We start from the raw sequence: 62,046 nt of genomic DNA, 5'->3' as shown, positions 1-62,046 counted from the left end.
GAGTTAAATAAAAGTCCAATTCAAAAAATCTGACATTTTTGTGTATGACAAGAGTAAAATAAAAATAAATTTAATCAAAGTGGGCATTACCTCACAAGATCAACTTGCGGAGCTGGCATGTCGCGAGGACACTCAGCTGAATAGAAATTTTCACGCAGGAATAAAAAATGAAAGGAAAGTTGTGATAAACTCTTCCAAGTGAAGAAGTTAAAAAATTTAAAAATTTTTTGGGTTCTGCCTTTTAACTGTGACACAGTGTTAAATTAGATTATTAAAATTTCAGCTCGATTTCTCCGTAGAGGATTAGAAACAGTGCAGTTTAGTGTGCTGAGCCTGAGTCTGAGGAAATTGGCAAAACCTACAAAATGAGAGTTTGGTCGTTTGGCCGACCATTTTTAATTTAATTTTATAAAATGTAATTCGATATCTAAGTGCAATAATTATGGGATCATGCCGATTTACAAAAAATTCAGATATTTAAAGGAAGCGTTAAAAATATTAATTTTAGACATCAATAAACAATTCATAAAAACATTTTTTTAATTGAAAATTCAAAATATTTTGAAATTTGCCGATTTTTTTAGCTTTGTACATGTTGATTTTATTCGAATTAAGATCATTTTAAAAAGTAAAAATTAATTAATATTTGAATAAAAGCCAGGAATGCCTAACATATCTCTATCGATTATATCATCCTCAATTTCCGCAGGTTCAAATAACTAAAAATTTAATGAAGAAATATACTTTATCAACTGGAAATCCTAATTCAGCCCCTATTTCATCTAGAATCGCATCGTCTAACATATCGCTTATTTCACAGGTAATATGATTAATACATCCATTCCATATTTTATCGCATATTCTAAAATATTAAATATAAAACATACCTCGATGTTAAAGTCCATGGAGAAACGTTATCACTTATTGAAAAGTAGTTAATCTCGGATAAATATGCATCGAACTTGTCTTTATATTCTAGAATAGATGACAGAGAGGATGCGTTAGGTGCCAGTAGCTTAGTTTTAGATAAGCTCAAATTTGTTTTTTTCTCAACAGGTTGAACAAATGTATTGGGCTCACAAGGTGATTTTGCAAAGCATTTGACAGGAGCCCATCTATTTCTAATGTTTTTGCAATTTAATTCCATTTTTTCTAATCTTTCAAGAATGTTAGTTGTTTTTTTTAAAGAATTTTCACTATAAATATTGTATGGATTTTGGATTTTAGTCTCTGGTAAGTGGCTAGTTTTTCCTGGAAGTATCTATCAAATAATTTATGTTTTCAGAACCTTTTTAGTTTCTACTTTAGCCATTCTATAAATCAAATTAGTACAAATTTATAAAACATGGCTACATCGTGTTTTGGTATGTGGCTCTTTGAAATACTCGATATTTCTGTTTGCATAGTTCGAACTTTTTTTTGATTTTCTAGTTTCTGAATTATTAAAGTCAATGGAATGTGATTACTTTGTTTTTCCAGATTTTTATTTTTGAATTTGAAATATTTTTCTTAATATGAACTCCAAACATTTTTTGCTCTACTATTTCAGAATAATAAAAACAACGTGAAAAATAAACATCTCTGAGTTTTAGTAATTCCTAAGAATTTACGTGCTATTTAAATCGTGAAACCTCTAGTTTTGTAATAACTGAAATGCTGTAAGTCATATCATAGGCAAGCAATGGAACGGTTTCACAGTAAATGAAAATTTTTCTGGATAAAACAACAATATTATCAATTCGGTGATCAATTGGGCCTCCAATGTAATTTCCATGTAAAGCAATTATAAGTTCATCTAACAGACGAACGGTTCCTCTGAGAACAAGAATCAAATCATTTAAATCATTACAGTTCTATTATGTTACTTTAAGAAAAAAACGGGTATCATTTCGATATTTTCAAACTGTTGAAATAAAATAATAAGTTTTATTTGAAAGCGAGTTATGTAACTGTCCAGACGTGTTCGTTTGTTTTCAGACTGAACATCACTAAAAGCTAACGATTTTGTTGCATTTCTGGAAACTGTTAATAAGTTAATTTCCCAAAAAATACTTTGATCAGTATTTTTGACAAATTCGATTAAAATACACAATTTGTTTGTCAGTTTATCCAAAAGTTTTAAAGAAAAAAGCTTTATTGATTTTTCCGATTGACAATCACGAACTGGAGGTGACAAATCTAAAAGAAATATTAAAATACGAATACTTCGTTTATGTTTCTCAAACGAAACCTTTTTTTCATTTGGTTTTTCAGGATTATTAGTAGATTTTGAGCAAATTTGAGATTTGCCGTTTTCATGATGTTCAACTTGAGCTTTTAAAGCTCTTCTAATAAGAAAACACTCTTTATTTAATCTATTTTCGTCAATCTAAAATTTAAATAAATACACATAATTATACCAATTTAAAAGATTTCATTTTTCCAAATGACGTGGCTATTCGGAAATCCAATTCTATTTTTTTAATTACTGCAAAAAAATGATCTGTTTCTATAGAAACAATTTTTTACAATTAAAAATATAAAAATTTATAATTATTGGTGTTATGAACTAAATAGAAGACGATTCTATTCTTCCTGGACTGAAGCAAATCTGTGCCTTTTGCAAGCCCGAAACTTGTTTTTTAGCAACGGAAAGAATAAATGCTGCTGCAACTCATCCAAGAAGACCGTCGATCACCTTGCTACCAGATGTGGGCGAATGCTTAATGGTCCCTACCTTAGACGCTATAACGAAGTGTTCAAATGCTTGCATTTACATCTATGTCGCCAATATGGAATTAAAAAGTCAAAAAAATTAAAAACCCATTTAGTCCAATCCGTTATCACCAATGAATTTGTAGAAATCCGAGTCGATACAAACCTCCCGACTGATAATGCTATTCCGAATAACATGCCAGACATATTTGTTCATGCAACACAATTACTCCTATCGAGGTGGGGATCACTTCACAGAATTGTCTCAAGCAGGTCGAAGTGGAAAAGTTCCACAAATACGACTTGCTGGCAAATGAACTGGGAGCGATTCACCGGGTGAAGGTAAAGATCGTATCTGTCGTCATGACCTGGGACGTAATAGTGTCAAATTTTTTTAAACCATCTGGCGGTGCTTAGCGTGGAGGACAGGGTGAAGGCATACATCTAGACACTGGTGCTGCGGAAGACCTTAGAAAGCATGCAAGCCGAGACAAGGCACGGGTTATCGATGTCTTTTGAAGAGGTAGCCCCTGAATCTAGACTGCGCGTTGATAACATGCACTAAACGACATGAATCTGCTTATCCGTGCACTAAACGTGGGCCCTAAGAAGTTGAGGTTGATGGAATAAAACACTACAAATAACGGAAACGGAATCTGAATAACTATTAATTACAATTTGGGTTAATAATCTACGTACCGCTTTGAAAGTTCAGAGAATAAATTATCTGAAAATTAAAGCAACGTTTTCAATCTTACATAATAAACATGTTTGATATCAACGATAGCCGGCATACAAAAAAGACTTTATTTATATAGAAAAAATCTTGAAAGATGTTTAGGGAGAATTTTTTAAGTATGTCATTGGAGGTCAGGGATTCTTCAATCAATTAAAACAAATGGCAATAATCAAAAATCTCAGGATTTCTAGCTTTTGAATAATCTATTGAGAAAAAACAGTATCTGTGAGAAGTCAATTAAAACTGTCCAGATGAGTTTGTCATTGAAGATGATCAAATCCATTTTTTTGCATTCCCTAGTATTTAAATGCATAAAGATATAGCTGTAAAAACTCCGAGCAGTTGGCTTTGGAAACAAATTATTTCTCCTAGATGTGAGGCAGTATATTTCAGAATTCAAGAAATGAATTTGTTCTTTTTAACCAGAGGTATGAAAAGCTAAAAAGCCACGGTTTCTTAGCAACCCATTGTGGAAAAAACCTCAAAAGCTAATATTTCAGGAAAAATAACAGTTTGTTTACTTGTTTTGTCGGAAATATGCAATTACTAAAGTCAAAATTGAAAGGATCTTAAGTGCAAATTTTAGTCATTTTTGTTAAATTTCGAAAAAACAGTGACAAATTCCGAAATTAGAAAATTTCTAATAAATTAAAAAAAATTTTTTAAATTGGTAAATCTGAGAATTGGAAAATTTAGAAATTGGTACATTTAAGATAGTTTATTTTTTTTATTTCAAGCAAAAGTGATAAAAGATTATTCGAAAGGAGGACCAAACTGTTCCCTAAGATAACGGCGATCGAGAACCGCTGAAAAAGCTATTCCACCTCCCGAGGAGGGTTGCCTGTCTCCAATCCCTATCGTCAAAGGGGGAATTGCATATGTTTTGAGTACAAGTACAGATAAGGTGGTCAATGGCGGAAAATCTCTCTGGAAAAGCAAAACACAGAGAAGAGCGTAGCAAATAAGAAAGCAATTTCGTAAAAGGAATAATGCTGTGTGTGAGTCCAACTGTTTGATACGTTCAAAAACTGCCTCGAGAAAGAACTCCTTTTTGCGTAGGGCCATATCAATAGAATTGCCAGCCACCGGGGCTCCCAGGATAGAAAGTTCGTCAATATGAATAGATTGCACTCCCGGGATAAGATCACGGAATGAGAAAACGGCATCTTGGAAGGTAGATTGCGAGCACCCGAAGTTAGAGATTTCACATTTAGAGAAATTTAAACTAAGGCCGACTTTCTCCAGAGCCGGAATAATTTTAATTATGTCCTGCAGAATTATGAAACAAATTTTACAGGTAATTTTTATGGCATCCGATATTCAGAAAGCATAAGTTTAATCATAATAAATTGAAATCCAATAATCTTCTTAAAGATTCAGAATGGAAATGAGAAATTTTCGAACCGCAAAATTTCAAGCTCGTTCGTGAACTGCGGTTTAAATATACAATTTTCCCGCTATACCCATTTAAACTCGAATGGAGAGTGTTATTAATATACTAATAAGGTGGATATTGCTATCATTCTTTATTTATATAAACTATCTGAATATAATTCACTGCCAGACTGTAAATACTCAAAGAAGAGGGAACTTGTATGGAATAAGCAAAAAATCGGATCTTAAGGGCAAATTTTCAAAAGCAGTGATTATAATAATTGATGGACTACGTCTCGACTCTGTAGTAACAAACAGTTCTAGGGAAGCAACATATCTTAATCAGCTTACAAATCTATATAAAATGCAAATAAATGAACCATATAATACACGTCTATATTCATTTGAGGCTCCGTTTCCATCGATGACTATTAATCGTTTGTATTCAATTTTTACAGGATTCTGGCATAGTTGGATGGACTACGGTTTTGTAGAAGATAACATATTCAACCAACTAAATATTAATCACAAAAAAATTGTCTATGTCGGTGGTGTATCTCTTGTAAATATGTATAATAATCATTTCTCTGCAAAAACGCACACTAACGACAACGATCTTGACGATATTTATACTATCGACAATCTCATTGACGATAATTTACCAACCATGGTAGAAAATAATGAAGGTGACATCTATGTTGCTCATTTCCTTGGAATGGACCATCTTTATCACCTCGTAGGTCTAAATCATCCTTCGATAAGAGACCGTCTTCAGTTTTATAATAAATTTATTGGGTATAATACTTTTTCTATTTATTTTAGCAAAATTAAATCCGTCATTGACAATGAGACAATTTTATTTGTATTTGGCGATCATGGATCAGTTCCTAATGGATCTCACGGAGATGGGGAAGGAGAAGAAAAAACTGCTTTATTTGTTTACAGTAAAAAAAATCTTTCTGCAAATCACTATTCAACAGTAAGATTATTATGTATTAAATAATCGTAGACTGAATTAAATCAAATTGAGCAGGATAGTTTTACTCCAACATTGGCAGCTTTACTTGGTGTTCCAATCCCTTTTCAGAATCTTGGTTCGGTAATTAATGAACTTACAAACCCAGGAAAAGTATTGTCTTTATACGATCAACATATATTTTAGAATATTGATATTATCAGAAATAATGCTTTACAAATTTTGACATTTTATGAGTCTCTCCAGGCAAAAGAAATAATATCAAAGTATATAAAAGAAGCAGAATTTCAATATTTATCAAAAAATTATTCAGAAGCATCCAATTTATATTATCGTTTTATGAATGAAACCAAGAAATCAATTTACAAGAAATGGAGAATTTGTGATACTCAAATAACAATTCAATGCTTTATTTATTCATTATATCTTATTTATCCGATAATTTGTATTACCGATAACAAATTTGTCCCTTCTACGCTTCGATGTCTATTAATCGGTATTTTAGTTTATTTCCAATCTTATCTTCCTTCGTCTTTTTTTGTTCCATCAAGCATTTGCATATTTGTACTGCTCACTATTTCCGTTATTAAGCAATTCAAAATTAATCTTGGTTTAATTGTAGCAATTATATGGGGATGTTTAATATTTTTTTTCCTATTTTTTGTCGAAATTAACGCTTTTAGCTCAATGTGTTTGGCTATAATTTCACTCATCTTAGTCGTCTTGTTTAATACAAATTTAAATAATTTGTATTTCCTAATGCTTTTGCTCACGACTATATTATTTTCTATACTTTTCGCTGCTTGTTATCGATTTACCACGTGGTCAGTTAATGGTAATCTTTTCTCAAGGGAACTTTCCGTATTGAACACAAATCAAACAATTATAGTATATACAACAATGCTAATTTTTTTATCAATTGGATATTACTTTATCATAACGTTAGAGACATCTAGCAAACTATTAAAATTTTTTTTTTCATCTTCAGTTTGTTTCATGATTATTTTTTTTACCACTTACTTGTATTATTTTAAAGAATATCTTCAACTGAGCTTTATCAGACAACGTTTCTTTTCATTTTTATTTTATTTTTCAACATTATTGGCCGCTTTGGTTTTTATTTATTCTTATATCACACCAAATAAATTATTCAATCAAGAGAAAAGTTCCCACTACAAATCTATTGCTTTTATTATAGTAATTTTGTGTATATATTCTAACAATATATTACATATGCTGGCATTTATAATTTACTTTCTGATACTATATGTTTATTTTTCTCATATAACCAACAAACCTCGGGATTGTACTACTCACAATACTTTTCACGAGTTAAACAACGACTTTTTTTATTTATCATTTTGGTATTTCCTAAACTTGATGTTCCATTATTTGATTGGAAACAACCATTCACTTACTGAAATACATTGGAGCGCCTCGGCTTTCCTATTGCGTGGAGATTATTACACACTGGCAGGTTTAAATTTGTAGTATTATAATTTTAATAGTTCTTTTAAACTTCATTCAAATGTCGTCATTTTGTATTTTTAAAAGTGTTTTGCTTCCATTCAATATAACGCCATCGGATAACGTAGATGAAACAGTTTATGAAAAGCTGTTTAAGTATTATTGCATTCTAGCGATCCTTTCACATATTCATGTATTTTTTATGATAATTTTAATTTAGTGTGCGGCATCAGTTTCATTAATGATAAAAAAAGGTTGCAATTTGAACATTTACCCAACCCTCGTAATGAAATATACATTTGATGTTGCATACTATCAAGTTATTAACATATTTTCATTAGCATTTTTTTGGATTTTTTGGATTTTAAACTATAGAGTGGAATGGAATAAAATTATTTTTTTGCCAACACTAAAAACAATTTATTAATTATTTTTCTGAAATAAACAAATAAATTTTGAAATGTAGCCAAGTTTATAATCATTTTTGCAATGTAATTATATTTCTAAATTAAAGGAAATGAAAATTTCGATTAGAAATTATAAATTCAAATCAACCAGTTCTGTAGATAGGTTAGGGTCGTGACGACCCTCTATTGCACAATGTCTAATACACTTAAACCCCTCTATAAAGTCATCCCCTTATAATGCCACCCCGCATATTGCCACGTCATTTTTGGTTCTTCTTTGAATTCCTCTTAATAATGCCAAACCCCGCCACTCAGTTATTGCCACGCCAATAAACGATGTTTGTCGTCCGTCCTTCCTTGGCATATATGAATAAATTTTCTCTTCTGCCTACCCTCGAGCATCCCACATACAGCTGTCCATGTGAAAAGCACTCACTCTCTAAAAATAACCCAACTATCTTTAATGACTGTCCCTGGGCCTTGTTTATTGTCATTGCAAAACTCATCCTCAAAGGAAATTGCAGCCTTTTAAATCTAAATGGTAATTCATCAGAAATTATCGGAATTCGTGGAATATAAACATCCTCACCTCTATACTTACCTGTTAATATCGTCGCCTCTATTACGTTAGCCATCAAATTTTTGATAACTAACCTCGTTCCGTTGCATAATTTAGGTGGCGCAAAATTTCGTAATAAAACCACTGGAACGTCTATCTTTAACTTTAAAAGATGATTCGGCATTCCAGAGGGATCTAAGGAGTTTAAAAATTCAATCCGGTTGAATTTGTAGAAAATAACAAAAAAAATAAAAAAAAACAAATAAAAATAAATAATTTAAAAACAAAAGAAATGAAAAAACAAAAAAAAACTTTAAAAATTTGTTAAAAAAGTATAAACAAAAAAAATCTCTGCCGCCACGGCAACAACCTGTCTAATTTTTGTAACAGCCAGTTAAGATAATGCTTAAGAGCCTTTATAGTCCGGAGATTTAGCTTAGTGACCTTGATTAGACAAACCACTGGCGGAAATGCGGCAGGCAGAGTAGCAGCAGCCAAAAAAGCGACACACAAAAAAGATTTAATTACCTTAAGCTGACCGTTTTTTCTTCAGCTTCGTTTTTCCTCCTTCGGTTATCTATTTAAAAAATTATTTTTGAATAATAAAAAATATTAGGAAAAAAGAGGATACAGAAAATAAATTCTATCTTTACGAAAAACTTCTTTTCTTAAGGTCGTCTTCCCTCCTTCGGTTATCTATTGAAAAAATAGTTTAACTGAAATTTAAAAAATATTAAGAATAATTAAATCAGCTAATTAAGTGTCGTGGCTGCACCTCGGATTGAAAAAATTATTTTTTAAAAAAGTTTAGGAAAAGAGGCATACCGAAAATAAATTCTATCTTTACGAAAAACTTAACTAAATAGTTAATATTTTTACGCAAATTCTTCTGATTGCGCTGTCAATTGGTGGTAAATTGTGTTAATGATTGTGCTAATGTGGTTTCAACTATCAAAGTGTTTTTCAAAATCTGTTAATTGCACACTCTATTCAAGGTCGTGCAATCTGTAATTGCACATTCTGTCAAAGTCAAATATGATAATAGCTTTAATTTTGATTCATGATCGATAATGATATATGCATTTAATTTTAAAGAGAAAATCATAGGATGAATTGAATTTCTTTATCGCGAATAATTGGGAGTTCATCATTGTTAATATTCTCGCTGTCATTTTCATCAAGGATATTCTTAATACGTGAGATTTTTGCCTCGAAGGTTTTAATGGACCTCATCATGAATGTCGAGGACATTAACGTTGTTCATTTTAATCAAATGCAGAAAATAATTTCTTGATTTTTTGGCGGGAAGGTTTCAAGGACCTCATCATGTAAGTCGAGGACATCGTAGTTGTTCATTTTAACCAAAATGCAGAAAATTTTTTTTTAATTTTTTTTTGAGGGGAAGGTTTTAAGGTCCTCATCATGTAAGTCGAGGACATTGTAGTTGTTCATTTTAACCAAAATGCAGAAAATGTTTTTTTAATTTTTTTTGGGGGAAGGTTTTAAGGACCTCACCATGTAAGTCGAGGACATCGTAGTTGTTCATTTTAACCAAAATGCAGAAAATTTTTTTTTAATTTTTTTTGGGGGGGGAAGGTTTTAAGTACCTCATCATGAATGTCGAGGACATCGTAGTTGTTCATTTTAACCAAAATGCAGAAAATTTTTTTTTAATTTTTTTTGGGGGAAGGTTTTAAAGACCTCATCATGTAAGTCGAGGACATCGTAGGGTGGAAGATTCTTGGAGGAGTTCATGATTTTAAGCTTGTTCCCCATTATTGGGTAATTATAAGGGGGAAAGATTTTGACAATTTATCTGTACTTTGCCAATTTGAAGTTGGTGTGCACACACAGACAGACAGACACACACCATACCATTTTATTATTAAGATATTCGAATTACAGATTTAATACTAAATCATGGATCACATCAATGATATTTCAAGATTGGATAAAGGAGTTGGATAATCAAATGAAATGCTGTGGGAGAAAAATTCTTTTAATTATGGACAACTGTCCATGTCACATTATTCAGACGTTATTGAATGTTGAAGTGCATTTTTTTCCTCTAACAAGTCAAAACCATTGGATTCCGGAATAATACATAGTTTTAAAACACATTACCGAAAACCACAGCTAAAACATATTATTAACCAACTTGAAATAAGTAACAATTCGCATATTGGGTTGGATGATGCAATACGTTTTGTTGGAAAATCATGGGAGAGCGTAAAAGAAGAAACAATTAAAAACTGCTGGAGGCAAACCAAGATTTGTCATGTTTAAACTTATAACACAGAGAATTCGAGAAAAGAAATTGTTGATCAAAATCTATTGAATCAATTGATTTCAACATTGAATATGAATGATGAGATGAATGTCGATGAATATGTTTCGGTGGAAAGTAATGCTAAAACATACTGACATAATGAAGAAGACCAAATGCTGTCTACACTTCGAAGAATCAATTTCAGTGATGAAGAAGACTTTACTAAAAGGGATTGTCTAAAAATAGTTATAGACAGTCAACGATTATGGAGTTTTTTAATAAATATTAAATGTTTTATGTTTATTATTTTTTAGCGGGGTCGCGTTATAATGCCAACCCGCTTATTGCCATGAAATATTTGGTTTTTTTCGTGGTAATATAGAGAGATTAAGTGTACACACTTGGAAAACCTTTACTAATACTAAAATCTGAACCTCTTTTGCGTTTGAAAATCACATTTTTTCGTCAGTTGCCACGGAAATGAATCTTGAAGAGTTCAAGTTTTTATCTTTAATTACTCGACAATTTCTTAAAACATATCTATCCCTTTGGTTTTATGGTGAAAAAAACATAAGGAAAGAAATTCTTCATAAATTTCAAACTCCTATTATAGACAAAATTAATTGTTCGTGCGTCAGTAATATCTTTAGAACACTCAATGGCAAATGAAAAGTATGCGAACTTTTCCCTCTAAAAATAGTCATTGGATAAAATTACTTAATATCTTGTGCTGAATACTATCTGATATAGATTCAATTCTTTTAGCAACTGGATCATTGCTGAGTGTTAATTTTTTAGTATATCTTTTGTATTTCGAGAACAACATTCTTTAGCAAAAATTGCAATAACTTCCTTAAAAATTCCGCCGTCAGTATGGATGTGGCGCCACATCCAAAGATGATGATCGTTTTGCGTATTCAGATTTTAAAAAATCTACTCTTTTTTATAGAATCGCCTTGATAAATATTATAATTGATTTGTGAAGATTATAATGTCCTTTGACAGAGAAGGTTTTAACGATTTTACCGTCGCATAACATATAAGCAATGTACTTTTCCATTCTTTTGAATCATAAAAAACGTTCCTCCTATTCTTTTTGAATCCCTATTTTCGTGTGCTATAGTACGATATTGTTTACGCACAACAGACATTAGACAATTTCCAAGTGGATGAATTTTTTTACTGTTTAATTTTTTCAAACAAAGAGATAGAAGAAAAAGCGTTAAGTCCCTGCGGCAAGGACGCAGTGTACGTTGCCGCGAACAATGGCCAGACCGATGCGCTGGCGCGAAACAGAGGCCCTCTCTCGTGTCCTTGAGCCTCCTCCCAATGGACTGCCCGACCTCGTTGAGGAACGAGTCAGTCTCCTTTCCCGCAGCTCCAGAGGTCTCCAGGGCCATTGGCGTAACGCGGTAGCCGTCCGCGAGCGAAGAATATTTGTATTTTGATCTTTTCGGCGTGGTTTGCAGCCGAACAAGGGTTCGCGGCGGAAGAATGGATCCTCGACTTTGAAAAGATATCCACAACGGTAACAGGAATTGGAATTCAATTTTATAACAATTATTAAAAAATTTTTAATCCAATAATTTCTTTTTGCGGGAGCCGCAATGGGTGTTTCATAGAATAATACTTTCTAAGCATCGGTTGCTTTTGAGACAGACTAGCACAGCCCTGCCATTATACATACAAAATGACCTAAAAATGCTTGGATGCGACTAGATTGAAACATTGAAAGTTATTTATTCAAAAAGAAACTCGATTCTACATTAGTCGTGTAAAAAAACCCCGGAGAAAATAATGGTCGAGCACAATCAAGAAGAGAACATAAGATTTGCGTAATTATAAAGATCCCTACTCAGTTCTCCGTGTGTGTGTGTGATAACAATTGAGCTCATTTTTCAGGGGATCATTTTGAAATATTTTAGGATAATATGCGCTTTTTACAGCTCGTTTAAAACCTTTTATCTACTCTATTCTGGCGTTTTAAAATTTTCAGCAAGATTTGCGTAATTATAAAGATCCCTACTCAGTTCTCCACGTGTGGTGATAACAATCGAGCTCATTTTTTCAGGGGTCAGTTTGAAATATTTTAGGATAATATGCGCTTTTTACAGCTCGTCTAAAACCTTTTATCTACTCTATTCTTGCGTTTTAAATTTTTCAGCAACATTTGCGTAATTATAAAGATCCCTACTCAGTTCTTCAAGCGTGTGATAACAATCGAGCTCATTTTTTCAGGGGATCAGTTTGAAATATTTTAGGATAATATGCGCTTTTTACACCTCGTCTAAAACCTTTTTATCTACTCTATTCTTGCGTTTTAAAATTTTCAGCAAGATTTGCGTAATTATAAAGATCCAACTCAGTTCTTCACGTGTGTGATAAAAATCGAGCTCATTTTTTCAGCGGATCAGTTTGAAATATTTCTGGATAATATGCGCTTTTTACAGCTCGTCTAAGACCTTTTTATCTACTCTATTCTGGCGTTTTAAATTTTTCAGCAAGATTTGCGTAATTATAAAGATTCCTACTCATTTCTCCACGCGTGTGATAACAATCGAGCTCATTTTTTCTGGGGATCAGTTTGAAATATTTTAGGATAATATGCGCTTTTACACCTCGTCTAAAACCTTTTTATCTACTCTATTCTTGCGTTTTAAATTTTTCAGCAAGATTTGCGTAATTATAAAGATCCCTACTCAGTTCTCCACGCGTGTGATAACAATCGAGCTCATTTTTTCAGGGGATCAGTTTGAAATTTTCTCGATAATATGCGCTTTTTACAGCTCGTCTAAAACCTTTTTATCTACTCTATTCTGGCGTTTTAAATTTTTCAGCAAGATTTGCGTAATTATAAAGATCCCTACTCAGTTCTCCACGTGTGTGATATCAATCGAGCTCATTTTTTCAGGGGATCTGTTTGAAATATTTCTGGATAATATGCGCTTTATACAGCTCGTCTAAAACCTTTTTATCTACTCTATTCTGGCGTTTTAAATTTTTCAGCAAGATTTACGTAATTATAAAGATCCCTACTCAGTTCTCCACGTGTGTGATATCAATCGAGCTCATTTTTTCAGGGGATCAGTTTGAAATATTTCTTGATAATATGCGCTTTTTACAGCTCGTCTAAAACCTTTTTATCTACTCTATTCTGGCGTTTTAAATTTTTCAGCAACATTTGCGTAATTATAAAGATCCCTACTCAGTTCTTCACGCGTGTGATAACAATCGAGCTCATTTTTTCAGGGCATCAGTTTGAAATATTTCTCGATAATATGCGCTTTTTACAGCTCGTCTACAACCTTTTATCTACTCTATTCTGGCGTTTTAATTTTTCAGCAAGATTTGCGTAATTATAAGATCCCTACTCAGTTCTCCACGTGTGTGATATCAATCGAGCTCATTTTTTCGGGGATCAGTTTGAAATATTTCTTGATAATATGCGCTTTTCAGCTCGTCTAAAACCTTTTTATCTACTCTATTCTGGCGTTTTAAAATTTTCAGCAAGATTTGCGTAATTATAAAGATTCCTAATCATCTCCACGCGTGTGATAACAATCGAGCTCATTTTTTCAGGGGATCAGTTTGAAATATTTTAGGATAATATGCGCTTTTACACCTCGTCTAAAACTTTTTATCTACTCTATTCTTGCGTTTTAAATTTTTCAGCAAGATTTGCGTAATTATAAAGATCCCTACTCAGTTCTCCCGCGTGTGTATAACAATCGAGACTCATTTTCAGGGGATCAGTTTGAATATTTCTTGATAATATGCGCTTTTTACAGCTCGTCTAAAACCTTTTTTGTCTACTCTATTCTGGCGTTTTAAATTTTCAGCAACATTTGCGTAATTAAAAGATCCCTACTCAGTTCTTCACGCGTGTGATAACAATCGAGCTCATTTTTTCAGGTCATCAGTTTGAAATATTTCTCGATAATATGCGTTTTTACAGCTCGTCTAAAACCTTTTTATCTACTCTATTCTGGCGTTTTAAATTTTTCAGCAAGATTTGCGTAATTATAAAGATCCCTACTCAGTTCTCCACGCGTGTGATAACAATCGAGCTCATTTTTTCAGGGGATCAGTTTGAAATATTTTCGATAATATGCGTTATACAGCTCGTTAAAACCTTTTTATCTATCTCTATTCTGGCTTTTAAATTTGTTCAGCAAGATTTACGTAATTATAAAGATCCCTACTCAGTTCTCCACGTGTGTGATATCAATCGAGCTCATTTTTTCAGGGGATCAGTTTGAAATATTTCTTGATAATATGCGCTTTTTACAGCTCGTCTAAAACCTTTTTTGTCTACTCTATTCTGGCGTTTTAAATTTTTCAGCAACATTTGCGTAATTATAAAGATCCCTACTCAGTTCTTCACGCGTGTGATAACAATCGAGCTCATTTTTTCAGGTCATCAGTTTGAAATATTTCTCGATAATATGCGCTTTTTACAGCTCGTCTAAAACCTTTTTATCTACTCTATTCTGGCGTTTTAAAATTTTCAGCAAGATTTGCGTAATTATAAAGATCCCTACTCAGTTCTCCACGTGTGTGATAACAATCGAGCTCATTTTTTCAGGGCATCAGTTTGAAATATTTCTCGATAATATGCGCTTTTTACAGCTCGTCTAAAACCTTTTTATCTACTCTATTCTGGCGTTTTAAAATTTTCAGCAACATTTGCGTAATTATAAAGATCCTACTCAGTTCTCCACGTGTGTGATAACAATTGAGCTCATTTTTTCAGGGGATCAGTTTGAAATATTTCTGGATAATATGCGCTTTTTACAGCTCGTCTAAAACCTTTTTATCTACTCTATTCTGGCGTTTTAAAATTTTCAGCAACATTTGCGTAATTATAAAGATCCCTACTCAGTTCTTCACGCGTGTGATAACAATCGAGCTCATTTTTTCAGGGCATCAGTTTGAAATATTTCTCGATAATATGCGCTTTTTACAGCTCGTCTAAAACCTTTTTATCTACTCTATTCTGGCGTTTTAAAATTTTCAGCAAGATTTGCGTAATTATAAAGATTCCTACTCATTTCTCCACGCGTGTGATAACAATCGAGCTCATTTTTTCAGGGGATCAGTTTGAAATATTTTAGGATAATATGCGCTTTTACACCTCGTCTAAAACCTTTTTATCTACTCTATTCTGGCGTTTTAAAATTTTCAGCAAGATTTGCGTAATTATAAAGATCCTACTCAGTTCTCCACGTGTGTGATAATAGGGCAACCAATTGCAATTTTTTGCAATTAAATATAATTAATTAAAATTCGATAAATAATAAAGTAATGAATAGACATTAATTTTAATTATATTTTTATTCGATTTAAATTTGCAATTTTTTGCAATTTTTGTAGTCATTTTACAATTTTTTGCAATTTTTTAAATTAAAAAAAAAATTTTTTTATTAAAAAATAATATAATTATAAGTAAAAGATTATTAAAACGTGTTTTAGTTGTTTGTTGTAATGGGTAAAAGGACAGTGTCACAGAAAATTTCATTTTATGCAAAGAAATTCCCCGAGTTTGTTATTGACAGTGAAGGGAATTTATTTTGCTCCAATTGCTCAACTGTTGTACGGTGTGACACAAAATTTTTGTTTGATGCGCACCGTTCTTCAAAAAAACATTTAAAAGCACACAGTATTTCTTTGAATTTAAATTTATAGAATGGACAAATTCATCTCAGAGTTCACAAACATTTCTTTCGGCGATAACGGATACTCGAAAGGATTGGGGGATCAAAGTAACACAAGCGTTTTGGAGGCAAACATACCAATTTATAAAATCAGACATCCTTCCCTCATACGGCTTTTTGAGCAGGAAACATATCCTTTGCCATCTGAATCATCTTGCAGGTTAAATGTTAAAGAAATATCAAAATATAAAATTAATACCATTCAGACTCATTTACTGTTGTTTTTTTTAAGTTATTCAATAGTGGGGAATGTGTTTTTTTTTGTTTGTGATGAAGCCCAAATCAATGGAACTCGTTTTTTAATTACTTTGATTGGGAAAATCTCCACTCCAAAAAATCTTCATTTAGTATCGTGTACCAATCTATATATCCGCCTACTACTTCAACAATTTGTGTTGAGGTGGACAAAGTAATAAAGAAATTTTCTATTGAACGTGAAAATTTTATATTATTCGTTACAGATGGGGCGAGATATATGACCAGTGGTATATATAAATAAATTTAATTTTAGCTGGGGCATCAATGAAATTGATATACCAAAATCTTTTCCACGTGACTTGCGTGTCACATTTATTGCACAACTGTGCTCTAAAGATTAAGGCATACTTCGCAGATGTTGATGAATTGATTTCGTCTATAAAGGCTGCCACAGTCAAAAACAAGAGACGTTTGGAGATGTTTTCACGAATCGGAAATCCACCCGAAGTTGTGGTTACAAGATGGGGAAGCTGGCTAAAAGCAGCAAAATATTACTCCCAGAATCTTCCAGAAATTATTAAAATCGTATCTGAATTTGAAGGAGATGGAGTTTTAATACAAAATGTTTTAGTTTTTAATTATTTTAGGCAAAAAATCAGTGAATAATCCTACGTTGTTTCCAAGCTTAACCCAAATCAGTTCAAATTATTTGGGATTAATTGAAATGATTTCAAATACTGAATTGCTTGATTACTCCATTGCAACAGCTTATGGTGATCTAAACACCCTAGACTTTACATCAGATCCATGCGACATAAAATCCTATATATCAAAAAAGCTTGAGAAATCAGGAATACTAAGTATTCTTGAATTCTCAAATAAGAATCTATCGCCAGAAGTTTATTCACATCTCAGAAAATGTAGCGCAAGTTCAGCATCTATCGAAAGGGCAATATCTCTTTTGACGAAAATTCTTAGTAAAGAGAGGAACTTTAAACCTGAAAATGTTCAGGAATATTTGATTTCCTATTACAATAAATAATTTCGTTAATTTTTTGCATAATGTAATGTTTACAATTAAAAAAAATTTTTTTGCAATTTTTTACAATTTTTAAAATCATTTTTGCAATTTTTTTATTAAAAAGTGCAATTTTTTGGTTGCCCTAGTGATAAAACAATTGAGCTCATTTTTTCAGGGGATCAGTTTGAAATATTTCTGGATAATATGCGCTTTTTACAGCTGTCAAAACCTTTTGATCTAACTCTATTCTGGCGTTTTAAAATTTTCAGCAAGATTTGCGTAATTATAAAGATCCCTACTCAGTTCTCTACGTGTGTGATAACAATCGAGCTCATTTTTTCAGGGGATCAGTTTGAAATATTTCTCGATAATATGCGCTTTTTACAGCTCGTCTAAAACCTTTTTATCTACTCTATTCTGGCGTTTTAAAATTTTCAGCAAGATTTGCGTAATTATAAAGATCCCTACTCAGTTCTCCACGTGTGTGATAACAATTGAGCTCATTTTTTCAGGGGATCAGTTTGAAATATTTTAGGATAATATGCGCTTTTTACAGCTCGTCTAAAACCTTTTTATCTACTCTATTCTGGCGTTTTAAAATTTTCAGCAAGATTTGCGTAATTATAAAGATCCCTACTCAGTTCTCCACGTGTGTGATAACAATCGAGCTCATTTTTTCAGGGGATCAGTTTGAAATATTTTAGGATAATATGCGCTTTTTACAGCTCGTCTAAAACCTTTTTATCTACTCTATTCTTGCGTTTTAAAATTTTCAGCAAGATTTGCGTAATTATAAAGATCCTTACTCAGTTCTCCACGTGTGTTATATCAATCGAGCTCGTTTTTTCAGGGGATCATTTTTAAATATTTCTCGATAATAAGCGCTTTTTACAGCTCGTCTAAAACCTTTTTATCTACTCTATTCTTGCGTTTTAAAATTTTCGACAAGATTTGCGTAATTATAAAGATCCATACTCAGTTCTCCACGTGTGTGATATCAATCGAGCTCGTTTTTTTAGGGGATCAGTTTGAAATATTTTCAATAATATGCGCTTTTTACAGCTCGTCTAAAACCTTTTTATCTACTCTATTCTTGCGTTTTAAAATTTTCAACAAGATTTGCGTAATTATTACAATCCATACTCAGTTCTCCACGTGTGTGCTATCAATCGAGCTCGTTTTTTCAGGGGATCAGTTTTAAATATTTCTCGATAATATGCGCTTTTTACAGCTCGTCTAAAACCTTTTTATCTACTCTATTCTTGCGTTATAAAATTTTCAGCAAGATTTGTAAAGTAAAAAATAAGAATTCCCGACTCTATGTCTTATGAAGAGACAGCAATGGTCAACCTCTTTCTATCGCAGTAGGAATATGCAAAGAGCAGGAAATTTATTAGGAAAAGGTAGTAATTGGCGGAACAGGTCGCGTAATATTATAACAACACATCCAGGGGCGATTGGATTTTGTGCTTGATGGTTCTTCAGGCTAGTGGAGTCTCGATGATTTGTGTGACTGGTAGGATAGCTTCAGTAACAAGCTTACAGACATTCTCCAAAAAAAGATTGATTTTGCTCTCAGAAATGGGGCGGATTGTTGGGTACTAGTTGGTCGGACGATATTATTAAAGAATTGGGGGATATTTGTGTTTCGACTGTACTGGAAGTAGTTCAAATATTGATAGTCTTGTTGGTGTAAAGTGATTTCCGTAGATTTTAAGGCTGCGGTTCCTGGCGGGGTGTTGGTGGGACTGTCAGTCTGTGTTTGATCAACCGGCTATGTCTTGAGTATTTTTTGTTGGCTATCAATTCAGTAAGAATCTCAGCACAGCACACCTCGTCAGATAAAACAAAAAAAATTAACAACACAGTGTATTTAATTTCGGCATTTGAATATTATCAATCCCCCATATTATATTCATATCAAAATAAACATCCCTGAACTGAACAAGTATTATATTCTGAGTTTTGTACATGTGCCTGATGAGGATTTGTTAGTTTCTTTATGTCATCTTCACTATTTAAATCTCAAATCTCTTTTATTCACAATTTGTAATTTATTTCTTTTTTGGTCAAAATATTGGAGACTGCACTAAATACCCTTTCAACTATATGTTCATGCAGCAGGAAATGGAACGCTAATGGAATTTCGAGCACTATTATTACAAAATCTGTTAGAATATTCTATGACAAATCTAACTCGTGAGAAAATGCGGAATTTTTACAGAAATGCAGAAAAAATCATTGCAAATTGTACAATTGGGATTCCATTAACCTGATTAATAAAATTGTCTTTTAGAAAAAGTCCTTATATAAAAATATTTGTTAAAATTGATCTAAAATGTAAAATCTGAATATCGAATTGTCAAAATTTGATAAGGGGGTATTTCATGTCTCCACAAATATTGTTCAATAGTTTTGAAAATTGTTAACCCTCTTGTGTCGGGTTCAAAGTGTTCAAATAATAAAAATTCTTCATTTATTACATTTTTGATTAATATAATGTACGTCATTTATTGACATTAACATCAGGGTTGTTAAAAATCATGATTTTTTTGATTTAAACATGATTTTTTTAATTTTAATCAAAAAACCTTATTTAATCGCTTCTCTTGTCAAGGTCAGAAAATCCTTCAAGAAATTGTTTCTTCAAATCCTTAATTATTTGGGTACCAAATTCGACAGGAAATTCACAAACGTTTTCTTTACAGAAATTTTCGCAAAATGCGAAATGGACATAGTTTTTATTTTTGAGTTGTTTTCCAAAAAGCACTAGTTTTTACCCACTCCGTACAGTCGACTGTCTCTAATGAGGTAGTCGAAATACGTGTGGACACGACGATCAAGACGGATACTATAGTCAATAATAATAAACCGGACATTCTACGACAAAGTTCGGAACATCATTACGCTGATCTAAGTTGGGATTACTTCTCAACAATTTTTGAAGCATGTGGAAGTTGAGACATTACATAAATACGACCTTTTATCAAGAGAATTGAGGTGAATCCATAATGTAAAGGTGAATGTCGTACCGCTGGTTTTCACGTGGGATGGAATAACATCCAAATTTTATAAGCACTACCAGAACTCCTTACAAGTCCAGGAATCTACGCGAGCTTATATCCAGTCAATCGTGATCAAGAGAACATTGGAAAGCATGCGCCCGGAGTATAAACTCCATCAAACAGCGGCGAAGCAAGCAATCAATGAACAAATAAATAAAGAAAACGACCACCACGACACCAGAGGAACCTGTCAAGAATACAGACGCTGTATTTCGGCCCATGAATCTGGCGGAAGGAGGCGGATCGATAGCTAAGAGAAGAAAGTTGGAACCAAAATTCTCATAAGATATTTTTTTGTACTTCAATGAATTTACTAATTTGGATTTGTTTAATAAATCAATTAATAAATAATTATTAGTTTGCTATGACTACGGTTTGACCTTGTTTTTTATTATGAAATAGTCTTTTAAAGTTACTATTCTCGGAGCCTGTGGAGGAATAGGCCAACCTTTGTGTCTACTTCTTAAAACAAGATGTAATCTTATAAGTCAGCTCAACCTATACGACGTTGCCGATTCCGCTGGAGTTGCTGAAGATTTGTCCCATATTTCAACAAAGTGTAAAGTTGCAAGTTTTCCTCCTGAGAAGCTGTCCGATGCTCTTTTGGGCGCAAATGTCGTGGTAATTCCAGCTGGTGTGCCCAGAAAACCAAGTTTGTGGTTTTGTGATACATTCCAAGATATGTCTAGAGCAGACTTGTTCAACGTTAATGCAAAGATTGTTAAGGGCTTAATTGAAGCCGTTGCAGAAAACTGTCCCAATGCAATTGTAGCTCTTATCACCAATCCAGTTATTTTTATTTTATTTTTTTCAGGTTAATACTCTCGTCCCACTTGCTGCAAAGATTCTCGAGAATACTGAGTTTGACGTTTCCAAACAACTTGTTGGCGTCACAACACTTGATTTATTCAGAACTAGAACTTTTCTAGCAAATTCTCTTGTTTTTCTTGTTCGAGTATTTTCAAGGGTCTTGACCCGGCAGAAATGAAGGATATTTGCATAGGTGGACATTCGGGGACCACAATTGTCCCTCTACTGAGGACCACAATTAATGACAAAAAACATTCTCCTGAGGATATTCAAGATATGTGCTCTAAAATAAGAAATGCTGGAACTGTAGTTGTAGAAGCCAAAAAGGGGAATGTATTTCTGAAATAAAATTAATTTATTTAGGGTTCGGCGACATTATCGATGGCAGCTGCTGGATTTGAGATTGTAAACGCTATTCTTCGAGGGCTTTCCGGCGAAAAGGGAGTTGTTGAGTGCGCTTTTGTCAAATCAGACATCACTTCTGCTTCTTATTTCGCGTCTCCACTGGAATTCGGACTTTCGGGAGTAGAACGAGTTTTACCTTTGCCTGAGTTGACTCAACAACAACAGGATATGTTTGATATTGCACTTCCAATTCTGAAGGATGATATCCAAAAGGGGCTTGATTTTCCTTGTTAGAAACATTCTCACTAATAATTATTTCCTTTGGGTTTCCTTTATTAATTCAATTAAAAACTGTTTATTTAGAAAAGCAATAAGAGAAGTTATGTTTTTAGTTCCTGTTAGAAATTAATCAAGTCCACGTTATTTAAACCTTCCACAATGTTCGTTTAGTACAGCGGTTCTCAACCGTGGTCCCCAGAAAATTTTTAGTGGTCCCCAGGAATTTTCGAAAAATAAAAATATATTAAAGTTAAAACTAATTGTACAATTAAGGATAAATCAAAAACATTGAAATTAATCAAGCGGTTCTCAATCGTGGTCCCCAGAAAATTTTTAGTGGTCCCCAACCCACCGGATAATGTTCTTCTAAGTCTGATAATCAAACATCTGGAAAATCTCAAGACAAAATTTGATGATTATTTTCCTGTTGAAGACCCAATTCCAAACTGGATCGTTCAACCTTTCTTGACCTCATTTAAAGAATATCAGGAACTCAATTTTCAGCAGAGCTTGATTGAACTTCAATGTAATCAGTCTGGTCAGATTATTTTCAAATGTACTTCATTATTAGATTTTTGGTATTCTCATTTTTTTTTTTCAGACTTACTATTTATTAAGAAAGAAACTAATTAACTAAGTAATTTTACTAACTAAGTCCAGAGCCTTCGAAGTGAGCAGAAGGCGGCACTCCACGCACCTCCTCCCCTTCTTCCTCCTCTTCTCTGGCACTGTAGACCTTCGAGAAGGTGCAGTCCAGCGCCTCTTGCTGACTAAACGTCAGGAAAGGGCTGGATCGGCGAGCATCAAACGAGACACTCTCCAGAGTCCTCTTAAGAACAGTTGACTGTATATAAGCCTGTAGAGACTTATCTACATCCAACTGTCTTAAGTACCGCTTGTGGTATTGGTGACCAGTCCATCCCATGTCATCACACACGGGATGACATGGACTTTGCACTGGTGCATCAGTCCTAGCTCGTTTGCAAGGAGGTCATACTTCCTCCTTTTCTCCACTTCCACTATCTGCAAACGGTCTAGGCACGTGATGCCCACCTCCACGATAACAATCTCCCCGGTGACCTTATCGTGGACCACAATGTCGGGTCTGTTGTGCTGGACAACAATCGAGGTGCGTATGGGGGTATCCACCTTAATGCACACCCGCGAGTTCTCACACACCGATTGAACGATGGGTTCGCAACTTTCTGGACCGCCTCAAGCCGTACTTATTGCAGAGCAAAAGATGGAGGGACCTCACCACCTCGTTATGCCTCCATGTGTAATCATGGTAAGCATACTCCCGCACTTCGTGGCTAAATGGTCAACGGTCATTGCCTTACAGTGGTTACACTGTTTCCGTTGACCATTAAAAAAGTTTCTATCCTGCAAATATGAGAACAACCCTTCTGATCGGGGAGAGTTATTCCTATTTCAGCCACGTAGATGACGACGATACGTCAATGTGCGGGTTGTCCAGGCTGCTAAAGAGAGTCTTGTGAAGGACTTTTAAGTTGATCTTTTTAATTAAAGACTCCTTTTGAAGTTTGATCAACTCCTTCACATTAACTTGGGTAGCACCTAGACCATACTTAGCCGACACATAGCCTTTTATGGTCCCTAGGTGTGTACCACGCGCTTTTTCAGCAGCAAGGATGGCAGCCTTCCTTTGGGATACACTCGACCCACTCCACAAGGTGGTATTCTCATTAATAATTACTTTTTATTGTTAGGTGTCAGATGGCGAAAGAATTCCCCATTTTGAGTAAAACTGCATTGGAATCAATACTTGCATTCCCCACTACTTATCACTGTGAAATGGCGATGTCGTGTCTGACTTTTCTAAAAACAAAATATAGAAATAGACTACGGGTACAAGATGATATGCGAGTAGCTTTGTCGAACATAGAGCCTGATATAAGTAAAATTATTCTGAGCAAACAAGATCAGAAATCTCACTAAATTACTATTAAATTTTCTGTTATTTTCATAATGTTCATGTTATTTTTATAATAAATATTCGAACATGTCTAAACCTGGCCCTGACGAGGCCAAAAATTGTGCGCTAATACCAAAAAATGTTTATTTTATTTAAGGTGGTCCCCACAAAATTTTATAGTGCAAAAGTGGTCCCCAGTCTAAAAAAGGTTGAGAACCGCTGCTTTAGTAGAATAAATTTTCTTCATAGTTGGTCTCCTTAGTTGATTTTTAGAAATTATGATACTGCGGAAAGTATGAGTGTAGCCAACTATCCATTTTTTGAAAACAATGCTGGCTAATCTCTTTTGAACTGGGCTTGTCTAACACCAAAAATATAAGATTTCAACATTACCCTTAGTTTTGTGTGATTTCTGGGTAAGTACTTTGATTCATTCTCCTAGTAGTAAGGTGGTGCCTCTGCAAAACAGTTTGTTCAAGATCCAACCAATACTGTCTTGATATAGTTTCTGTGTTCCTTATTTGAAAACATTAGGTCATCAGGGTCTGGACAGCATGGAGCTTGCAACTATTTGTAGTTATTTCAAATAGAATCAATAAAGACTAAATGAGATTAATACCAAACAATATGGGTATAACTAATCAATCGTTAGTATTGCTCGACTGTCCAATAGTGTTTCGAAATGATCCGCGTTTTGTTCAGCCATTTCATGTTGGTCCAAGATTTTCTATTCTCGTCTCGTAAGATCACAATTTTCTGAGGAAACTTGGCTCGGATTTGACGGCAGCCTCGTAAAATTTGCATTTTCTTAAAGGGACTCAATTTATTTAATTTATCCCAATTTACAGAAATTCTTTTGTTATATAAATAATTATATAAATTATTTATAAAAGTAAATTCGTCTTACAATACGGTGTAAATTTAAAAATAGATTGATTTTATATTTAACGTGATTGTTAATCTTTCGCATTTATGTTCGGGGAAAAAAATTTGTCTTATAACCAAATGAAAAACTCTGCTTCAATAGCTCGTCTGGAAGAACTCGGATTGTGCAAAAAAGTGGAGAATACAGACGGGACTGTATGTTTCATAAAGGATCAACAATTGGATGCGAGCTGTGCCTGCTCTACATTACAACATAGCTGTTTATTGGACGTGGATTCTGAACCAGGTCAAATCAGGAAAACTGGCATTATTTGCACAATTGGACCTGCTTCCAGGGAAATTAATACATTAGTGGGAATGCTCGAAGCAGGAATGAATATGGCACGCCTGAATTTCTCTCATGGAACCCACAAGGTGATGTAGGAGAATTACTAGTTTTAGTATCACCGAGAGACCGTCGATAATTTAAGAGAAGCTGCCAGGCAATTTGGTCCAAATGCATCCTTGGGAATAGCCTTGGACACAAAGGGGCCGGAAATAAGAACTGGGTTGATTGATGAGGTCTTTTATGATTGACTTTGTAGGCATGTGGGGCCACTGAAATTCAATTGGTGGCCGGAGCGAATGTGAAAATCACCTCAGATCCGAAATGGCGGACAAAATGTTCTCCAAGTGTGATCTACGTGGACTATGCCAATATTAGTACGACTGTCGCCCCCAACAAGCATATTTATATTGACGATGGACTTGTCAGTCTCACCGTGCTGAGCAAGGGTTGGATTATTTGTGCGTATCTGATAGATGGGGACTCTCTGTTGTGTGTTGTCGATAATGGTGGGACTTTGGGTTCTCAAAAAGGAGTCAATTTGCCCAAAACGAACGTCGACTTGCCAGCAGTGTCGGAAAAGGACAAGGAAGACTTGCTCCTGGGGGTGGAGATGAACGTGGACATGGTTTTTGCCTCCTTTATTCGTTCTGCTGCTCACGTTCGAGCAATACGAGATATTTTGGGTGCTGAGGGGCAGGAAATCAAGATTATCTCCAAAATCGAAAACTATGAAGGAATTGTCAAGTATTGGGGGATTGGGATGGCGTAGTTTTGATGAGATTTTGTGCGAATCTGACGGAATAATGGTTGCCAGGGGGGATTTGGGAATAGAATTGTTGCCGGAGAAAGTATTTATAGCCCAGAAAATGATGATTGGACGATGTAATCGGGAACGGAAGCCTGTGATATGTGCTACTCAAGTTATTCCTACGTCAACACCCTTAGATGCTGGAAAGTATGGTTTATAATCCACGTCCTACTCGGGCTGAAGTCTCAGATGTGGCAAACGCTGTTTTGGATGGAGCTGACTGTGTGATGCTGTCGGGGGAAACAGCAAAGGGAAAATACCCCATTAAAACAGTCCAAATGATGCATCAAATTGCTCTCGAGGCTGAGTCTGCTGTTTACTACCAACGTTTCTACTCAGATATGAGGATAATGCAAGGCATTGGGGCTGACACAACTGAGACTATTGCTATTTCTGCTCTTGAAGCTGCCAATGCCTCAATGGCATCTGTTATTGTGGTGTTGACTACTACTGGGAGGTAGTCTTCAATGGTCACCCTCCAAGGTCCGCACATCTGGTTGCCACTCTCCGTCCTCGAGCAAACATTCTGATGGTTACGAGGAATGGAAAGGTAGCCAGACAATCTAACTTGTATCGGGGAATATTTCCAATCTATTATCCTGATCCAAGAGCCCTTTGTTGGGGTGAAGATGTCCAGAATAGACTTTCAATGGCCATTAGAGTTGGCTTCCAGAAAAATTTCATACATGAAAATGATTTTGTCGTCATTTTGACAGGTGCCAGAAAAGGCAGTGGCTTCACAGATACGCTTAGAGTTATTATTGCCCACAAAGAAGATTCTACCAGTGATATTCCTTTAATAAACCGAGTTCACATTGCGCAAGATCCTTAATTATTATTTACTGTTCTTTTCCTAAACTCGGTTTTTTCATTTTTAATTTGATTAAAAACACAACTTTATTTTTCAGATTATATGCATAAAATATCTATCAACGAGGACTTCAATCAGTTGAACTGAAAAGGACTCTCGATTGCATGAATATTCAAATAGAGCCAGGATATCTGCTGAATACTACGCCTCTGCTACTAACCAAGTTAAATGCTGTAAAATGAAATAGAAGATGAGAAATAACGTGAATTGCCAACAAAAGAAAAAAATAACCAAGAATCCTTTAAATTACTAAACGTTATCGTCTTTTAATCTAATAAAACTTCCTTTAACTCCTATACAAATGCTGAAATTTTTCAAAATCGAAATTTTATTTTTAGACGCTGGCCTTCAATTGCAGCAATCCATTTTGTCTCATGATGTTTAACTAGAAAATCATTCATAGCAAATTTAGGAAATTAATGAGTTGTCCCAAAATTTTTTGAATTTTTAATTTTATTTCATGTTATATTGTGTCACAGATAAGAGGTGGAACCGCGCCGAAGCGGGAACCTGAGTTGTCATTTTTAATAATAATATTTTTTTGATTTAATCTTAATAAATATTTTTAGATTATTTCCGAAGACATAATGAAATGATTAAGTGTATCCATCTTCACTACTGTCAATAAATGTCTGTAAATGTCCTTTGGTCAATAAATGTCTTAATCTTCACTTGTGTCAAATGTATGGAATCAAACGAAGCAGGATATTAAAATGACATTTGGTTGGGTCAATTAAGTCGACCCAAAATGTCGAAATTAGAGTTGACATTCGTGAGTTAAATAAAAGTCCAATTCAAAAAATCTGACATTTTTGTGTATGACAAGAGTAAAATAAAAATAAATTTAATCAAAGTGGGCATTACCTCACAAGATCAACTTGCGGAGCTGGCATGTCGCGAGGACACTCAGCTGAATAGAAATTTTCACGCAGGAATAAAAAATGAAAGGAAAGTTGTGATAAACTCTTCCAAGTGAAGAAGTTAAAAAATTTAAAAATTTTTTGGGTTCTGCCTTTTAACTGTGACACAGTGTTAAATTAGATTATTAAAATTTCAGCTCGATTTCTCCGTAGAGGATTAGAAACAGTGCAGTTTAGTGTGCTGAGCCTGAGTCTGAGGAAATTGGCAAAACCTACAAAATGAGAGTTTGGTCGTTTGGCCGACCATTTTTAATTTAATTTTATAAAATGTAATTCGATATCTAAGTGCAATAATTATGGGATCATGCCGATTTACAAAAAATTCAGATATTTAAAGGAAGCGTTAAAAATATTAATTTTAGACATCAATAAACAATTCATAAAAACATTTTTTTAATTGAAAATTCAAAATATTTTGAAATTTGCCGATTTTTTTAGCTTTGTACATGTTGATTTTATTCGAATTAAGATCATTTTAAAAAGTAAAAATTAATTAATATTTGAATAAAAGCCAGGAATGCCTAACATATCTCTATCGATTATATCATCCTCAATTTCCGCAGGTTCAAATAACTAAAAATTTAATGAAGAAATATACTTTATCAACTGGAAATCCTAATTCAGCCCCTATTTCATCTAGAATCGCATCGTCTAACATATCGCTTATTTCACAGGTAATATGATTAATACATCCATTCCATATTTTATCGCATATTCTAAAATATTAAATATAAAACATACCTCGATGTTAAAGTCCATGGAGAAACGTTATCACTTATTGAAAAGTAGTTAATCTCGGATAAATATGCATCGAACTTGTCTTTATATTCTAGAATAGATGACAGAGAGGATGCGTTAGGTGCCAGTAGCTTAGTTTTAGATAAGCTCAAATTTGTTTTTTTCTCAACAGGTTGAACAAATGTATTGGGCTCACAAGGTGATTTTGCAAAGCATTTGACAGGAGCCCATCTATTTCTAATGTTTTTGCAATTTAATTCCATTTTTTCTAATCTTTCAAGAATGTTAGTTGTTTTTTTTAAAGAATTTTCACTATAAATATTGTATGGATTTTGGATTTTAGTCTCTGGTAAGTGGCTAGTTTTTCCTGGAAGTATCTATCAAATAATTTATGTTTTCAGAACCTTTTTAGTTTCTACTTTAGCCATTCTATAAATCAAATTAGTACAAATTTATAAAACATGGCTACATCGTGTTTTGGTATGTGGCTCTTTGAAATACTCGATATTTCTGTTTGCATAGTTCGAACTTTTTTTTGATTTTCTAGTTTCTGAATTATTAAAGTCAATGGAATGTGATTACTTTGTTTTTCCAGATTTTTATTTTTGAATTTGAAATATTTTTCTTAATATGAACTCCAAACATTTTTTGCTCTACTATTTCAGAATAATAAAAACAACGTGAAAAATAAACATCTCTGAGTTTTAGTAATTCCTAAGAATTTACGTGCTATTTAAATCGTGAAACCTCTAGTTTTGTAATAACTGAAATGCTGTAAGTCATATCATAGGCAAGCAATGGAACGGTTTCACAGTAAATGAAAATTTTTCTGGATAAAACAACAATATTATCAATTCGGTGATCAATTGGGCCTCCAATGTAATTTCCATGTAAAGCAATTATAAGTTCATCTAACAGACGAACGGTTCCTCTGAGAACAAGAATCAAATCATTTAAATCATTACAGTTCTATTATGTTACTTTAAGAAAAAAACGGGTATCATTTCGATATTTTCAAACTGTTGAAATAAAATAATAAGTTTTATTTGAAAGCGAGTTATGTAACTGTCCAGACGTGTTCGTTTGTTTTCAGACTGAACATCACTAAAAGCTAACGATTTTGTTGCATTTCTGGAAACTGTTAATAAGTTAATTTCCCAAAAAATACTTTGATCAGTATTTTTGACAAATTCGATTAAAATACACAATTTGTTTGTCAGTTTATCCAAAAGTTTTAAAGAAAAAAGCTTTATTGATTTTTCCGATTGACAATCACGAACTGGAGGTGACAAATCTAAAAGAAATATTAAAATACGAATACTTCGTTTATGTTTCTCAAACGAAACCTTTTTTTCATTTGGTTTTTCAGGATTATTAGTAGATTTTGAGCAAATTTGAGATTTGCCGTTTTCATGATGTTCAACTTGAGCTTTTAAAGCTCTTCTAATAAGAAAACACTCTTTATTTAATCTATTTTCGTCAATCTAAAATTTAAATAAATACACATAATTATACCAATTTAAAAGATTTCATTTTTCCAAATGACGTGGCTATTCGGAAATCCAATTCTATTTTTTTAATTACTGCAAAAAAATGATCTGTTTCTATAGAAACAATTTTTTACAATTAAAAATATAAAAATTTATAATTATTGGTGTTATGAACTAAATAGAAGACGATTCTATTCTTCCTGGACTGAAGCAAATCTGTGCCTTTTGCAAGCCCGAAACTTGTTTTTTAGCAACGGAAAGAATAAATGCTGCTGCAACTCATCCAAGAAGACCGTCGATCACCTTGCTACCAGATGTGGGCGAATGCTTAATGGTCCCTACCTTAGACGCTATAACGAAGTGTTCAAATGCTTGCATTTACATCTATGTCGCCAATATGGAATTAAAAAGTCAAAAAAATTAAAAACCCATTTAGTCCAATCCGTTATCACCAATGAATTTGTAGAAATCCGAGTCGATACAAACCTCCCGACTGATAATGCTATTCCGAATAACATGCCAGACATATTTGTTCATGCAACACAATTACTCCTATCGAGGTGGGGATCACTTCACAGAATTGTCTCAAGCAGGTCGAAGTGGAAAAGTTCCACAAATACGACTTGCTGGCAAATGAACTGGGAGCGATTCACCGGGTGAAGGTAAAGATCGTATCTGTCGTCATGACCTGGGACGTAATAGTGTCAAATTTTTTTAAACCATCTGGCGGTGCTTAGCGTGGAGGACAGGGTGAAGGCATACATCTAGACACTGGTGCTGCGGAAGACCTTAGAAAGCATGCAAGCCGAGACAAGGCACGGGTTATCGATGTCTTTTGAAGAGGTAGCCCCTGAATCTAGACTGCGCGTTGATAACATGCACTAAACGACATGAATCTGCTTATCCGTGCACTAAACGTGGGCCCTAAGAAGTTGAGGTTGATGGAATAAAACACTACAAATAACGGAAACGGAATCTGAATAACTATTAATTACAATTTGGGTTAATAATCTACGTACCGCTTTGAAAGTTCAGAGAATAAATTATCTGAAAATTAAAGCAACGTTTTCAATCTTACATAATAAACATGTTTGATATCAACGATAGCCGGCATACAAAAAAGACTTTATTTATATAGAAAAAATCTTGAAAGATGTTTAGGGAGAATTTTTTAAGTATGTCATTGGAGGTCAGGGATTCTTCAATCAATTAAAACAAATGGCAATAATCAAAAATCTCAGGATTTCTAGCTTTTGAATAATCTATTGAGAAAAAACAGTATCTGTGAGAAGTCAATTAAAACTGTCCAGATGAGTTTGTCATTGAAGATGATCAAATCCATTTTTTTGCATTCCCTAGTATTTAAATGCATAAAGATATAGCTGTAAAAACTCCGAGCAGTTGGCTTTGGAAACAAATTATTTCTCCTAGATGTGAGGCAGTATATTTCAGAATTCAAGAAATGAATTTGTTCTTTTTAACCAGAGGTATGAAAAGCTAAAAAGCCACGGTTTCTTAGCAACCCATTGTGGAAAAAACCTCAAAAGCTAATATTTCAGGAAAAATAACAGTTTGTTTACTTGTTTTGTCGGAAATATGCAATTACTAAAGTCAAAATTGAAAGGATCTTAAGTGCAAATTTTAGTCATTTTTGTTAAATTTCGAAAAAACAGTGACAAATTCCGAAATTAGAAAATTTCTAATAAATTAAAAAAAATTTTTTAAATTGGTAAATCTGAGAATTGGAAAATTTAGAAATTGGTACATTTAAGATAGTTTATTTTTTTTATTTCAAGCAAAAGTGATAAAAGATTATTCGAAAGGAGGACCAAACTGTTCCCTAAGATAACGGCGATCGAGAACCGCTGAAAAAGCTATTCCACCTCCCGAGGAGGGTTGCCTGTCTCCAATCCCTATCGTCAAAGGGGGAATTGCATATGTTTTGAGTACAAGTACAGATAAGGTGGTCAATGGCGGAAAATCTCTCTGGAAAAGCAAAACACAGAGAAGAGCGTAGCAAATAAGAAAGCAATTTCGTAAAAGGAATAATGCTGTGTGTGAGTCCAACTGTTTGATACGTTCAAAAACTGCCTCGAGAAAGAACTCCTTTTTGCGTAGGGCCATATCAATAGAATTGCCAGCCACCGGGGCTCCCAGGATAGAAAGTTCGTCAATATGAATAGATTGCACTCCCGGGATAAGATCACGGAATGAGAAAACGGCATCTTGGAAGGTAGATTGCGAGCACCCGAAGTTAGAGATTTCACATTTAGAGAAATTTAAACTAAGGCCGACTTTCTCCAGAGCCGGAATAATTTTAATTATGTCCTGCAGAATTATGAAACAAATTTTACAGGTAATTTTTATGGCATCCGATATTCAGAAAGCATAAGTTTAATCATAATAAATTGAAATCCAATAATCTTCTTAAAGATTCAGAATGGAAATGAGAAATTTTCGAACCGCAAAATTTCAAGCTCGTTCGTGAACTGCGGTTTAAATATACAATTTTCCCGCTATACCCATTTAAACTCGAATGGAGAGTGTTATTAATATACTAATAAGGTGGATATTGCTATCATTCTTTATTTATATAAACTATCTGAATATAATTCACTGCCAGACTGTAAATACTCAAAGAAGAGGGAACTTGTATGGAATAAGCAAAAAATCGGATCTTAAGGGCAAATTTTCAAAAGCAGTGATTATAATAATTGATGGACTACGTCTCGACTCTGTAGTAACAAACAGTTCTAGGGAAGCAACATATCTTAATCAGCTTACAAATCTATATAAAATGCAAATAAATGAACCATATAATACACGTCTATATTCATTTGAGGCTCCGTTTCCATCGATGACTATTAATCGTTTGTATTCAATTTTTACAGGATTCTGGCATAGTTGGATGGACTACGGTTTTGTAGAAGATAACATATTCAACCAACTAAATATTAATCACAAAAAAATTGTCTATGTCGGTGGTGTATCTCTTGTAAATATGTATAATAATCATTTCTCTGCAAAAACGCACACTAACGACAACGATCTTGACGATATTTATACTATCGACAATCTCATTGACGATAATTTACCAACCATGGTAGAAAATAATGAAGGTGACATCTATGTTGCTCATTTCCTTGGAATGGACCATCTTTATCACCTCGTAGGTCTAAATCATCCTTCGATAAGAGACCGTCTTCAGTTTTATAATAAATTTATTGGGTATAATACTTTTTCTATTTATTTTAGCAAAATTAAATCCGTCATTGACAATGAGACAATTTTATTTGTATTTGGCGATCATGGATCAGTTCCTAATGGATCTCACGGAGATGGGGAAGGAGAAGAAAAAACTGCTTTATTTGTTTACAGTAAAAAAAATCTTTCTGCAAATCACTATTCAACAGTAAGATTATTATGTATTAAATAATCGTAGACTGAATTAAATCAAATTGAGCAGGATAGTTTTACTCCAACATTGGCAGCTTTACTTGGTGTTCCAATCCCTTTTCAGAATCTTGGTTCGGTAATTAATGAACTTACAAACCCAGGAAAAGTATTGTCTTTATACGATCAACATATATTTTAGAATATTGATATTATCAGAAATAATGCTTTACAAATTTTGACATTTTATGAGTCTCTCCAGGCAAAAGAAATAATATCAAAGTATATAAAAGAAGCAGAATTTCAATATTTATCAAAAAATTATTCAGAAGCATCCAATTTATATTATCGTTTTATGAATGAAACCAAGAAATCAATTTACAAGAAATGGAGAATTTGTGATACTCAAATAACAATTCAATGCTTTATTTATTCATTATATCTTATTTATCCGATAATTTGTATTACCGATAACAAATTTGTCCCTTCTACGCTTCGATGTCTATTAATCGGTATTTTAGTTTATTTCCAATCTTATCTTCCTTCGTCTTTTTTTGTTCCATCAAGCATTTGCATATTTGTACTGCTCACTATTTCCGTTATTAAGCAATTCAAAATTAATCTTGGTTTAATTGTAGCAATTATATGGGGATGTTTAATATTTTTTTTCCTATTTTTTGTCGAAATTAACGCTTTTAGCTCAATGTGTTTGGCTATAATTTCACTCATCTTAGTCGTCTTGTTTAATACAAATTTAAATAATTTGTATTTCCTAATGCTTTTGCTCACGACTATATTATTTTCTATACTTTTCGCTGCTTGTTATCGATTTACCACGTGGTCAGTTAATGGTAATCTTTTCTCAAGGGAACTTTCCGTATTGAACACAAATCAAACAATTATAGTATATACAACAATGCTAATTTTTTTATCAATTGGATATTACTTTATCATAACGTTAGAGACATCTAGCAAACTATTAAAATTTTTTTTTTCATCTTCAGTTTGTTTCATGATTATTTTTTTTACCACTTACTTGTATTATTTTAAAGAATATCTTCAACTGAGCTTTATCAGACAACGTTTCTTTTCATTTTTATTTTATTTTTCAACATTATTGGCCGCTTTGGTTTTTATTTATTCTTATATCACACCAAATAAATTATTCAATCAAGAGAAAAGTTCCCACTACAAATCTATTGCTTTTATTATAGTAATTTTGTGTATATATTCTAACAATATATTACATATGCTGGCATTTATAATTTACTTTCTGATACTATATGTTTATTTTTCTCATATAACCAACAAACCTCGGGATTGTACTACTCACAATACTTTTCACGAGTTAAACAACGACTTTTTTTATTTATCATTTTGGTATTTCCTAAACTTGATGTTCCATTATTTGATTGGAAACAACCATTCACTTACTGAAATACATTGGAGCGCCTCGGCTTTCCTATTGCGTGGAGATTATTACACACTGGCAGGTTTAAATTTGTAGTATTATAATTTTAATAGTTCTTTTAAACTTCATTCAAATGTCGTCATTTTGTATTTTTAAAAGTGTTTTGCTTCCATTCAATATAACGCCATCGGATAACGTAGATGAAACAGTTTATGAAAAGCTGTTTAAGTATTATTGCATTCTAGCGATCCTTTCACATATTCATGTATTTTTTATGATAATTTTAATTTAGTGTGCGGCATCAGTTTCATTAATGATAAAAAAAGGTTGCAATTTGAACATTTACCCAACCCTCGTAATGAAATATACATTTGATGTTGCATACTATCAAGTTATTAACATATTTTCATTAGCATTTTTTTGGATTTTTTGGATTTTAAACTATAGAGTGGAATGGAATAAAATTATTTTTTTGCCAACACTAAAAACAATTTATTAATTATTTTTCTGAAATAAACAAATAAATTTTGAAATGTAGCCAAGTTTATAATCATTTTTGCAATGTAATTATATTTCTAAATTAAAGGAAATGAAAATTTCGATTAGAAATTATAAATTCAAATCAACCAGTTCTGTAGATAGGTTAGGGTCGTGACGACCCTCTATTGCACAATGTCTAATACACTTAAACCCCTCTATAAAGTCATCCCCTTATAATGCCACCCCGCATATTGCCACGTCATTTTTGGTTCTTCTTTGAATTCCTCTTAATAATGCCAAACCCCGCCACTCAGTTATTGCCACGCCAATAAACGATGTTTGTCGTCCGTCCTTCCTTGGCATATATGAATAAATTTTCTCTTCTGCCTACCCTCGAGCATCCCACATACAGCTGTCCATGTGAAAAGCACTCACTCTCTAAAAATAACCCAACTATCTTTAATGACTGTCCCTGGGCCTTGTTTATTGTCATTGCAAAACTCATCCTCAAAGGAAATTGCAGCCTTTTAAATCTAAATGGTAATTCATCAGAAATTATCGGAATTCGTGGAATATAAACATCCTCACCTCTATACTTACCTGTTAATATCGTCGCCTCTATTACGTTAGCCATCAAATTTTTGATAACTAACCTCGTTCCGTTGCATAATTTAGGTGGCGCAAAATTTCGTAATAAAACCACTGGAACGTCTATCTTTAACTTTAAAAGATGATTCGGCATTCCAGAGGGATCTAAGGAGTTTAAAAATTCAATCCGGTTGAATTTGTAGAAAATAACAAAAAAAATAAAAAAAAACAAATAAAAATAAATAATTTAAAAACAAAAGAAATGAAAAAACAAAAAAAAACTTTAAAAATTTGTTAAAAAAGTATAAACAAAAAAAATCTCTGCCGCCACGGCAACAACCTGTCTAATTTTTTTAACAGCCAGTTAAGATAATGCTTAAGAGCCTTTATAGTCCGGAGATTTAGCTTAGTGACCTTGATTAGACAAACCACTGGCGGAGATGCGGCAGGCAGAGTAGCAGCAGCCAAAAAAGCGACACACAAAAAAGATTTAATTACCTTAAGCTGACCGTTTTTTCTTCAGCTTCGTTTTTCCTCCTTCGGTTATCTATTTAAAAAATTATTTTTGAATAATAAAAAATATTAGGAAAAAAGAGGATACAGAAAATAAATTCTATCTTTACGAAAAACTTCTTTTCTTAAGGTCGTCTTCCCTCCTTCGGTTATCTATTGAAAAAATAGTTTAACTGAAATTTAAAAAATATTAAGAATAATTAAATCAGCTAATTAAGTGTCGTGGCTGCACCTCGGATTGAAAAAATTATTTTTTAAAAAAGTTTAGGAAAAGAGGCATACCGAAAATAAATTCTATCTTTACGAAAAACTTAACTAAATAGTTAATATTTTTACGCAAATTCTTCTGATTGCGCTGTCAATTGGTGGTAAATTGTGTTAATGATTGTGCTAATGTGGTTTCAACTATCAAAGTGTTTTTCAAAATCTGTTAATTGCACACTCTATTCAAGGTCGTGCAATCTGTAATTGCACATTCTGTCAAAGTCAAATATGATAATAGCTTTAATTTTGATTCATGATCGATAATGATATATGCATTTAATTTTAAAGAGAAAATCATAGGATGAATTGAATTTCTTTATCGCGAATAATTGGGAGTTCATCATTGTTAATATTCTCGCTGTCATTTTCATCAAGGATATTCTTAATACGTGAGATTTTTGCCTCGAAGGTTTTAATGGACCTCATCATGAATGTCGAGGACATTAACGTTGTTCATTTTAATCAAATGCAGAAAATAATTTCTTGATTTTTTGGCGGGAAGGTTTCAAGGACCTCATCATGTAAGTCGAGGACATCGTAGTTGTTCATTTTAACCAAAATGCAGAAAATTTTTTTTTAATTTTTTTTTGAGGGGAAGGTTTTAAGGTCCTCATCATGTAAGTCGAGGACATTGTAGTTGTTCATTTTAACCAAAATGCAGAAAATTTTTTTTTAATTTTTTTTGGGGGAAGGTTTTAAGGACCTCATCATGTAAGTCGAGGACATCGTAGTTGTTCATTTTAACCAAAATGCAGAAAATTTTTTTTTAATTTTTTTTGGGGGGAAGGTTTTAAGGACCTCATCATGAATGTCGAGGACATCGTAGTTGTTCATTTTAACCAAAATGCAGAAAATTTTTTTTTAATTTTTTTTGGGGGAAGGTTTTAAGGACCTCATCATGTAAGTCGAGGACATCGTAGGGTGGAAGATTCTTGGAGGAGTTCATGATTTTAAGCTTGTTCCCCATTATTGGGTAATTATAAGGGGGAAAGATTTTGACAATTTATCTGTACTTTGCCAATTTGAAGTTGGTGTGCACACACAGACAGACAGACACTCACCATACCATTTTATTATTAAGATATTCGAATTACAGATTTAATACTAAATCATGGATCACATCAATGATATTTCAAGATTGGATAAAGGAGTTGGATAATCAAATGAAATGCTGTGGGAGAAAAATTCTTTTAATTATGGACAACTATCCATGTCACATTATTCAGACGTTATTGAATGTTGAAGTGCATTTTTTTCCTCTAACAAGTCAAAACCATTGGATTCCGGAATAATACATAGTTTTAAAACACATTACCGAAAACCACAGCTAAAACATATTATTAACCAACTTGAAATAAGTAACAATTCGCATATTGGGTTGGATGATGCAATACGTTTTGTTGGAAAATCATGGGAGAGCGTAAAAGAAGAAACAATTAAAAACTGCTGGAGGCAAACCAAGATTTGTCATGTTTAAACTTATAACACAGAGAATTCGAGAAAAGAAATTGTTGATCAAAATCTATTGAATCAATTGATTTCAACATTGAATATGAATGATGAGATGAATGTCGATGAATATGTTTCGGTGGAAAGTAATGCTAAAACATACTGACATAATGAAGAAGACCAAATGCTGTCTACACTTCGAAGAATCAATTTCAGTGATGAAGAAGACTTTACTAAAAGGGATTGTCTAAAAATAGTTATAGACAGTCAACGATTATGGAGTTTTTTAATAAATATTAAATGTTTTATGTTTAATTATTTTTAGCGGGGTCGCGTTATAATGCCACCCCGCTTATTGCCATGAAATATTTGGTTTTTTTCGTGGTAATATAGAGAGATTTAAGTGTACACACTTTGGAAAACCTTTACTAATACTAAAAATCTGAACCTCTTTTGCGTTTGAAAATCACATTTTTTTCGTCAGTTGCCACGGAAATGAATCTTGAAGAGTTCAAGTTTTTATCTTTAATTACTCGACAAATTTCTTAAAACATATCTATCCCTTTGGTTTTATGGTGAAAAGAACATAAGGAAAGAAATTCTTCATAAATTTCAAACTCCTATTATAGACAAAATTAATTGTTCTGCGTCAGTAATATCTTTAGAACACTCAATGGCAAATGAAAAGTATGCGAACTTTTCCTCTCTAAAAATAGTCATTGGATAAAATTTACTTAATATCTTGTGCTGAATACTATCTGATATAGATTCAATTCTTTTAGCAACTGGATCATTGCTGAGTGTTAATTTTTTGAGTATATCTTTTGTATTTCGAGAACAACATTCTTTAGCAAAAATTGCAATAACTTCCTTAAAAATTCCGGCGTCAGTATGGATGTGGCGCCACATCCAAAGATGATGATCGTTTTGCGTATTCAGATTTTAAAAAATCTACTCTTTTTTATAGAATCGCCTTGATAAATATTATAAATTGATTTGTGAAGATTATAATGTCCTTTGACGGAGAAGGTTTTAACGATTTTACCGTCGCATAACATATTAAGCAATGTACTTTTCCATTCTTTTGAATCATAAAAAACGTTCCTCCTATTCTTTTTTGAATCCCCTATTTTCGTGTGCTATAGTACGATATTGTTTACGCACAACAGACATTAGACAATTTTCCAAGTGGATGAATTTTTTTTACTGTTTAATTTTTTTCAAAACAAAGAGATAGAAGAAAAGCGTTAAGTCCCTGCGGCAAGGACGCAGTGTACGTTGCCGCGAACAATGGCCAGACCGATGCGCTGGCGAAACCAGAGGCCCTCTCTCGTGTCCTTGAGCCTCCTCCCAATGGACTGCCCGACCTCGTTGAGGAACGAGTCAGTCTCCTTTCCCGCAGCTCCAGAGGTCTCCAGGGCCATTGGCGTAACGCGGTAGCCGTCCGCGAGCGAAGAATATTTTTGTATTTTGATCTTTTCGGCGTGGTTTGCAGCCGAACAAGGGTTCGCGGCGGAAGAATGGATCCTCGACTTTGAAAAGATATCCACAACGGTAACAGGAATTGGAATTCAATTTTATAACAATTATTAAAAAATTTTTAATCCAATAATTTCTTTTTGCGGGAGCCGCAATGGGTGTTTCATAGAATAATACTTTCTAAGCATCGGTTGCTTTTGAGACAGACTAGCACAGCCCTGCCATTATACATACAAAATGACCTAAAAATGCTTGGATGCGACTAGATTGAAACATTGAAAGTTATTTATTCAAAAAGAACTCGATTCTACATTAGTCGTGTAAAAAACCCCGGAGAAAATAATGGTCGAGCACAATCAAGAAGAGAACATAAATTCAGCCGATAGCCGCATAATTGAGGCAAGTCATCTAAGTTTATTAATACCGTTTTTCTCCAGACATGTAAATAATTGTGCCACAACTTTAATAAGAATACATTCCCAAAAGGGTATTCCTCGCCAATTTATTCCACCTTTTGTTCATCACACAACCGAATCCTAATTAATTTTCATCTCCCGTTTATTGCAATTCTAGGAGCTATAAATAGCTCTAGTAATACCAGTCTAACGACAATTCTCTCTAAATACCTAAAAAAAGTCGAAAATATTCTCTGGCCTATGAGAAGGGCAACATTAGACGCTCTCGCCCAGAAGGAAACGGTTATTCCCCCCCCAAGTCTAGACTCACGTAGATTGTTGCGAACTTTTATTTGGTGTCCCTCTAACTGTCTTATAGATAGAGTTGCTTTGTTTTTAATTCAGAACTGCCACTGTCAAAAACATGCTTAAGAGAGGAGGATATATTAACCACTCGATCGAGTATTAAAAAGGTGAACTATATTAAGTATAGGTAATTATTTCTGAAACGATTAGAACTAATGGGGAACCGATCAGTCTTATCCCTCTGTATATAATTGCGAACAATCAAATTCTCAATGCACTCCTTCATACACGCCACGGACACGTCACAATTTGATGAGAGCTTGGATTTGTATCACAAATATACCATTTCCCACAATTCTGTGTGCTTCATTGCCTTTGCAGACTTGAGAGCACGCGTTATCAGTGCCTTCACTCTGAAAATAAGGAAGCAATGCAATCACTTTTCTTTCTCCGAGATGGCGGATACCCTCGAATTAGTGATGATGGTCTCCGCGGGAACACCCATGCCCATCACACCTATTTTATTGTGGGGCACAACTTGGGGGAATATTGACATGGCCTGTGTCTGAATAGAACGACTCGTTCAATTCAAGGAGTGCCTCGGTCTTCCTCAACAAGCCCGAAGAGATCAGGGACGACACAACACTCTCCAAACAGCATTGAGAGACCTGAAGACATTGACTCAGGGACTGTCGACGTATACCCAATGCATACAACCAGAATAGAGACAGCACAGCAGTCGTTGAAACAAAGGAGGACAAGTGCCTGGACCAAGTCGCAGGAGACGACGACCGATCTGTCCAGACTTATTTCTATTTCGACAGTGGAATAGTCTGGGACGACTGCAAGACACCGGTCAGGGTAGGAAGATTGGTAGAATGTTTTGAAATTGTCAAACAAGTGGGTGAATGGGGGAGGGAGACTGATTGGGGGTGATGTGATATTCCAGACACTCCCAGTCAGCACACAAACACACGTCGACAGGTCATTGAATTTATCATTCACTCCACGCGAACTGACCATGTCCTGCAGATAACTGCTCATTTTGTGAGTGAATTTGGTGCCACAACTCATCTGGGAATGAGGGGTCCACTCACCGTCAACTGCTCGACGGCGTACTTCTCTCTCTCAATGTTGACTGAATGCGGGGAGGACAAATAACGGTAGCTCAGTATTTGCCGGAAGATTGCCTCGAAACTGTCCAGATTGGTGACAAACGAAAGGAGGGACAGACCATGTTCCAACTGGGCGTGATATTGTGCAGAGGGCGTCTGCTGTTATTACTGAGAATACACTGTCCCCGATGATGTGGTTTAAATAGGAGGCAAGGTTGAAGTACAAGTTGGGGACGCAGTCGAGTATTTTCCTAAAGACGGCATCCAGGGAAGACTTACAACTCCCCACAATATGCTTGATCTGTCTATATTCCTCATGCCAGTCAATGGCCATCTCCACTTTAACCCAACCACATACTTGGATAACTCGAATGTTCTGCTGGTCGTTGAAATTGTGGAAAGTGCAGGTTTGTGAGTCACAGGTCTCCAACAGCTGCTTAGAACTGGGAATGCGGGGGAGCAGTTCGAGTCGTTTGCACATGAAGGAATGAAACACTTCCCGTCCGCAATTGACCTCAGTGAGAAATGAGTAGAGATGTGCCAAGTCTACAGTGAGGCAAAGTGCCTACCCACATAACGGCGACTACTGCACAACTCGAACAGCCCGTCCATTGGGAACTAGGCATAGTGGGGAGTCCTACCTCCAAGTAGGCGGGGGATGCCAGTTCTATCAATTCCTGGTTGAAGATCAAAGTCATTTCACAAGACAGGCGAGGACAGTCCATGCCACTCATCAGTCCTCGTTCGGAGTCGTACATTTCTCTCACAGTGGAGAAGTAGTGCAGAGTGGATTGTCTGGCCAGTCCAGCATCCCTTACTCTCTAGTGGAACACACTCTCGTCCAACCCTGTAATATTCTCGTGTCTCCGCCAAGAATGGAGTGAGGAAGCAGTCTTGGTGAATGTCCGAGTGGTGGTCCCCCATCTGACTCAAAATGTGGACGACTTGGACAAGGAGGGGACTACAATACTCCGAGGAATGTGCCTGAGGGGGGTGTTGTCTGTCCTCGAACGTCGGACAATGTGGAGGAGTGCCCTCGTGCATAATCCGAGGGTCTCCCCCTGCAATATCGAGTCTCGGTAGCAATTGATGGACGTCCGGTGAATAGGTGGGGGGAGGAGGCATGTCTCTCCTACCAGACTGGGGTGTGGACATTGGAGACTCTTGTCCTTCCAATAGTCTGGGGGACCAACCATGTACATGAGCACATCCGCCACTATGCTCGTTCTGGACGTGTAGAGATCATAAGTCGACTTGATTGCTGAGAGGAGCTCACATCCAGTCAAATCGCTGAGTTGTGGAATAATCTGGAATAAAGGAATGCCTCACGTGATGTTTGATGTGCATGTAAAACAATTCCTTCACGTTGTGGTACAAGTAATTCCCGTGTCCGCGGATAGTGATTTGGTAGGCTTTGCAGTGGAGGTCGACAAAGCTGAGATGATTGAGCTCGTTGAGGAGAATGGACTGCAAGGATGTCCTCAAAGCAGCCCACATGCTTTCAATGTCCGCATTCATTTGGGTCTATAATATGCACACTTATTTGTCAACACTGCTGAAATCCACTTTGATTGTTGATAGTGAGGACATTACTCATCACACGTACACATTAATATTTATTTTGGGTTTATTTATAATTGATAACGAATTAACAACCATTTCTGATAAAATCCATTTCTTGTGCGAGAACTCCAAATTTCATCCAAATATTAGGAGTCATTCCTGACAGTCCGGATAATGCTGACAGTGCTAATAATGCTGATGATGCTTACATTACTAACCTCTCCCTTTTTCATTGCTGACAATTCCAACTTTATACAGAAAGACAATGCGGACATGATGATTGCTCCCCAAACCCGAAGAAAATCACAAGTATCCACCGAGAGGTGAAACTGCCTGACAAACTTTTTAAATTATTCAAAAACTGTTTTAACGGAGTCCCTCACAAGTCTGTTCAGTCGAATTTCCTTCTGTGATATCATTCTAAGGACTGCCAACATGACTTGCTCTCGATTAGGCAAAGTGGAGGGATGATTATTCAAGGCCGTATTATTATATATGTTTCCTACCTCGAGTAATAATGGAAGATGTGGGGTAATCCGGGAATGGTGTTTTGATGGCCAATATATGTGGTCTATCTTCTTTATTCGCAAGAGTCATACATTTTAAATTCCAATTAAACGTAGTCACACCCAGTTAGATGGGCTAACCAATTATAGAACAAATCCAATCAATAATGCATTGGTGTCTCTGTGGTCACTGATTAATCAGGCTTAGCTGAATATATGTGGTTTATTTAATCGTCTGATAGCTTTATAACAAGGAAGTCACGCTCAGTTGAAATGTTGGAAGATAATGAGGGCCCACAGTTTGAGGAAGTCCACTACGTTTATTGCGAGCAGTTCACCATCCCGATCAAACAGGGAGACTTTACAAGACTGCCCGTGTCAGTAAAAAAGTTGATAATGGACAATGTTGACTGCTCGTGGCATCTGTAGGTGACCAAATTCCGTCCGAGGGCAATTTATATTTGCGACGGGTCTTTGCGGGAGGAACGGGAAATCACCCAAAGACTGTTGAAGCGGAGAATAATCACCAAAATGAAGGGGAACAACTGGTGAAGTGCCATAAAATGACCCGACAGTTACCTGGCGAGAACTGACCCTGCGGACGTTGCTCGTGTCGAGTCCAAAACCTTCATCGTCACGCCCGACAAGTTCGAGAGCGTGGCGCACGGGAGTGAGGACGCCACGACAAAGATGGGGCAGTGGATGTCCCCTGAACAGGCCCTCGAGGAAAACGAGAAGAGGTGGCCGGGGTGCATGCGAGGTGAGGTGTGTGAGGGAAATAGGTCGTCTGATGTACGTCATCCCCTTCATGATGGGGCCGTTGGGGAGCGAGTACAGCAAAATCGGGATTCAGTTGACGGATTCGGGGTACGTGGTGCTGAACATGCACAAAATGACGAGAATAAGCAACACGATATGGGACATGGTCAGACTGGACAATTTCGTGACGTGCATCCACTCGGTGGGCAGTCCTCGCACAAACGAAGCAAGTTGAGGGGTTTCTCCATTTAGACTACTCCGAGTATGCCTGGGCCTGCAATCCTGATAAAGTCCTCATTCTTCATTTCCCTCACGAAAACAAAATAATGTCATTCGGAAGTGGATATGGCGGCAACTCTCTTTTGGGCAAAAAGTGTTTTGCTCTGCGAATCGGGAGTTATATTGCGCGGCGGGAGGGATGGCTGGCCGAACACATGCTCGTTGGTCGGCCGGTCTACTTTCTAGGTCTTGGGCATCACCAATAAATCGGGACAAGAAAAATTCATTGCTGCGGCATTCCCGAGTGCGTGTGGCAAGACGAACATGGCCATGATGGAGTCCATTTTCCCCGAAAGGAAGGTTCGTTGCGTAGGTCGGCTCTCCCCTCCAATGTTAGGCGACGACATTGCCTGGATGAGATTCGACAAATCTGGCCAGTTGAGGGCAATCAACCCAGAAAATGGGTTTTTTGGCGTGGCTCCTGGCACTAATTGGAAGACGAACAGGAACGCGATGGCCACTATGCAGGAGAACTCGATATTCACCAACGTGGGACTGACCAAAGAGGGGTGTCCTTACTGGGCCGGGCTCGAAGACACCATCAACGACGTTCTTGTGTCTGTCATTCCTAGGATGACGTGCTGATCGACTGGAAGGGAAAAGAGTGGTCTCGAAGCACGGCTACCACTCCAGCTGCACACCCAAACTCCCGATTCACTGCCCCTGCCTGCCAATGCCCCATCATCCACCCTCAGTGGGAGGACCCCGAGGGAGTCCCCATTTCGGCCATCATCTTTGGTGGTCGTCGTCCCAAAGGTTTGAGTACTCCGATATTCAGGAATCCCTCTTGTCTACGAAGCAAATGGGTGGACTCACGGGGTCTTTATTGGCTGCCAACTCAAGTCAGAAACCACGTCGGCCGCCGAATTCAAGGGTCTCCTCGCGGACTTATGGTTGTAGGAAAGTCCATAATGCACGACCCCATGGCAATGAGACCATTCATGGGGTACAACTTTGGACGGTACCTCGACCACTGGATCAGTCTCGACAATGGCATTAACCAAGTAATACTCTTTCTCAATCCTGATGCCCAAAATATTTCACGTCAACTGGTTCAGAACTGATGGCAACAACAAGTTCCTCTGGCCTGGATTCTCCGATAATGCGAGAGTTCTCGACTGGATTTTGGACAGACTGGATGGCAAAGATTTGGGCACGGAGAGTCCGCTGGGTATAATCCCCAAGGAGGGTATCTACTTATTAGACATTGTTAGGGTCAATTGACACTGCTGGATTGGATGTCGACTGGAATGAATTGATGAGGTTGGATAAGGATTTTCTTTTGGATGATATCAACGAGACAATCGATTTTCTCCATCAAGTACTCGGATGCGATCTCCCGGAATGCATTCGGGAGGAAGCAAGGAATCAAAAGAACAGAATTTTACAAATGAATTAACATTCTATTAACCAAACATATTAACCCCTATTCTGATGCGAGGTGTTCTCAAGTATAGTCTAGATGTGACCGAATAAGCTGTTACTTTCTATTTCCCATGTAATAGGAGTATTTGAAATGTGCTTTGAAATAACTTTAGACTATTTCATGCATTGTGGGTGCCCAGGTATACCACTTGATGACTCGTTTTACGCGTGTGTTGCACAATTTGTTTATCTCGTAACCATCCATTGTTTGCTATATCCTCTCTAAGAGTGCCAAGTTTCTTGTGAGCCTCCATTTTTCTTCGTGTCGTTGTTCTCATTGCCTATCTGTTGTATATTCTCTCAATTTGAATGCTTAAATATTAATTGTTTTGAATTATCGTTGTTGTGGGGATGGATGAATTCATAGACAACTGGAGGAACAAGATAGTGGCATACATGGCCGGAATATGTGTATAATTTGGTAACAACAGTGCAGCACTTTACTGGGTGGACGTTGCTGATATTCGTGGCCAGCATATACCCCGGACAGTCCGAGTTTCCTCACTATTTCTACACGGTGGGTGTCATGGCCACCCTCTCATTCATCCTGTACAGTTCTAACTCATTGGAGGGTGAACTCTATTCCACTGGGAGATGACATCAGTGGGGGGCACATCTCCCTTCTCATTCTCGGGTTCACTCTCGGCATTTCCAGCATCATCATGGCCGTGGTCCTCGTCGTGCACAAACGTACCACCCGTCTTGTATTCCCAGACAATCTCCCTCTCTTTGCTCGGGCTTCCCTGTGTCTCCAGCCAATACTCGTCGGGCTGAGGTGGGGCGTGTTGTCTATTCTAGTGCCTGTCTCTACAGGTTTGGACTCAAAACGGATTTCTTTAATCTCATTTAATAAATTGAGTTGTATAAACATAGCAAACTGTTCATTTGTGCGGCGTGTTGCCAAAAAGGCGTCCGACCACTCCGGGTGTGCCTGTCCCGAGGAGAGAACTCATTCCAGGAGTAGCGAGGGCTCTCCACTTTTCCATTGTGGTCGACCCTGCGAATATTCCCCCAACTCACCATCAATTGGCTTGATTATGGTCAGACCCTGTTTGGCCTCAGAGGACGAGCCCTTCGAACTGCCCCCTGACTTGTGATTGGACGACCCCCCCTCCTCATTCCTCGCCGTGTGTCGATGCACTATTCCTGCCACGGTGGGGGTTGTGCACACAAAGGGGGAGTCGGGGACTGTCTCCCCTGACCTGAGGTGGACTGATGCTTGCACGGTGGGTGGCTGGGGGATACCCCACAGACATTTCCGAGCCCTCTGGATTATTCTGGCCGTCTCTAGTTGTCGTAAAAGTCTACTTTTCCCCATCCTTCAATATACACAATATTCGTACGGCACTCTCTCCAACTCGTCCATTTCCGACTGGAGTGACACGGTGGGTTCGTGTTGGACATGTCCCCCCTCCAGTCGTGTGTTGTATGCCCCACTCAACTGACTTCGGTAGTCCTCCAAGGCATCGTTCAAATGAGTAATCTAATACTCATCACGAGTAGTACGGTGTGTTGCATAATATCTGCCTCATCCTCCATCTCCCTGCACTGTCTTCTCAATGAGGCATTGTCTGTCTCCAACCAGTTCACCCTCTCCGTCAGTTGTTTGAAGTAGTTCAACATTTCGACTTCCCACTTGGCCACATCCTCCAATCGGGGACGACGGGTCATGTCCTCCACCTGCCATCACTCCACTCACTACCTGCTGGGTCAACATCCAATTGTCCTTCACTAAATCATCCACCCTTCTCCCCCACTCCTCAATCCTCCTCTCCACGTCCTCCGACTGACACACTGCGTCCTCCACGAACTGCTGCAGGGACGAGTTTTGCAGTTCCAGGTGACGGATCTGCCAGTGTGGACACACTCACACCTTCTCTGAGGCATCTTCCCCAACACGGGTTAACTTTTTGTTCTCTTCTCCCAGTATTCGAACTTTGGTTAGGATATCTGTCTCGTTGAGTTGACTGCGGTCTGGGTCGTCGAAGGTCTCGACTCCGAGATTCGATCTCTCGTTGGATATTTCTAACAGTCCACTGGATTATTCTACCAAACAGTTCCAGCGTCGTAAAGTCAGGACAGTTGTCGTCGGAGACACCCACTTGCCTGGTGTAGTTCGGACTATTCATATATGGAGATATGTCCACCACCAATTACTGTGAAACTCCCAACAATCAATTTGATGGAACTTTTCAAACCATTCAAAATAAAATTTGTATTTATTAATCAAAACTATCCATTTTTATCGACTATAAAGTGGGGTCACAAAGAAGAGTATGTTGATTGTTATTGTCGTTTTTAACCAGACTCTACTAAAATGAACGGGGTTGTCTTTTGAGATAGCTCCGTTCATTTTGGATAGTTGAGTGGAGGGCAAATCAGCAAAAGTAGTCGGGAAAGAGGAGATTTGGGGAACTTGGTTGGGACACGGAAGTAATACTTTATTACCAAGGAAGTGGAGAAAGATGGCCCCTTTCAATGATTAATCCTATTAACTAATAAGAATGGTGTGAGAAATGTCTTATTAAACCGAACCGATTAGGACAAGAATGAGAATTACTGTTTTTCCAATGCGGAAAGGCGTTTTTCGATATTGGCCAGTCTTTCCTCAAGATCCATCACCTGCAATGTTTACAAGCATCACTTGGCTCGAATTTTTGGCAGCCAGATTTATGTTGAGTGTCTTGGACTTGACGAGACCTTCTGTTTTGACAGTGCGCAAGTCAATCTGTGTGTCAGTGTGGGGCACAACCATAGTCGGCGGGGTGTTGCTTCCCGCCAAGTATTCCTTGTCCGTCTGGGAAGGAGTGATTCCCCTTATTTTGTCGAACAAGTCAGATTGGAATTCTTTCGACTATCAATTGAGCGGACAATCAAGACCAGTCTGGGCACAGTGAAACTGACAATTTCGCAAGAATTGGAGTGTACTCGCATTCCTCTGGGCATCAGAAATAGAGTAACCTCATTATTTCACACTCCAAGACCTTGCAGGCTATTTTGGGAAACGCGTTGAACCCCCGCAGGCCGCCCCCAGTCGTCAGGTTGAAATTGGTGATGACAGTGAAGTAGGGCACGCTTTCGTAAAACTCCAACGCGCAACTCAACGTTTCTCCCTGACAATGCACGAATTGGCAAACTTTTCCGAAAATGAACAGAATATCGTGTTCCGGTTCATAATGGGGAATCATTTGGCCTCGGTTGTTGTCGTACTTGATTTTCTTGAGCGGTTTGCTCAGGTCGTTCTACACTCCTCAAACACAGCTACCGAGGCCCACACTGCAAACTCCCTGTCCCCGTTCTTGCTCGTTCCGCATGTGAAGATATTTCCGTTCCTGAGAAAGACAGGAGTGAAGGCCCGATTCCCGTCGTGGGCCACAATCTGCGTGGAACACACAATGGACTACGGAGGACTCGACTTTGCCCTCTCGGGGGTCGAAGGCGGACAGTTTCTTAGTTCGAGTCATGAGGGCAACCCTCGACCCGTCGTAGTTGAAGGTCATTCCCTGGACGGCGTCACCCACGTCGACCTGATAACACATTTCCCCCGTCGACACATTCCACACATAGCAGAATGGATCACCGCCTTGTATTACCACTACTCGACAGACCTCCCGATATGAGGATGTTCTCCGTCGTCGGGTGCCACACCAACACTGTCACCTTCCGCTGGTGTCCTGTCAGTTCGACAAGACAGTCCTCCATGTCCTTCTTCAGCCCATCCTCGGGGAGTTCCCAGATCTTGATGGTCATATCCGCAGAACATGTGGCCAGAATGTTGGTCGAGAAGGGGTAGAAGGCCATGTCGGTGATTTCGCTCTTGTGTGCACAGACTTTGGGGATTCCCCGCGCAACTCGCCCAGTCTAGGGTGAGTGGGACGACAGCACTTTGTTGTTGGGCAGATAGATGAAGCAGCCTCCACTCGTCTCAATTACGAAGGCAATGAGTGTCTGACTCCCGGCAGCGAGTGTGCAGTCAGTCTTTTTAAAGTTGATATCGTCGAAGGATGGATTGATGGCCTCCCCTGCCTTCAGGTTTTTGTACTTGGATGCAGTGTACATGCTCATTCTCTAATTGTGTCGATCGCGCCATCGTCCCAATTTATTGCCGATTTTAATCGACTTACAATTCCGTTTCCTCCTCGGAAGCACAGGCCACCACTCATTCGCGTGGTTTTATCCTAAACTGATTAACACTTAATCAGGATATGCATACTTGCATCCTGCTTATTAATTCACTGTCATCTGGGTGACATTCAGGAACTATTCCAGGAATTCCAAACATTCAATTAAGTATTGACAAGTCTCCTTCTACTCATTTTCATTGCCGCTCTTATATTTAAATCGCTCACATTTTTTCAACCGACTAAGAATTTGTTCCTGCATTCCTCTGCGATGACATGTGTCCAGTATTGCTCTGTAAATCAAAGACTGTCTTCATGCAGCCAGCTTCCCTTCTAATCATTTGTCTCATCTAGAACAACCTCAATAAAACTAAAAGTACAGGCTAGTGGAGCAGTGTCAGACTACTCCTTGGCTATAAACAGTTGACGGCCTATGCCTGTTTCGGAAATTATAAAATTAGGTATTCGAGTGATTACTGCTCTCTCATATCAACCCCCACAAGGATCACTCTTTCCAGTCAGGGCAGTAGATTTGGAGATTCTTGAAAAAAGTAGGTTCTGTTTGTTGACTGCAAGGGCGGTAATGATCATAGTAAAATATTCCTTCATGATTATCGGCATTTTATAGACTGATTCCGGCATTACTTTATAGTCGTATCTACACCTATTCCTAGCAAGTTGTTGATAATTCATTGAAAGGCCTCCAAACTATTATTCGTGTTAATGCCAAATATATCTCAATATTGTAACTAAAAATAATTTGTAAATTAAAAAGTGAATAAATATTTTAAACTAAAGGCGCGTATTTCGATATAATTTTCTGATTGTCCGTTGTTGTGGCAATGCCTGGACTCTTGAAGTACCTTGAAATAGAGAATTTTAAATCATTTGCCGGAAAACAGATGATTGGGCCCTTCAAAAACTTTACAGCGATAGTGGGTCCTAATGGGTCGGGAAAGTCAAACCTGATGGATGCAATCTCCTTTGTTTTGGGGGAAAGAACTTCACACCTGCGAGTCCGACGATTGAGTGTACACAGCCCCCCCACAAACAAAGGAACTAATCCACGGAGCCCACATAGGACAGGCCGTGGGGGGGAAGGCATGTGTGCGGCTGGTCTACCAAGAGGACGGGCAGGAGACAGTCTTCACTCGAATTATTGTGGGGAACAGTTCGGAATACCAAATCAACGACCAAGTGGGCTCTCTCTGGCATTCGCAGATAGTCGCCTGGACTGCCTACACTCAGGCATTGGAGGAAATCAAGATCCTCGTGAGGAGCAAAAACTTTTTGGTTTATCAGGGGACGGTGGAGAGCATAGCCATGAAGAATTCGCGGGAAAGGACGGACATATTTGAGGAAATGAGTGGGTTGGGGGATGAGTGGAGTGTTGCAGTTCCCGGGAGTGGAAGGAGGAGTACGACAATTCAAAGCAGGAGATGACGCAGGCCAATGAGGAGACGCAGGCCAACTACCACAGGAAGAGGGGAGTGGCGGCAGAGCGGAAGGAGGCCCGACTGGAGAAGGACGAGAACGAGCGATACATATCCCTACTCACCCTCAAAGTGAGTCCTCATTCCCCAACCCCAGGAGACTAAGAAAGTGGAGCAGTTCTTGTTTAATTTGTTATCCAACGAGCGGATGATTGTGAGTGTGGAGGAGGAGTTGGGGGGGCTGACCAAGCAGACCGAGTGCCTCCAGTCGGACATAAAGGACTATGAGGAGACAGTCCAAAACAAAAAGAAGCAGCACGCCAAATTGTGCAGAGACGTGGCCAAAATAGAGCAGAACTACCGTGAACTGGTATGTCCCTTGTGTGTACGAAAGGAGGGGAATCTGCAGAAGAAGAGGCCAGTGTATATCCGCGTGAAGGAAAGGAGTGTCCACGTCCACAAAAAACTAGAAATGGCGAGGTAATTTGAGTGGTGACGGCCAGACGTAATTTGGAGAGTGCGAAGGAGGAGAACGAGGGGCGGCTGAGGGAGATTGGCAGTTTGGAGGACGCCCTGAGGAGAGTGGAGCATGCCCGGGAGGAGTGGATGAGTGCAATACAATCGGAGGTGGGGACACAGCAGAGTGAGTTGGGGGCCAGTCAGGTAGGGGGAGTGTGTGTGTCCAGATGGAGGAGTACAGTCGACTACGCATGCGTGTGGAGGGGGAGACCACCCACTTAGTCCAGCAGGTCGATTCGGTCAGTCGTGATCAGAAAATGGACGAGGGCTCACTTGCCGGACTCGTTTGCCGAGAAAATGACATTCAATTCAGGATTGACCAGAAAAACAAAGAGATGGAGGAGACCAGGCGTCGAATCGACAAGTTTGACGAATACCTGAGGTCCCTCTTTTCCCTAATCGTAGAACCAACCAAGTTCTCCTGGAAGAATACCGCACAATGGAGACCAACCTGAGGGAGGACGTGGAGAAGGCCAAGACGAGGATAAATGCCCTCACCACCGAAATAGAGTCAGTGGAGGGGCAGTTGGGGGAAGCCAATGTAATCACTTGTCTGACTCCTCAGATGGACAGGAATGAGTCCTCCCGGTTGTTGAAAAAGACCGAATTGGTGCAAAACTTGAAAAAGCTGAACAAGGGAGTGGTTGGTGATGTCTGTGCCAGTTTGCAGTACGGGCGTCTGTTGGACTTGTGTCAGCCCTCCCACAGGCGATACCAGGTGGCCGTGACGAAAGTGATGGGGAGTTACATGGAGGCGATAGTCTGCGACAACCAAAAGACCGCCTGCGAGTGTATTCTCTACGCAAAAGAACGACGATATGAGCCAGAAACATTCATCCCCCTGGAGGCAATCACAGCCGTGGCCATCGACGAGAGATTGAGGTATTGGAGTGTCGAGGAGGGCAGAGATATCCGAGTGGCCGTCAATGTCAAGTTGGTGGTGGACGTGATTCGGTACAATCCGCCCACCATCAAGAAGGCACTCCTCTTTGTGTGTGGCAACTCCCTCGTGTGCGAGACAGTCGAGGATGCCAGACGAGTGGCCTTCGATCTCCCTGTCCGCCACAAGGCCGTTTCGTTGGACGGGACACTCTTCCAGCCGTCGGGGGTCATCTCGGGAGGTGCCAGGTAGTCGGGGAGACCCACTTGTAGTGACCTGCGTGTGAAGGCCAGACGGTGGGAGGACAAGGATTTGAATAAACTCAAAGTGACCAAGGAACGGCTGACTGAAGAGTTGAGAGAACAAATTCGGGAAAACCGGAAGGAGTTTGAGCTGTGCACTGTTCGGGCTCAACTGCAGGGATTGGAGGCTCGGATGAAGTACACTCGGAACGACAGACAGACCGCGGTATGTGTGGTGACTGATGACAGGAGAATCGCCAAATACCGCAGATCAGTGAGGACATTGCCACACTGACCACAGAACTGTCCAACCTGAGAGTGAGTGTGTGGGTGTCACTCCATAGCCCGAAATGGAGGAGTTGAGGGGGCGAATACAGACGAGGGCAGACAAGTTGGCGGATTTGGAGGCCACCATAAACTCGATAAAGGACACCGTGTTCTCCTCGTTCTGTGCGGAGTGTGATATTCCCAACATTCGGTGTGTGAGTGTGCGAGTAATGTTTAGGCAGTTCGAGGAGGGCGAGTTGCTCGTTCAGAAGGATCGGGCAACGCGGACTCTCGACTTTGACAACCAGCGGACACGAATACTCAATCAACTGGACTATGAGAGGTCCCGAGACACGACGAGTCTGCGTGGTCAGTCACCGCGTAGATAATATACACAAATGGGGTAAGATCATCGTGGAGGATGAGGAGGAGTGTCGCCTACTGGCTGTTGAAGAGTCTGAATTGACTCAAGTTGTCAGTCCCATTCAGTCTTAGTCCATTGATGACATCACTGCAGAGATTGAGAGCCTCAAAGAAATAAGGAAGAGGACGACAACGGAGATGGAGAGTGTGAACAGTGAATTGAGCGAAATGAAGGAGAGCATGTCCCAACATTATCACGATTTGGCCGAGTTGCAGAAGACAGTGGCCACGGCGGAGAACAAATTCGAGAATAAGCGATACGAGCGCCACTCCCTGCTCAAACTGTGCAAGTTGGAGGGGATTTCCCTGCCAGTGATCAGTGGGAGTGTCGACTCGGTGACTGCAGAGATGCCTCAGTCGGGGGAGGACTTTCCTGACACATTCGTAACCCCCGAAGCTCGAGCAATGTATGAGAGGGAGGGAACTCTCGTCATTGACTACTCTTCCCTCCCCGATGATCTCAGGACTGTCGAATTGAGTCAAGTCAAAAAGACTGCCGATAATCTGGAAAGGGAGTTCCTGGCGTTGGTGGAGACGTTGAACCAGTCGTCCAATCCCAGTTCGCGTGGGGGAGAACGGTTGTCTTGTGCATTCATTTCTAGGTTGGAAGGACTGTGTGAACGGTTCGCCCAGACGGTGACTGACTTTGAGAACGCTCGGCGACGGACAAAGAAAGCTCGGCAAGACTTTGAACGGGTCAAGAATGCGCGATTGGAGAGGTTTCAGTCTTTTTTCACACACGTGAGTAAATGCATCGACAGTGTGTATAAAGTGAGTACAATTTGTCATTTCCTCAGGAGTTGGCGGGCAATCAGACGGCCCAGGCTGTGTTGGGGGCAGAGAATCAGGAGGAGCCATATTTGGAGGGAATAAACTACAACTGCGTGGCCCCCGGAAAGCGCTACCGAGCAATGGACAACATGTCTGGGGGAGAGAAGACTGTGGCAGCCTTGGCTCTCCTGTTTGCAATGCACAGTTATAAGCCGGCTCCTTTCTTTGTGTTGGACGAGATCGACTCTGCATTGGACAACACAAATATTGGCAGGGTGGGGTGTTGCACTTAGCCCAGGTTGCCAATTATATTCGCAGACAGTCGGCGGATCACTTTCAGTGTATTGTCATTTCTCTCAAGGAAGAGTTCTACAGTCGTGCCGACTCGTTGATAGGGATATACCCGCAGGTGCTCTGTTGTGTTGATGGTCAGACAGTGGACGCCTGCATGTCCAGTCGATTTCTCACTGTCGACCTCACCTGCTATGCTGACAACGATTGCGATAGTGACTGAATGTTGTATTTGGTTTCATTATTATTTCACTTTAAACACAACAAAACTAATTAATCGCAGACATATAACACTTGACCTAGGTATTCACACCTGAACTCCCTCCAACATTTCATACATGTTAATATATTAATACTATTCAGCTGATTAGAACTGATTGTCATCCGACGAAAAGCCTACAAATGTGCACTACACAAGTCACTGTAAAATGTATCTTTGCGACATGTATCTGACGAGGAAAACGAACAGTCTCCAAAAACACTACTTTTTTTGATTCCAGACTGATCGGACAGTTTCGTCTTCTTATGCCGGGCTCGTGAATTTTGAAACCAAACCTGAGGGAATTGTAAACTTGCAAACCTGTGAAACTCTTTTGGGTAGCTTCACTTCCTGAGAAATCCTCTCCAGTTCTTGGCTGTCGGGGTTCTGGTCGATTTCAAAGTATTGTTGGAGCATCTGTATTTGCTGGTCGGAGAACGTCGTCCTGATTCTCTTGTGACGGTTTTTGGCAACTAAAAGTAGAGAGTGTGAGTCAACCGCAGTGGTGGGAGTCCTGTTCATCAATGTAGTCACTCTTGCATAACACTTTGTTGTGGAGAAGGTAATACTCCTCCCCAGTCGACAACTGCCGCTGACACATGTCGCACGAGAAACAAGCCAAGTGGTATAAATTGTTTTCCGCTCTGCGAACCCAGTCCCCTGCCTGCAAGTTGCGGTGGCACTTTAAGCACTGCTGTGTCTCGAATTTACTTATTCTTAGATGTGTGAGACTCCTCACCTGTAGTAGTCCTCCCAGCAATATATGTTTTGGTTGATCACGTAGCATTTCCCTGCGCTCTCCAAGGGACACGAACAGGCCATGCATTTCAGACAGTCCCCGTGCCAGAACTCGTCGTTTACTTGCATTTTGTACTTTTCGTGAATGAATTCCCCGCACCCTCGACACACATCAGGAATGTACATTTCCGATTTATCTCTTCCATTTCCACGATGCTGGCTTATAAACGACAGGTGACGCTGATTCCTATTCCGACTAACAAGTGCAATTGTCTGTATTAATAGATTTACTTGCCACCAATAACAGTTAATTAGATTATCATTGTTCGACTAGACCGCCTTGTTCTTCCACTAATTTATTCTCCTTATTTCCATCGAATAATCATGAATTTTAACAGTATCCTTTCCACTATATATTGACTTGAAAGAATGAGGGTAATCCACTCATTACAACTGGACAGAATGCCGCATTGAACAACTAAGCCATTAATAGACCAATCACAAAGTCTTGAGTGAATCGAGGTAATTACAAAGACACTGAGTGATCGAACAAGTGGTCGTATCCAGACACGATGATGGTATGGAGACATCCGCCAAGAAGGCTGGCTCAGAAGGGTACCCACACCCGACGACGACATCCACAGACGGCGCCAGTATTTCCAACGAAGAGCATCTGAGAATGTAGGCACCAGACGGGGGAAGGGAAATCAGCTTGCACTCCCAGCTGGACGACAACAACCGAATCTCCTTTTCCATGGCTGAATTACTACCCCCATCCTCGGGAGGAGTAGCACATTTCTCTCCAGTCCCCGAATTCGTGTCACGGAAACCGTAGAAAAACATTTTCGTGGAATCTCCGAATGCTAGTTTTTGTAGATCCTTGAGAATATCGTGTGAGGGAGTGTCCTCGACTTCTTTCGGGGGAGGCGTAGAACCGACCAAATCGGGCCACTCCTGTCGGAGCATGTGGATAATCTGTGAGTCGTGGGAGCGAATGAGAGTGACAACAAAGTTCTCCCATTTCAACAACACTTCGTAGGCGACGGGACAAGTCACCGACTCCAATGTCAGCAGCAGTTGTTGGAGTCTCGACATGTGGTCAGTGCTCCCGGAATTCTGCAAGGATAAGCAGAACGAGAACTGCGACTAATATTCTGAAGAGGGCGGAGATGGCCGACGCGAATGAGCGGAGACGCCTCCAACACACAGAAATGTCGGTCAGCCGCTCGATGGGGGCTTCTAAGATGGACTGGATCGTCGAGTAGACCGTCTGCGCCTCTTTAGGCTGGACATGCACGAATACCCATTTTGTCGGCTATTTTGGTGGTTTGGGAGTTTTTGAGGGAACGGAGGTCTCTCGAAAGAATGAATTTCTGGAAATTGAACTCCATTTCGTATGTCTCCCTATTATTGTCACCAAATCTAAAGACACCGACTGCTACTCCTGCGAAATATTGCCTCTTCGGCTTCCCCGGCATTATTTGGCAGGCCTGCTTTCTGAGACATGGCTTCGAGGAATTCATAGGCCTTCCTGCGGGTGCCACTGTCCACTGGCTGCATGTTTTATTTATTCCTCTTTAATATAAAATATCCCAAATTATAGTTAAACACAAATTCATGTCCCGTCCTAATGGCCGTCCTCGTTGGATGTGAGAGGAATGAATACTCATCTCAGAAAGAAGAAGACGGCAAATAATGTTTAATGGCGGCGTTGATTTGCAATGTCGAGCACAATAAATTTGTGTTGCCATGCCCAAATAATACATTTGTCATGTCGGCCGCCCTGCCCAATTCGGATGACGAAAATGAGGCGACTAAATTTTTCCTGACTCAGCCCCAGCTGTAGACGTGAAATGTGAATTGTCAGGGACAGCACAAACATAAAAATAGACAAAATAATCGAGAAGGCCAAGAAATATGCGAGTAAGGAAGCACTGAAAACGTTCACTGACACTGCTTTGCTGAAAAAAGAGGTGATGCCGGAGAGGAATGTCTTGGTAGGTCGAGAATGAGGAGGCCGACCTCAATTTGTCGAAAAAGAAGGATGAATTCAACGAGAAAATGGAGGAGTTCAAGAAGAGGAGACAAAGACTCAACAAATCAAAGAATGAGGTGAGGGCGCGTGATCACACACAAAGTTGGTCGAAAAGCGGGAGCGGTTCCAGAAATACATCGACGAAAACGAATCCAAGAGACAACGAGCAATACAAAAGTATAAAAGAGAACTCGTCCTGTCGGAAAACAAAAAACGAGAATTCGAGGCGGTCAAAGTCCTGCACAAAATGGAAGAACGCAGACAAGTGTCACTCAAAAAGGACATTGCGGCGAACGAGGCGTACAGGGATTTCATAAACGAGACGATGGACATCATGCCTGCAGGCTGGTGACCCGACTGAGTCGTAGAGTTCTTCCTGGAGGGGGAGAAGGACATTGCCTCCATCATAACGCGCTTCAACACCCTCAAGGACACGAACGAGTACTTGTTCGAGCACAGTGTGGAAATAGGGAACAAGGTAGGCCCTCTTCCCCACTCCAAGCTCGAGCGGGAAAAATGTATGCTCGACGAAATGCGGAAATCGCACGAGAACATCAAAATCTCCATTCTCAGCCAAATCAACGCCATGCAAAACGAGTACTACGTTCAGAAGGCGGTCAACGACGACTTTATCCAAAAGTTTTCTCGAAGAAATTCGATCGAACGGGACCGTCAAGTCCTCGTCAGTAAAATTTTCATGATCATCAACTCCCTGGCTGACAACTGTGCCGCCTTCACTGAAGACTCCGCGGTTACCAAATTGGAGGGCTACGCCGAAAAGTTGAGTTTCATCCAAGTTGAGATTATTTGCAACTTTAGAAATTTATTTTGGACAAGTCGTACGTGTGCAAACTGGCTCAGAACAGTGCGAACATGGCCAATGCTGACATCAAGTCCAGAGCTAATAAATTGACCAATCCGAGGCTTAACAAAACTGTTTCATAGTTACTAATACATGTCGGTCTAATACATTCTGTCGATCTATTGAGCAAATAACATAATATTGTGGATACGCCGTACATAATGTGTGGAGGTGAATTAAACTATAAGCAGGGGCGCTGACTGAAAAGTCACTTTTAAATTGACTTGTGCGAAATAAAACTTAAAAGACACGATAATCCCTGTTGTATGGGATTGTGTGCAACAATCCTGCGACTAATCAAAACAAAAATCATTCCAGAAATCCCAACTTGCTATGTCCGTGTTACTCGAAATTTGTTTATTTTTATTCTTTATTTGAACGCGAACAGCATTATGGCTCAAGGATATACTGGGTTATTCTTAGAACCGATTTAATTAGAATTTACCTAAATGCTTGTTGAAAGGGCACTAAGAAGGCTCTGGCTAACAAGGAAGAGGAGATAGAAATCCTCATTTCGCGTATCTGTAAACTCTAATCACACCTGGGGCTTTTTCTACTCAAGAACTATCTCTTTATTCCGAAACTTACTTTTCTCATGCGCTCTACGTCGTGCTTCCGAGAACAAGAATACTTATCTCGCCTGGATAATCTGGTTTCCAAAGTCCTTGGGCTACTGGTAAACATAAAACTCAAATCTGATGATATGGTGCGTGCTAATTTGCCCATCCGTTATGGGGGCATCGGTATTTCCTCTTGCCGTGACTTATCCCTTCCGTGTTACCTATCATCGTTGTCCGCTTCTACTAATTTCGTCAACTCTGTTCTTTTTCTCTCTTCTGAACAGTGCGAGTTGGTGGAATATGCGGCTGGTGTCAACGTGTGGGTTCCTCGGGGGCTTAAAGTTCCGAACATTCCGTCGGCTCAAAAGCACTGGGACAACATATATTGTTCTCACATAATTGAAGATATCCGGTCACACGCCGATCAGTTTCAGTTGGCAAGCATTAATTGTGTCTGTCAACCGCATTCGGGCGATTGGCTGAATGCGTTACCGATCTCGTCACAGGAGAGGTTTACACCCTCTCTCTTGTCGCCTCAGTGCCGGCAGGATCCCCAGGCACGCTTCATTGAACGACGTTGTGAAGCGCGTGCTTAACGCCGCTGAATTCCCCTCGATGTTAGAACTGATAGGACCCATTGTGGAAACAACCTCAACAGCAAATATTTCAAAAAAAATAACAATGTGTTTACTTGTTCTTTTGTCGGAAATATGTAAAGTCAAAATTAAAAGGATCTCAAATGCAAATTTTTAGTCATTTTTTTAAAACTTTGAAAAAACATTGACAAATTCGGAAATCAGAAAATTTCTAATAAATTAAAAAAAATTTTCTTAGAAATTGGCAAATCTGAGAATTGGAAAATTTAAGGGAATTTTAAGCTCGTTCGTGAACTGCGGTTTAAATATACAATTTTCCCGCTATGCCCATTTAAACTCGAATGGAGAGTGTTATTAATATTCTAATAAGGTGGATATTGCTATCATTCTTTATTTATATAAACTATCTGAATATAATTCACTGCCAGACTGTAAATACTCAAAGAAGAGGGAACTTGTATGGAATAAGCAAAAAATCGGATCTTAAGGGCAAATTTTCAAAAGCAGTGATTATAATAATTGATGGACTACGTCTCGACTCTGTAGTAACAAACAGTTCTAGGGAAGCAACATATCTTAATCAGCTTACAAATCTATATAAAATGCAAATAAATGAACCATATAATACACGTCTATATTCATTTGAGGCTCCGTTTCCATCGATGACTATTAATCGTTTGTATTCAATTTTTACAGGATTTTGGCATAGTTGGATGGACTACGGTTTTGTAGAAGATAACATATTCAACCAACTAAATATTAATCACAAAAAAATTGTCTATGTCGGAGGTGTATCTCTTGTAAATATGTATAATAATCATTTCTCTGTAAAAACGCACACTAACGACAACGATCTTGATGATATTTATACTATCGACAATCTCATTGACGACAATTTACCCACCATGATCGAAAATAATGAAGGTGACGTCTATGTTGCTCATTTCCTTGGAATGGACCACCTTTATCACCTCGTAGGTCTAAATCATCCTTCGATAAGAGACCGTCTTCAGTTTTATAATAAAGTTATTGGGTATAATACTTTTTCTATTTATTTGTAGCAAAATTAAATCCGTTATTGACAATGAGACAATTTTATTTGTATTTGGCGATCATGGATCAGTTCCTAATGGATCTCACGGAGATGGGGAAGGAGAAGAAAAAACTGCTTTATTTGTTTACAGTAAAAAAAATCTTTCTGCAAATCACTATTCAACAGTAAGATTATTATGTATTAAATAATCGTAGACTGAATTAAATCAAATTGAGCAGGATAGTTTTACTCCAACATTGGCAGCTTTACTTGGTGTTCCAATCCCTTTTCAGAATCTTGGTTCGGTAATTAATGAACTTACAAACCCAGGAAAAGTAGTGTCTTTATACGATCAACATATATTTTAGAATATTGATATTATCAGAAATAATGCTTTACAAATTTTGACATTTTATGAGTCTCTGCAGGCAAAAGAAATAATAGCAAAGTATATAAAAGAAGCAGAATTTCAATATTTATCAAAAAATTATTCAGAAGCATCCAATTTATATTATCGTTTTATGAATGAAACCAAGAAATCAATTTACAAGAAATGGAGAATTTGTGATACTCAAATAGCAATTCAATGCTTTATTTATTCATTATATCTTATTTATCCGATAATTTGTATTACCGATAACAAATTTGTCCCTTCTACGCTTCGATGTCTATTAATCGGTATTTTAGTTTATTTCCAATCTTATCTTCCTTCGTCTTTTTTTGTTCCATCAAGCATTTGCATATTCGTACTGCTCACTATTTCCGTTATTAAGCAATTCAAAATTAATCTCGGTTTAATTGTATCAATTATATGGGGATGTTTAATATTTGTTTTCCTATTTTTTGTCGAAATTAACGCTTTTAGCTCAATGTGTTTGGCTATAATTTCACTCATCTTAGTCGTCTTGTTTAATACAAATTTAAATAATTTGTATTTCCTAATGTTTTCGCTCACGACTATATTATTTTCTACACTTTTCGCTGCTTTTTATCGATTTACCACGTGGTCAGTTAATGGTAATCTTTTCTCAAGGGAACTTTCCGTATTGAACACAAATCAAACAATTATAGTATATACAACAATGCTAATTTTTTTATCAATTGGATATTACTTTATCATAACGTTAGAGACATCTAACAAACTATTAAAATTTCTTTTTTCATCTTCAGTTTGTTTCATGATTATTTTTTTTGCCAC

The 62,046-nt window shown here is 37.7% G+C and overlaps 5 protein-coding genes and 1 pseudogene across 5 annotated transcripts; all 6 read left to right on the top strand.

Moving 5' to 3' along the window:
• The first annotated feature begins 2,698 nt into the window (after window positions 1–2,698).
• Window positions 2,699–6,834, top strand: LOC115229217 (GPI ethanolamine phosphate transferase 3-like). Its single transcript, XM_029799609.1, has 5 exons — window positions 2,699–2,934; window positions 5,630–5,786; window positions 5,817–5,936; window positions 5,970–6,365; window positions 6,820–6,834. Exons 1-5 carry the CDS (start codon window positions 2,699–2,701, stop codon window positions 6,832–6,834), a joined length of 924 nt encoding a protein of 307 aa, XP_029655469.1.
• A 14,621-nt stretch (window positions 6,835–21,455) lies between these two features.
• On the top strand, window positions 21,456–21,951 carry LOC115229219 (malate dehydrogenase-like). The gene is made up of 2 exons (XM_029799610.1): window positions 21,456–21,626; window positions 21,657–21,951. Exons 1-2 carry the CDS (start codon window positions 21,468–21,470, stop codon window positions 21,930–21,932), a joined length of 435 nt encoding a protein of 144 aa, XP_029655470.1. The 5' UTR covers window positions 21,456–21,467; the 3' UTR covers window positions 21,933–21,951.
• Window positions 21,952–24,836: 2,885 nt separating this feature from the next.
• On the top strand, window positions 24,837–25,835 carry LOC115229216 (pyruvate kinase PKM-like). The gene is made up of 2 exons (XM_029799608.2): window positions 24,837–25,152; window positions 25,323–25,835. Exons 1-2 carry the CDS (start codon window positions 24,859–24,861, stop codon window positions 25,833–25,835), a joined length of 807 nt encoding a protein of 268 aa, XP_029655468.1. The 5' UTR covers window positions 24,837–24,858.
• A 188-nt stretch (window positions 25,836–26,023) lies between these two features.
• On the top strand, window positions 26,024–27,228 carry LOC115229215 (pyruvate kinase-like). Its single transcript, XM_029799607.1, has 2 exons — window positions 26,024–26,331; window positions 27,225–27,228. The coding sequence occupies exons 1-2, from the start codon at window positions 26,024–26,026 to the stop codon at window positions 27,226–27,228; spliced, it is 312 nt and encodes a 103-aa protein (XP_029655467.1).
• A 2,989-nt stretch (window positions 27,229–30,217) lies between these two features.
• LOC115229214 (GPI ethanolamine phosphate transferase 3-like) lies at window positions 30,218–34,353 on the top strand. The gene is made up of 5 exons (XM_029799606.1): window positions 30,218–30,453; window positions 33,149–33,305; window positions 33,336–33,455; window positions 33,489–33,884; window positions 34,339–34,353. Exons 1-5 carry the CDS (start codon window positions 30,218–30,220, stop codon window positions 34,351–34,353), a joined length of 924 nt encoding a protein of 307 aa, XP_029655466.1.
• Window positions 34,354–53,709: 19,356 nt separating this feature from the next.
• Window positions 53,710–54,988, top strand: LOC118761316 (annotated as a pseudogene).
• Window positions 54,989–62,046: the final 7,058 nt, after the last annotated feature.

This window comes from Octopus sinensis, unplaced genomic scaffold (genome assembly GCF_006345805.1).
Source record: "Octopus sinensis unplaced genomic scaffold, ASM634580v1 Contig12101, whole genome shotgun sequence".
Classification (NCBI taxonomy): domain Eukaryota; kingdom Metazoa; phylum Mollusca; class Cephalopoda; order Octopoda; family Octopodidae; genus Octopus; species Octopus sinensis.
This window is presented reverse-complemented; position numbering and strand designations above follow the sequence as displayed.

Excerpts from the sequence above, each read along its gene's own strand:
- LOC115229217 (XM_029799609.1), top strand. The coding sequence starts at position 2,699 with ATGCTTAATGGTCCCTACCTTAGACGCTATAACGAAGTGTTCAAATGC. Across the intron at positions 2,935-5,629 it reads ACACAATTACTCCTATCGAG|CAAAATTAAATCCGTCATTG; the intron begins GTGGGGATCACT and ends TATTTATTTTAG. Across the intron at positions 5,937-5,969 it reads AACTTACAAACCCAGGAAAA|AATATTGATATTATCAGAAA; the intron begins GTATTGTCTTTA and ends CATATATTTTAG.
- LOC115229219 (XM_029799610.1), top strand. The coding sequence starts at position 21,468 with ATGAAGGATATTTGCATAGGTGGACATTCGGGGACCACAATTGTCCCT. Across the intron at positions 21,627-21,656 it reads TAGAAGCCAAAAAGGGGAAT|GGTTCGGCGACATTATCGAT; the intron begins GTATTTCTGAAA and ends TAATTTATTTAG.
- LOC115229216 (XM_029799608.2), top strand. The coding sequence starts at position 24,859 with ATGAAAAACTCTGCTTCAATAGCTCGTCTGGAAGAACTCGGATTGTGC. Across the intron at positions 25,153-25,322 it reads TCTCTCATGGAACCCACAAG|GCATGTGGGGCCACTGAAAT; the intron begins GTGATGTAGGAG and ends TTGACTTTGTAG.
- LOC115229215 (XM_029799607.1), top strand. The coding sequence starts at position 26,024 with ATGGTTTATAATCCACGTCCTACTCGGGCTGAAGTCTCAGATGTGGCA.
- LOC115229214 (XM_029799606.1), top strand. The coding sequence starts at position 30,218 with ATGCTTAATGGTCCCTACCTTAGACGCTATAACGAAGTGTTCAAATGC. Across the intron at positions 33,306-33,335 it reads CTGCAAATCACTATTCAACA|ACTGAATTAAATCAAATTGA; the intron begins GTAAGATTATTA and ends AAATAATCGTAG. Across the intron at positions 33,456-33,488 it reads AACTTACAAACCCAGGAAAA|AATATTGATATTATCAGAAA; the intron begins GTATTGTCTTTA and ends CATATATTTTAG.